We start from the raw sequence: 68,169 nt of genomic DNA, 5'->3' as shown, positions 1-68,169 counted from the left end.
CGCAATTTAGAGCTTAAATTTTAGAAATTATACTCTCATATTCGTTAATCCCTTAGAAGCTCTAAAGAGCAATTCTACATTAATAAATCGATTCTATTGTTAAAAGATTAGTGCTATTCACACATTTTTGTTAGTTTCTATTATTTTGATCTTCTTTAATTTGTTCGATTATTTAATTTGTTCGATTTGATAGTTAAAAATTAAAAATGATGTAAAAATAAATAAGTATGTGAATAGCACCGCCCTCTCTGAAATCGATAAAAACGCAATAGAGGCACCACTTCAACTCTTTCTTTCAAAACGAGCCCAAAATAAACTTCACATTCGGAAAATAAAGAAAAAGCTAAAAGACAATAAAGCCCCCAGCCAGGATCAACGGTAATCACTGCTCCACTGCAACAGAGCCACCGTTCGTCGGAACGGCAACCACGTTCTCCGCTTCAAACACCTTGGCAATCCTCTCCGTCGGAATCAACGGCAGATACGCCGCCACGGAGTAGCCTCTGTTGGCAGTGTACCCGACGGCCCGATTGTACTTGCCGGACCAGTACGACACGGTTGGGACTATTATCTGAGCCACCAATGGAAACAGCGGTAGCCGGTTTAGCGCTCGCCAAGCCGACACGGCGTACTGCTCCGCCACCGGCTCGTACTTGTAGTACACGCTCACAGTAATATTCTTAGCCGTGCTCACCAAGCCGCCTTGCTCCACCTCTCTCGCCACCGATAGCGCCTGGCTCGACGCCTGCTTCACCAGAACTGGCACGTGACGGTCCACCTCGCTCAATGACTCATCCACCTGCAAATCACGTGACCGTGATCGAGAAACTATCAACTGTTTACAGTGTAAAATCAAGGGGCGGCGGAACGTAGGGTTTTAGACTGACCTTGCGATCGACGAATTTGAGGAATTGGAAGGGAAGGCCGTGTAACTTCTCGTAGACCGGTCCGATTACGGTTCGGACGGTGCCTTCCACCGTCTGAACCCCTGGTTTAAGCGGACCGGAGTTCTCCTTTGCGTACTCGTACAGGCTCGAGAAGCACACCACCACGTAAATCGCCGCCACCTGAACGAATTCCAAATACTTGAGCTTCTTCGCGTCCACTCGCACCTACAAATCAAGATCCGAAAGGAAAAAAATTAGAAACTTTCCGTCACTTTCTCGGCAACCAAACAGAAAGTTTCCAAATCAAAATCAACAGAGCATAAATTCAAAAAAAGAAAAAGAAAAAAGGCTTTTCTGTCACTTTCTCGGCAACCAAACATAACAGTATCAAAACCAACAGTTTCATAATTCCGAAAAGAAAAATAATCGAACTTTTCTATCACTTTCTCGGGAACCAAACAGAACGAAGAGAGAGTTTACCGTTTCTGTAGACTGCGATGCTTCAGAATCTGCCATTTTTGCTCTGCTTTCAAAACCTTCGATGCCTTTCGACTCTTTCGAAATAAAACGGACTCCTTCAAATTTATAGGGATTCCAAAGTGGGCGACAGTCTCCAAAAATCAACAGCTGGAATCAGATGTTCCGCACCACGTGGCGCTTCGGAAACGGTGGATGTGGTCAAATGCGTCAACGGGAGGCTTTCCAGGCTTGGTTTGTAATTTGTAGTGGTGGTAGGAATAATTCGACGGGTGCGACGAAGTGCGGGGGAAGCATGGGGACGTCTTACGCGATGACGACACGTGGACCTCTAAGGATGACACTGCGACGTTACGTGTCGGCTTTCGGCGAGAGGAAGAGGATATATTCTCTGCATGGGCTCGAAAGGCCAAGCGAATGCCCATCCCTTGGCGCGGCACGGCGGCCGAGGCGTCTATTTGGTTGCACTCAATCATAATCGTCTACGACGACGCTGCTCATACGGCGGTGCACTGCGCTGACCAATGGGAATTTTTTTAGAAAAATTTATGAAAATGATTTGAAAATTTTGAATTTTAACGAAAAAGCAAAAGGGTTGCAAGTGAATAGTATAAGAATTGATTTTTTAAAGTAAAAATGTGATTTTTCGTTAAAATGAATAGTACCGATAACTTTTCGTTAAAGCTCCCGAATATTTTTTTGGATAATGTTTTTGTTGGAAAATAAAGTACCCATTTTACAGCTGTCAAAAAAGTGATTAAAAGAAAAAGAGAGTATATTTGCGCACCATCATCTAGTGTGATGTATGCTCATCACTTTATTTATCATCGTTAGATAAGTTTGAATTTTCAGATTCATGTAATAAATAAGAACAAATCTCAAAATTTAAACTTATCTAACAGTAATAAATAAAGTGGTAAACATAGATCATACTAAATGGTGGTGAGCAAAAATGTACTCAAAAAGAAAATTTGACATTTTCATCCAATTAACGCAAAGTAAAAAGATCGGAGCTTATAACAATGGATGCTGATAACCAAAGAAATTCTCCGGCCGGCAAGTGTTCGGCGATTCGTCGGACAGCAAGGACTTGGAACGGGGCGATGGATCCGATTCCGAACCCACCCATTCAGCTCCTTCTCTCCTTATTGCCAGGTGATCTTTCTGTACCTCAACGTATCTTCAACTCTACTCCTATCCTCCTTATCAGATGATCTTTCTGTAGGTTGAGGACTGCAAGATGAGAAAATTCAACAACTATTTTCTATAATTCAATCAATATATCATAAGAAGAAGAAAAATAAAAGTAAAAATCACGTTCACAAATTCACAAAAGCACGTAAAATGTGAAGAAAGTTGAGATTACTTCTACCATAAAACTAACTGATAATATAAGAGTAGCCTTACTTAATTACCTATGGGCTTATGCAAGGTCCTTGCTTCTATTAATGTAAGATTCATTCTCAACACGCTTCCTCACGTGTGGTCAATTTTCAAGTCAAACACGAGGATAACACAAACAGAGTGACGTAGAACACATGTGGCCCTTGGACTTTACATGTAGGATAATCTACTCGGATATTATGAAGAAAGTTAAGGTTCTAACATAAAATTAATTTACAATATGAGGAATAGCCCTACTTATAAATCATGCAAAGTTCAATTTTGTGATATTCATTCGCAACAAATATAAGATAATCTAAAAAATACTTACACGTAGAGTTTCACAAGAGTCTTTTTCAAGGAGATCTCGTAAGCTTCGCTCTCCCAGCTTTTACGGGTTATCTCAGCAACCTTTTTCCCATTTTGATAGAAATGAAACGTTGGCTACAAAAGGTATATGAATTGTATATTAAAAACAAATTAAGGATAAAGGATAAAGATATGAGCAACTAAATCGTGGAGCTAAATTAAGAACATTCTTAGCCCCTCAAATAATTTACCGTACGGGGAATATTAAGATTTTCCAGTATGCTTTTGTAGTTGTCTTCCTACATATAGAGACTAAACAATGTTAGATTAATTAACTAAATGATCAGGCATAATAAGATATCATATTTGTTCTTTAAGCAGGCTCACATATGCAGATGGCAATTACAGCATGGTACATGACCTAGCTAACAAACACATTTTAACTTATACAACCGATCGGCAATATGAGGAATGTTTCAATTACTTATAAGCTTATGCAAGGTCCATCTTTACATCAGTGTGAGTTTCATTCTCAACCGTTGCTACTGGGAACATTCAAAAATCAATCAGATACAACACTAATATTAGCCTTATATAGTTCCAGGAATCAAATTCTAATTTGAGGGGTCTGGAGCAGATTTATCAAAGGGTGGTGGTATCCGCACATTATTTTTTACCTCTTACACATCCTCTTAATTTTCAGCCGTTAGATTGAATGAATTAAAGAAAATCAAATGACAAAAATTAACAAGATATGGTAAAAATGGGGGTATATATGGATAACACCACCCTTATCAAACATGTGGTAAACTATTTTTTCCATTCTCAGACCTATATGAAACAAACAAGAGCCTCTTTAAATTGTTACATTCGTCATTTTAAACTGTAAATTACTTTCAGTTTAAATACTAAACAACCCCCTATGTTGTTTTGACCTTATTATTAATTCTTTAGTTTGGATTAAAAAACTTAGCAGAAACTCAATAGCTTCCCGAAGGTAAAAAAATGGGATAATAGAAAACTGGATTACAGTGGCACACCTCAGGATCAAGGAGGAACTCATATGCTATTACATGTGGGAAAGGCTCACACATTTCCATAAACATATCAGAAGTGACATGAGACACTGCACAAGAAGAGTACATCAAACACTGAGTTGGAAAAGGAGCGCAGTTTAGTTTAGGGCAACGATAATCACACACATTAGTTTTCTTCCCACACTTCTCTTTATTTACATGCGTCAGATTGAACAAATCAAATCGAAGCAACACAAATGATTAAGAGGGTTGTGTAGGGGAAGAAACAAGGTGTGTGATTATCGTCTCCCGATTATATCACAAAGAGAAGCAGCTAGCTTGATTAAACAAAGTAAATTCATTTGAACTTACTGGCCTCGTAATAGGTCGTGAATAATATAATTGCCGGCAAAGATTGGTCTGTTCCAATGAATTAAAAAAACTAATAAAACAAACTGCATGAAACTTATATTTTCTTATATTAAACGTACACAGTTTCATCTAAAAAAATCTTCAAGCAAACATTTAATTCAAAAATAAAATAAAAAACTATAAAACACTACCTTGAATTGTTTTAACTGCGCTGACATACTGATCGTAATGATTGTGGAGCAAAATGAGAGGAATGTCTGAGTAACCTGAAAATAAGAAAATTGTGAAAAGAGTTAAGTCAGCGGCGGCAAGGCAACAACAAAGGCAGAAGATTTGGGGAAAGAGTTTTGAAGAGAGTCAAGTCACCGACCCTTGTAGTTGATAGACCAGCGGCTATAGGACCCAATAATAATTTCCTTTTTTGAGCTGGAATCAAGGGTACAGAAGGGTTTTGAAGAGGAAGGAATTGCCGGTGGGGGTGGTCGTGGTGGCAAAGATGGTGTGATTGAAACTGAAACTGGTAGGGTTTTGATGAAACTAAGAGGATGCTTATGGTTATGGTGATGAAGAAGAGCTGCGCAGGAGTTTAGGGGATTGCCAAGTAACTGTCGTACTAAAACCCTAGAATTCCTAGCCATTCTCTTCTCTCTAGCAATTCGCTTCCAAATCCCTTGAATTCCTCGCTTTATTCACCAAAATTCGGGTTTTATAGGGAAATATAGGTATAGTTTACGCTTTATTGACCAAAATACCAAAAATAAAAATATCTAAAATTCGGCTTTACTGACCAAAATACCCAAATTCTAAACCCTAGCTAAACACTAGATAAACCAATAACGAAACCTATATATGTGTGTGTGCCTTCGCACTAAACTTGTCAAAATTAACGTACTCGATCTCATAAAATCATTGTAGAAGAAATCCCGAGGAGGATCCTCGTCACCCAAGAATGAGGAATTCAAGGGTTTTGGGGCGACAATTGCTTCGAATGGGCAATTGTAAATCTACCCAAACCCTAAGTCTAACTTCAATAGCAGCTGAACTGTCTTCACCACCACCAAACCTTGATTTTCTGCAACACAGAAGTCGCATCAAGGGCTTTTCCTCCTCCGCTTCAGGCACGTAACCCGGCCTCTTTCTCTTCAAGGGCTTTTCTTCTTGCCTTGCCAACGCCTTAGAATTTTTTATCAAATTTTTGTTTTCAAGCCCCTCAATCTCAGACGTTGAATGTATTGTAGAATATCCTGACTGGAAGTGGAACAAATTTTGGTCCATGCACGTTCCATGGGAAGACCGGCGCCTCTTCGTAGGTACTCCCTCTCTCCTTTACTTTCTGTTTCCGATGTTCCTACTAACTTTGATGTAACTACAAAGATTCAATATTTCAGTTCCGCCAGAAATTTACTTGTATAAAAAGGATGAGTATGATTTGGAGCTTAAAAGAGTTCAAGGTAATATCTCTTACTTCTTCGGGATTATACACACACACGGGGTAAAGTATTGTGCCCTGGCCGGCATTCTATCAGTGTACCTGATGTGGCATGGTCTGCGTATTGTCTATTTTGATATGTATTTATGGTGAAACTTACTTTAACCCTAAATTCATTTGAAATTTGTTTGAATTCATTTGTATTGTTTTGAGAAAAAATTGAGTATAATGCAGTTTTACTTATGTGTTTCTTTAATTCATTGGTATATAGATAAATCTTTATCAGCAATCTTCTGCTTCTATGAATATGACGCTCAGACACATGGTAAGTTCTTATGAATTTACTCTTAACTGACTTGGCTACCAAGTTTTCTTTTTCAACTCATGCTTGATTTACACTTCTCCTGCAGACTACTTTTTCACACATTCAGTCATCAGTAGGTTGGCTAAGGAATTCCCACATGTAGCATTGTATCAAATTATCATTGATCATAGGGTATGGCTTTAGAAGATGATCTTTGGTTCACTTTAATCAAATTATTTGTCAATCATTTTAATTCTTAATAATTATGATATGATTTCTTATTTTGCCTCAAGATAAGTTGACTTAAGGTTTGTTTATTCTCTCTGCAGTACGTAGAAGACCTTAATAATGTAATGCAAGAGTATAATATCAACTGTACGGTAAATGATCCATTCTTACTTCGTGTAATTTGTACCATGTGTTTAACCTTTGTTTTGAAAATAAAATTCACTAATTAGGTTTGTAATTTGTTCAATATCCTAATTAACAATCGTGTAAAGATGATCATGTTATACATTACATAGTTTGGGAATTGGACTAAGCAATTTGGTCCCTTCGTATATTATGGCTTTCTTTTGTCTTAAGTAGAAAGTAAAGTTAATGGGTCATTTAAATAAAACCTCACAAATATAAAGTCGATTTTAAATTGGCATATGATGTTTGAAGATCCTACAAACTCATACTCAAAACTCACTGAAATTTTATCCTTATATATTTGATTGCATCCTTTAATCATACCGTTTATAAATTTTTAGGGTCTTCAAAGATCTGCTCCCAACTTAAAATCAACCATATAGTTGGGAGATTTTATGCAGCAGACACAAAATAATTTACTTTGTTAATGTGTGTGCATTTCTTTTCCAGCCAACGTTTCGTTTCTTTCAAAATGGGAAAAAGGTACATGATGTAGCAGGTGGATCTACCGTACTCCTGGAAAAGACTCTTGAAAAAATCTATGGGTAATCATTTTCTTGGTTTACTTAATTTACATTTGTGTGCTTTGACGTAGTTCTGGCCAAGTTTACACAACTCATTTATATAACAAAAACACAACGTAAATTCTTGATTTTTTTTCGTACCGTGCTGGTATTGTGTGGACATGATAAGGATTAAGTACCCATTATGTTAATTGGTGTTTATGTGTCCGTGCTCTAACTTGTTAGTCACCCGTTCATACCCGTTAAGAAAAATAATAGTCACTGAGGGTTAAATTACAGGTTGTTTAACCTTTCGTAACTTGTAGTTTAACCTTTAGTAACTATTTTCTATCTTCATTAGAGGTTAAATTACATAAAATAGTTACTAAAGGCTATTGTTAAATCTTTCATCTAGGGGGGAGGAAAAGAGTAGAACTCAAGGGTTTGACACACAAGTAAAGAAAGATAAGAATGGGGAAGAAGTTTATTCAGTATTTGAAGTGGAAGCAGCGGCAGGTGACAAATCTGATACAAGTTACGAATTGAAATACTATTCCAAATGCCCTTGCGATTTGTGCCATGGTATGAGGCGCCTGCGACAATGGTTGTCACAACAGAGTGAAACTCAGATTGCAAAGGATGAGAAATAAAGTGTGGATGGTCATTTTCGTTCATTTCTACACTTTCATTCATTTTGGATGTGGAAAGCATTTGAGCACATGATTGTTAAATTGCACAAGATATTGCTGCAAACGGTAAATTAAGCCACTCCACATATATAATTAGAAGAGAGAACGAGGCCGGTTTGGCTTGAGGTGCAGGCCAGTTGATCCACTCCTCGACTCGAATAATATTTTGAAGGCTTATAGTTGATGCATGCTTCTGAAAATCTTGATCAGTCGTCCTCTAAATGGTTTTATCATCAAAGGATGCTATTATTTATGGAACAATTTCATTATTATTTTAGTTGGTATTTTTTGTATTTGGTCTCAGCTGTTAAAACAGGGCAAATGCAACATTGCACAAATAAAAAAGGAAAAAAAACTGCACTGTGAATACAGATCTTCAGACCGCAAGGCTTGAAGATACCAAAGCAACACTTAAATCTAACTGAATTTTTATTTAATACATATAGAAAATTTGACAACACAGATGAAAAATAAAACATATTCGAAATCACAGAGAGAAATAGAAAAATAATGAGCTAGAAGATCAATAAGGTGACACAGCTTTTATCCCTTCCCTGAAGTACGTAGAAAGCTTTCCACCCGCTTCCACAGCTTCCAGAAACCCCCCATGCTTCTAAGTGTAGTTTTGTCCCAAAATCTCGTCTTCCCATCCAAGCATACCTACAAAATCTTGTAGTAAGGATATATTTAATAAAAAATGTAACTCTAAATTTTTTTGTTTTGTTTTCAGCAATAACTTCACTGCAGGCACAAGATTGCTCGAAAACTGAGGACGAAGCTAGGAAATCAAGTAAAAATAGCGTTCACAAGATACACAAAAGCATGCAAATGTAAAGTAATATAGAAAAGTACTTACCCGTAGAGTTTTCTATTTGACCAATAATATGTTCGAAAGGCACCCAAGGGATTTCCTTCGGATACCAACTTGGAGGTGTGCCCTTCTGAGCTGAAACAATCAATAATTCAAACATCTTGTCTAAAAACTCAGGCCAAATCGTAGTGAGCATGACATCAATCTCAATGGCTAATATTTGTTCAGACATTGTCATTTTCTTTGGGTTGATTGCCGATTGATATTGCACCTAGATCGAAAGAAGAAAGACATAAATTAGAATTCAATTTATACATGGGAAAATATGGTAATAACACATGAATATTAAATTTCACATTACCTGATGAAGTGTATGTTTTATGATGTTGGCCGAGCATCCGAGGAAATCCATTGGAACATTATCGTAATCACTCATATTCTTTGGGTAAAACCGCACGTCAATTTTTGACATCCATTTTTGTTGAGGATAACCAGGATAGCAAAAGCCTTTATTGTAAAAATACGTATCCAATTCCCTTGTATACATTTTGTTCGATTTGTCGTTTGAGTCTTTGGCTTCACCTAACTTGGAATAAAGCCACATACGTACTATGTTCCTAAGCACTGATGGCAAAGTCGCATGATGCAATAGTGCAACACCTATGTCTTTGGTTCGAACCAACACATATGTCACACTTTCCAGCTCCTTAGGGACACCACTAGTGAATATTTGACTGTTAAAGAGGTACATTTGTGTGAAGTCGAACATTTTGCCGCAATGCACCTTCCCCTTCTTCAGTTCTATGTCGAATGTTCCGTTGTGGCAAATAATGTCAAAGGAATCAATGTCTAGGTCAAAACTGAATCCACGTGATTCAGCATCCTTCATTTTCTCAAAAAGTTTCCTATAAAATAGTTTATAGGCAGGTGGAAGTATGTCCATAAGGTTATGAAGTGGAGGGTTTTGGTGAGTTTCACTTAAAAATATTTTATAGACGTGCGGAAATATGTCCTTCAGGTGCCGATCTGGAGTATTTTGGTTTACAAATTCACGAAGAGAAATTTTCGTTGGACCTGCATTGTATTGATATGTAAATTTATATTGATATATGAAATATGGAAAAATAAAACAGTAAAAATATGCTAGGACATACAAAGACAAAACATAAATATTATGGAAGAGAGGTAGAGAGATCTACTTGAAAAAGATGAGGGCAACCACTTGTGTATTTGGCCGATGATGTGTTCAAAAGGTACCCAAGTGACTTCCTTTGGGAACCAAGTTGGAGGTGTACCCTTCTGAGCCGATAGGATCAATTCAAACAGCTCGTCTAAAAACTCTGGCCAAATTGTAGTGAGCATGACATCAATTTCAATGGCTAATTTTTGTTCAGATGTGGTCCTTTGTTTTGGGTCAATCACTGACTTATATTGTGCCTAAATCAATATGAGAAAAACACAAATTAGATTTCAACGTATACATGACCAAAATATAAATAACAACACATGTATATTTAATTTTGCATTACCTGATGAAGCGCATGTTTTATGATGTTGGCCGAGCATCGGAGGAATTCCATTGGAATATTAAGATATTTACTCATATTCTCTGGGTAAAACCGCATATCAATTTTTGACATCCAATTATCTTGAGGATAATAGTAAAAGCCTTTATTTCTGAAGTAATCATCCAACCCCATTGTGTACATCCTGTCCCATTGGTTGTTTGAGTCTTTGGCTTCACCTACCTTGGAATAAACCCACATGCGTACTTGGTTCCTAAGCACTGATGGCAAGGTCGCATGATGCAATAGTGCAACACCTATGTCTTTTGTCTGAATCAACGCTTTTGTCATACTTTCCAACTCCTTAGGGACACCATTAGTGAATATTTGACTGTTTAAGGCGTGCATTTGATTGAATTCAAACTTTTTGTCATAGTGCTCCTTCCTGTTTTCAGTTCTATGTACATTGTTCCGTTTAGCAAGATAATGTCAAAAGAATCAATGTCAAGGTCGAAACTGAATCCATGTGATTCAACATCCTCCATTTTCTCCAAAAACTTCCTATAAAATATTTTATAGACATGTGGAAGTATGTCCATAAGGTTCCGAACTGGAGGGTTTTGGTGAGTTTTACTACAAAATATTTCATGGAGATGTGGAAGTAAGTTTATATAGTACTGATCTGGAGGGTTTTGCTTTACAAACTCACGAAGGGAAATTTTCGTTGGACCTCCTGAAGACGACGAGGACAGCCACCTCTCTTGTAATTGCAGAAAATTCAGATTAGAAGAGTGAGAGAAGGGTTTGAAAGAGAAGGGATTGGAAGAAGAGGGCCTGGGAGCAGAAGAAGTAATAGTCGGTGAAGGGGGTGATAGTGGTGATGGTGGTGAAGGGGATGAACATTGCTCATGAAGATGATAAAGAAAACCATAACGCCGCATCGCGAGAAACAAGAATCCTTCACACGAATTTTGTCCCAAAAGCTCCAAGAAGATTAGCAGAATGTTCTTCGTATGTTCAAGGGATGGTTTGCTACATCCTTTATATAAAGATCGTTCCATCAAAATCCTTTTGAACTAGGGAAAATAAAAGAGAAAGTTAGTTTCCGTTCACCCAAAAGAGGAAGGAAGGGAAAAAAAAGGATAGCTCTTTCGTTCACTCAAAGAAAAAAAAAAAGGAAAGCTCATTCCGGCGCTGCTATAGTGCTTTGGCTTCTGAAATCAGGTAAATTTTCTCCTTTCCTGCTTCTGAATTCGCATGTTCAGTTTTACGGTAAAAGTGTAATCTACATACAACTTATGGAGAGAACGCCTTTTGTCAACAAAAAATTATGGAAATACTGTCATGTCGTTCTATGTATAATTGAAAAAACAAAATTATCAAGAAAAAAAATGAGCATGAAAGTAATTTTGTACAAAAAAAATGTTTGCTGTTTTTTTCTTTTTTTCCAAAACCCACATGTCATCTATCGAGGAAATGAAAAGACTTTTTCATTCCACTCTCACGTTCACCTCCCTCTGGTACAAGAAAAAAAAAAACAAATATAAAATTATTCCACTCTCACGTTCACCTCCCTCTGGTACAAGAAAAATGGGCTAAGAACACAATTGATTTGTGCCCTTTTCATTGTCATTCAGCACAAATATGTGTTTGTGCTTTTTAAATTGCATTGAACACATAACTATCTCAAACGTGCCCTTTGAACAAAAGAGTGCATTAGTTTGTGTTCAAAAAGAAAAACAGAAAAGTGTATTTGTGCCTACTAGAATTTGAGCACAAATGCCACTTGGTACTATGGTGTAGTACTATTCCTCTTCAATTGTAAGTGAGAGGTCTTAGGTTCGATTATTGGCAAAGGCAAATTGTGAGGCTTAGCCACTCCATCACCCCTTTAGTGTAGATACTATCGTTTGTTAAAAATAAAAATAAAAATTGAACACAAATATTGGTGTCACTAGTTATAGATATCATTAATTATAATTTTTTATTAATTTACAAACACATACAAAACATTTTCGTGGGACTTGGATCCTCTCCGGACTTTTCAGTACGGATCCAACGACCAATAGCTTATTATGGCTGTTAGATTCAAGGGAACTTTAACGAAAAGCTCCCGGTACTGTCCACTTTAACGAAAAACCACATTTTTTACATTAAAAAGTCAATCATGGTACTATTCACTTTACCATTTATTTTGTAGTTAATTAGAATTAGATGCCTCATTTTAGATTTTTCTAAATTAAACATCTGTTACTTTTCAACTTTTGATTAAAGTGCTTTTACTTTTAATTAAACTTTACATTTCAGGTATATTCTTAATTTAAGTATTTTATAAATTCTTTTAAATCCATTTCTATGTAAAAAAAAAAATGCACTCAATAATATTCATTAATTTATTGCTATTTTTATGGAATCTCATCCCTTCCTCAATTTAAGGATTCAATTATATCTACTGGGTTCAAGATTAATTGGATGAAATATAGTTTTTCCAATTTCCAACTCAACATTTTATATAGATTATAAAAAAAAAAGAGTTCGTTTATAATTAAAATTGAGATGTAGATTAGACTGCCTAATTTCATGCAACTGAAAATAAATGTGAATTTTTAACAACTACTTATAGTAGAAACGTGAACTAAGAGTTTTCACATTTTTATTTTTATTTAAAATGAGTCCTTATTCCAATAATTAATTATTAAGAGTTGACAAAATATTTGTTAGTGCAATGTTTTAATGTGAAAAGTTATCCCTTTTTTGGGTTACACAACTTACACATAACGTACCATAAGTTTTGTACGTATCAAAATAAGGATAATACAACGTACTAATAACTTGGTAGGTACTAAATAAAGAATTGCATAACGTACCCAAAGCAATATTTTATAAGTACCAAAATACTAATACGTACCCAGATTAAATTTATATAACATACCAATAACGTACCAAATGATTGGTACGTTATATTTAATATATATGTTTGGTATGTTATATTTAATATAAGTGCATGTTATATTTCATAATTGTATGTTAATAGGATGTTTATGTGTTTTTAGAATTTAAAACAACAAATTATTTGAATAAGAAAAATTCATTTTGAATGAATTATGATAAGATAAGATAGGAAGTTGGTGGTGATTTTAAAATATTTGTGATATTATTTTCTGAACTAGTTGGTTAATTAAATACAATAAAAATCATAATTTTTAATTAAAAATTAGTAGTGTTTGATCAAAAGTTTAAAAGTTATAGATGTTTGATTAAAAAAATTCAAATTTGAGGCATCTATATCAAAATGCCTCTTTATTTTGTCCTTATCGTTAAAACTCAAAGTTTTCAAGTCATTTTCATTAGTTTTCCTTAGATTCAATCCTACGGTTAATAATTAAAATGGGAAAAAAGGTAGATTACGTAGCAGGTGGATGTGGATCTACCGTTCCCTTTGAAAAAACTCTTAACAAAATATACGGATAATAATTTTCTTGGTTTGCTTTAGATTTGTGTGCTTTGATGTAGTTTTGGCGAAGTTTACATAACTCATTTACATAACATAAACACAACGTAAATTCTTGGTTTTCTTATCGTGTTAGTATTGTGTGATCACAAGGGCGTGTTTATACTATAACTTGATAGTCATCCGTTCATACTCGTTACGAAAAATAATAGTTACTAAAGGCTAAATTACAAGTTGGTTAACCTTTAGTAACTATTTTCTATCTTCTTTTAAAGGTTATATTACATAAATAGTTGCTAAAGGCTGTTGTTGAATCTTTATCTAGGAGGGAGGAAAAGAGTAGAGCTCAAGGGTTTGACACACAAGCAAAGAAAGATAGGAAGGGTGAACAAGTTTATTCATTATTTGAAGTGGAAGCAGCGGCAGGTAACAATTCGGAGGGAGATCAAGAATCCTCTCCGGATCTTCTTCTTTCTTTTCTGCAGTTTTGCTTCTTTTTCTTCTTCTTCATCAATTCTTCTTCTTCAACAATCAACCTTCTTCAATTCTGCATCTTCTTCTTCACTTTTTTTTGTCTGTTTATAGAGAAACTTCTACATGCTCAGTTTTATAGAACCACGATCGTCGACAACTATTACATCGACGTTGCCGGTAACCAGCGCCGGGGAGGCACAATGCCAACTCTGGGGAAGCATGACGCCGACATCCAGAGGATCCGCAGAGTTTGAGTTCGGAGAGGATCGTCTCCCACCTGCGACAATGGTTGTTACAACAGAGTGAAACTCAGATTGAAAATGATTAGAAATAAAGTTAGATATGCATTATACTATGAAAACTAGCGAAGTCTTTAAGGGAAAAAAATGGGGATTCGATATGGATCCACACTACATCGAACTTCAACGATCTGAATCGTTTATTTTTCAAGTTGTTCCTCATTGCAAAATATTAGTCAAATCAGAAATATTTGAAGCATCTAATTGAGTTTAAAGAAATTGACGAACACTGTATTCTAAGAAACATTAAAATTTTATAGTGACAATTAAACAGGCAAATGGTTTCGAATTGAATTGAATTTTTGCATACATGATCCATTAATCGAGACTTTCATTTGTGCATACCTTTGTTTGAACATACGTTCCCGATTCATCTCTGGAGTTTGGTTATTGCTCCCATATATATATATATCAAACTGTGATTAACATTTCACGAGAAATAATTCATTACATATAAAGAATCAAGCAATATTTTTTAAGGAAAACTAATGAAAATAGCTTCAAAACTTTGAATTTTAACAAAAAAATCATCTATAAACTTTATTTAATGGTAAGGACAACAAAAAGAAAAAAGGGAAGAAAAAAAAACCACTAAAGGAAGCGTGTGCATATATGTGAATTTGATCAATTCCTAACCAAATCCTCCTATGATTTTAATCACTCACTCACTCCCTAAGTATTAATATAATCTTATTGATTTGTGTAAATATATTATTGACTACATTCATTTTAAATTTCAATTGCCTACAGAATTGCTTCATGCATGTGAAAAGGATGAGGGTCGAGTTGTAATGGAGTATTTTTTTATTAAAAAAACCCGAAAAATGCTTAAAATTTTCGTGCTCTTTGTACTCAAGACAAGGGGATTGGATTATCAGGGAAGCCGATGCACTTTAAGGGTTCCACATTTCATCGCATTATTCCTATCTAATTTCATGTATCAGGGTGAAGATTTCTCAAGAGGCAATGGGACTAGAGGAGAGTCGATTTATGGGGCGAAATTCGCAGATGAGAGCTTCAACTTGGAAGCATATCGGCCCTGGAATATTGTCCATGGCAAATTCTAGACCTAATACTAATGGTTCACAGTTCTTCATGGGGTGTGATATCCACACACCCTATTTTACTTCTCACACACCTTTTTAAATTTCGGCTGTCAGATCGGATGAATTGAAGAAGATCAACAGACAGAAATTAGCAAAAGGTGTGTGTGAGAAGTAAAATAGGGTGTGTGGATAGCACACCCCTTCTTCATTTGCACTGCAATGACCCCGTGGCTTGAAGGAAAGCATGTTGTGTTTCGAAACAATTGTTGATGGATACAATGTTGTTGAGCAAATGAAGGTGGGTTCGAAAAGTGGGACTAAGTTTTCATAAACAATGTACTGTGAGTCCACGCGTCAGATTTTTTGTTATTTTTATTAAAATTATGTATTTTTCATTAAAATTTAAGTTCTTTTGTCATTTTTATTAAAATTTGAGAGTTTTTCATTAAAATTTAAGTATTTTTAATTAAATAAAATTATAGCATGATTTTTTATTAAAATAAATTTAACCCAAACTCTTTTTATGAAAGATCCATATTTTTTAATCACTCAATTATACGAAAAAAGAGAAGAAACTTTGAGTGTAAAGTAGGCCTCTATTCTTCCTCTCAAGTGGGTCCAAATTCCAAAGGCCCAAACCAAAAAACATTCTTTTGTTGTTTTTTGTTTGGTCTTTTTCTTTCAACTTCCGTACTGTTTTATAAAAAGAAACGCTTATTAAGTTTTTTTTTTTTTTTTGAAAGGAAGAAACGCTTATTAAGTTAAAAAACATTTCTAACATCGACCAAACCTCCGACATTGGCTTACAAAATCTTTGTCCCAAATCCATTTCTGTCAAAATTGTGGGTTCTAGGGTTTCCACTCCCCACCCACCAAAATTTGCCAAATTCCCCAATTTATTTATGTTCAATTGAGGTTCAAATTTCAGCTATGATATTAGAGAAATGCTTGGGAGCTCAACGATCGCGACGGATCCAGCGAGCTCTCCGGCACAGCAAGGTCACGATCCTCTGCCTCGTCCTCACGGTGGTCGTCCTCCGCGGCACGATCGGAGCCGGCAAGTTCGGAACCCCTGAGCAGGACTTCCTCGAGATTCGGGACCACTTCTACTCCCGCAAGCGGGCGGAGCCCCACCGCGTCCTGGAGGAGGTCCACTCGACGCCGTCCGACCCCAACAACTACAACGCCTTCGATTTTAACAAGATCGTGGTCGACGAAGGGGAGGACCGGCCCGACCCGAATAAACCCTACACTCTTGGACCCAAGATTTCGAATTGGGACGAGCAGAGGTCGAAATGGCTCCGGGAAAATCCTAATTTCCCAAATTTCGTCGGGCCTGGTAAGCCCCGGGTGCTTCTGGTGACTGGGTCGTCGCCAAAACCCTGCGAAAACCCGGTAGGTGATCATTACTTGTTGAAGTCGATTAAGAACAAAATTGATTATTGTAGATTACATGGGATTGAGGTGTTTTACAATATGGCCCTGTTGGATGCCGAAATGGCGGGTTTTTGGGCCAAGCTTCCGTTGATTCGGAAGCTCCTGTTGTCTCACCCGGAGGTTGAGTTTCTATGGTGGATGGATAGTGATGCAATGTTTACAGATATGGCTTTTGAATTGCCGTGGGAGAGGTACAAAGATTCCAACTTTGTGATGCACGGGTGGAACGAGATGGTGTATGATGAGAAAAGTTGGATTGGGTTGAATACCGGGAGCTTTTTGTTGAGGAATACGCAGTGGTCGTTGGATATGCTCGATGCTTGGGCTCCGATGGGACCGAAAGGGAAGATTAGGGAGGAGGCAGGGAAGGTGCTCACTAGGGAATTGAAAGGTAGGCCGGTTTTCGAAGCTGATGATCAGTCAGCCATGGTTTATATATTGGCCACTCAAAGAGAGAAGTGGGGTGATAAGGTTTATCTTGAGAGTGGATATTATTTGCATGGATATTGGGGTATTTTGGTTGATAAATACGAGGAAATGATTGAGAATTATCGACCTGGTTTGGGCGACCACCGGTGGCCGCTGGTGACGCATTTTGTGGGTTGCAAGCCGTGTGGGAAGTTCGGAGATTACTCGGTTAAGAGATGCTTCGAGCAGATGGATAGAGCTTTTAACTTTGGAGACAATCAGATTCTTCAAATCTACGGATTCACGCACCGGTCACTGGGTAGTCGAAGAGTTAAGAGAGTTAGGAACGAAACAAACAATCCGCTCGAGGTTAAAGATGAACTTGGATTGCTTCATCCGGCGTTCAAGGCCGCCAAGGTATCGTCTTCTTAGTTCACTCGTGTTACTTGATGTAGGATTTGTTAGAATCCGTATGCTATTTATCTGTCTCGTGTTAGATTTGGAGATAGTATTCTTTTGTACATTATAAATATGTGTGCCACTTCCCGAACGAAAATCAGAGAGATTATTCATTGTTTCCAAAAATTCCGATCAGTTTTGTAGACGTTATTGTGTTCATATTCATACTGTGGTGAGACTCGTTCAGTCTCGTGTTTGTGGATTATGCATGTATTACCCCCGAGTTTATACTGTAGCGGAGATAATTTCTTATCCCGGGAAACATAGTCCCGGGGTGTATACCCCGTCAAGAGGTATACACCCTGGACCCGGATAGGAACGTCCCTCGCATATTATTGTAAGTCCAGGCTCGTTGAATCTGCAATGGTTAATGGTTGGTTTTATGCATTAGGTTCAGAGATACTTGGTCTGTTATGTTCCATTCTCTCCTACCAAGCTAGTTCAATTTCTTAGTAGTTTGCCATCTCGATCTAGAGACTGGAGTTCTTTCACACTCTGGCTGTTTATGCTTCATTGGTGTCCCTGTATCTTCAACTAAATACAATTGCTCTACCACGTAGTACAAATCTTACAACTTTTCGGGTCTAAGCCCACACTGACCAACTAGGCTTAACTCACATCTGAAAAATAAGGACGACTTCAAACCAATAAGACTTCCCTCATTGCAAGGTAAGAGAGAATGTCAACCGTACACAAGGCTACCTTGCTTAGCGAGAGTCGGAAAAAAACGCCTATTGGATGCCATTTTACCCTTATTTTGTAAAAAGACTACATGAACCTGTGACCTTTCTTTACAAAGTTTAAGCGAACTCCGAAATATATGTGGATCATCTTAATAATGCTTTAAAATAAAAAAATTCAACAAAAAAATTTCGTTACTATTCATTTTAACAAAAAATCACATTTTTACATCCAAAAAAAACCCTTGTACTATTTATTTTAACTTTTATTTTATCTTTATCGTTAAAATTCAAAATTTTCAAGTCATTATAATTAGTTTTTCTTTAAAATAAAGTGTGTTTCGAATGCGATATAAGGGTTTCATAAGAAACATTTCTAAGGAGACTTTGCAAGACACAAAAGCTTATAGCAATTACATTGAGAAATGCATGCATACATAACATAAGCTGCTGTACAGTGAAACTTCAGTGGAATACAAGCTTAAGATTTACGACGGCCAAAAACGCAACCCACGCCAAACTCGGCTTCATAAGATCGGCAGCGACCGGATTCACACCCTTAAACACCCGAGAACATCCGATCATCGTCCCGAACATCCCCATGCACACGATCAACCCGACCCACGGAGCCCCCGCCCCGAACACAATCGGATCCCAAATCAAACTCAACCCTAGCTGGGCCAAGTAAATGGGCAGAGCCATCGGATTCTTGTGGAACCCACCTTCCGCCCACACGAGCCAAGCAGCCAGGCCCATGAGAAGGCTGGAGGCTATGCAGGTTAACCGCAGGGCCCACAGGGGAGGGATCCAGAAGGGCTTGGATCCGATGCGATATGGGTCGGATGAGCCCGCGTAGATAGCCAGGAGATGGAGAGAGACGGGGATTGCGACTGCCACGGATAGGGACCTAAGGCCGCGTTTGGCCATGTCCATTTTCATGTCCTTTTTGCTTCTGTGACCGCTCTTGTTCGTGGCGGTGGCCACGGCGGCGGTCGTAGGATCATCTGCCCTGCGTTGCTTGAGGTGGTCGGAAAAATTATCCATTTTTTAGAGAGAGACAAAAGGAGTGTTTTTTATTTTGTTTCTTTCTTTGTTTTGGTTTTGTTGGAGGAATTTCAGGTGGGAGATATATAGACGAGAGCGAGTTTGCAGGGAGGACACGTGGGCGGTGGTGGAGGCAAGGAGTGGAGGGGGTGGAAGACGTACACGTGGCTAATGGAGATTGTACTTGTACGTACGTAGTAGCAGATCCAGATGATTAACGGTGGAAGCTGAGTGTAGCCACACGTGGCCTGAGGGTTGGCTTTTAGAACCAAAAACTCGTTATGTTGAAGAAATTTTTAGTTATGATGAGAATACAGATTGTACATTATGTGTTTTTATGCAAGTGGTAGAAAATTTTAATTTTTAAGTTATTAACCTTTTAACACACATAACCCACCATTTATATAAGAATACATAATGTACCACATCGTGTAACGATCACATTGAAAAATCTCTTATTCGGTCGGTATTATAATGCATGGACGCATGCACGCACGTCAGGGATAAGATTTGCAAAAGTGCGATAAGATAGTCTTTGTCAAACTTGTATTCATCCAAATACACAACTCAGCTCAATAGTGCAACTTATACAAGTATGCTGACATACCGAACATGTTTTTGTCAAAAGATTAAATGATCCGAGTCACTGATTCTCGAAAAATCTAGGTGAAGATTTCCATGTAGGATCACTCCTAGCCTCCTACTACTACCCTTCACACAATCATCTATATACATTCAACACAAAATGTACAAAGTTGATAGTGTGAAAAAGTTGATGAAGTGAAACATTTGCATTTGTGGGTTTGAGCAGTATTTTTTGTTAAACGATAAATTTTGTTAGATTAGTCACCGACATGATTCGAACTCACGCCGTCATGCAATCAACTCATTTTCACCACTGTGGTAAAATGTCACTTGCGTGGGTCAAAGCAATTGACTAAAGTAGTGTGCCCGCCTCATCCATCTTGCGCCCAAGTTCAAATCCTCGTCCACGTCAATCAGGGACAACTAGTGATTGTTATTAGTATAGTCTGTATGGTGAACTCCAGCTTATTGAGAACCGTAGTTTGTTTACTAACTACTCATACGAGATTTGAAGCTTATCCAAGTTTTGGTTTGTCCGGTGCACCATTTTCAAGTGGCAGGAACGACATTGAAGGTTACAGGTATCACCGGGTACAACCATACAAGGAACTTCAAGATAGAATCCATTTAGATTGTATTTTACTGGAGTTCTAAATGTAGCTTGATTTTCATATATGTTATATTATTAAATCTGAAAAATATCACAAATAATTTGAGAGAGAGAGAGAGAGAGAGAGAGAGAGAGAGAGAGAGAGAGAGTTGGGAACTTGGGAGAGAGGGTAGGAGGAGGCTTCGGTTGAAGACGATCAGGCGGTGAGTTGAACATTTGACGCAGAGGAGCTTTCCGAGCTAGATGCTGGCACCAGTAGAATATTTCGTCGACGATGAGAGTACAACGGAGCAGTGGCGGAGCCAATGTGGAGCATTGGCCGTTGCTGACTCCAATAACATATATAATACCCTCTTTGAAATTTCGTTTGACCCTTATACTAGCTAGATAGATGAAATGAAGAGACCTTTAATCAATATTCTTTAAATTGACACAAATCAAAGCTACGTCATTTGTGTTATGTTTCATTTAAAAAAAGTTTAGCGTGTTAATTCTCAAACAAGATGAAGACTGATCAAATATGCAAACGCCTTCTTCTCCAAACTTTGTATCTCCTAATTCAAAGCTTCTCTAGTGTTCAAATTCGGTCAAACACACTCATCGCACTTGGTTGTGCCACATAATCCCAATAAGTATGATCAATTTTCGCAACCTTATATTTTATGCCCATATCGTTGTAAATTTTCAACTCTTCGTCACTGTGCCTGTGGAAGAGAAACAAATGGAATAGCACACAGAGAGAGTGGTATGTGAGTTTCTCTTGCAGATTTTTTTTAATCAAAGAACAACGTGCCTAGTCACCACCACAAAACACGGGGGCCATATTTTGGGCTGGCTCGTACATAAATATACGAGTAAATTGTAACAATGATCTCATAACTAAAAACTAAAATTTATTATCATGAGTCCCTTAACTCATTAAAATGTGCAGTTATCGTTCATTAACTAAAAATTCATTACTATTGGTCCCTCAATTTTAATCTAACTAGAGAAATGATCCTTCAACTTTAACTCCATTAGAGTAATGACCCTCAACTTTAACCCCATTGTAGCAAGGTCATTCAAACATAACTCATTTTGACACAATTTTAACGAAGTTGATGAAAATGACCAAAGCTTCATGTCTTGATGATTTGAGGGACCCCAATTGTGGTCATTCCAACATAACTTATTTTGATAAAATTCTGATGAAGTTGACAAAAATGACCATAGCTACACATTTTGATGAGTTGGAAGACCAATAATAATGGATTTTTAGTTGAGGGACCATTGCTCAAATTTGATTAAAATTGAAGGATCATTGCTACAATTTACTCTAAATATAAAGATTATATTGGGCCTATGTTTCTGCTTACCATCAACCCGGCCCGATTTCAAGCAGAGGTCAGATCATGGACTCTAGTATTCAAATCCAACGGTCAGGTCCTTTTTTAAATTTTTGGTACGTTTGAGCCTTGAGGTCCAAAGACGACGACTCAACCATGGCGGGCAGATCGACGGCGGCGACGCGGCCGAAACCCCCGCAGCGGCGGCGGATTTCCAACTCCTCGAACCCCAAATTTCTCAAAGACCCTAAATTACTCTTCTCTTCTGCCTTGCTCCTTTGCGATGCGATCCTAGTCGCCCTTATCATCGCCTATGTCCCCTGTAATCTATCCCTCTCTCCCTCTCTCCCTCTCTCCCTCTCTCCCTCTCGTATGTATGAATTCGGATTGGTGATATTGTGAGTGTTGGGTTGCAGATACGAAGATAGATTGGGACGCGTACATGTCACAAGTGAGTGATCTTCCCCAAGTTTATATCTTTTTTCTTTTGACTGTTTGGTCACTACGAAAATGTGCCGAGAAAATGACAGTATTTGATTGACAGGTTAGTGGGTTTCTTGGTGGAGAGAGAGACTATGCTAACTTAAAAGGCGACACAAGGCCGCTGGTTTATCCTGCTGGTTTCCTCTACTTTTATTCTGCTATTCAGTATGTTACAGGGGGCCAAGTTCATCCAGCTCAGGTGATCATTTTTTTTCGAATACGGAAGTTTTTCGGTTGATGTTTTTAGTTTTAACTCGTAGTTTTTGTCCGATGGTTTCAGTTTCTATTTCATGTTTGCAGATTTTGTTCGGGATTTTGTACATTATAAACTTGGGGATCATATTGTTCATCTATGGGAAGACAGATGTGGTATGACAAATTTCAGTCTTTTTGTGAATATGAAGTGTTGATTCTGCTTTAGCGCCTTTTGCCCACCGGTTTTGATGTTGCAAAGTTGTGATGGTTTAATGAACTATCTATTGTACATGCTAATTTATGACAAAATAAATGGAAGGTTTTTCCATGGAATTCGTAGTCAAACTAACTGTATTACATATTTGGATGTTTAACATAAGTGTTACCGGACATTGAAGATAACAGCGTATTGTTTCTCAGCTGACAACTTTGTTTTAAACTTGATTCTCCTCCCTTGTGTGTCAGCTCTGATTTTGGCTTCCAATTCCCTTTTGTTATTTTGCAGGTTCCATGGTGGGCTTTCATCTTGCTTTGTCTATCGAAAAGGGTTCATTCTATTTTTGCGCTTCGTCTTTTTAATGACTGTTTTGCCATGATGCTCCTGTATGCTTCGTTGGCCTCACTTCTTTACCAAAAGTGGCATCTGGGACTGATCATTTTCAGGTAGCATTCTTACATCCTTGATGAACTTTTGTGAAGATAAACGATGATTGTTTAACCTTGCCTTTTGTGATCTGTCAAGTGGAGCTGTTTCCATAAAGATGAATGTGCTTCTCTATGCTCCACCTCTACTACTCCTCATGTTAAAGGTAATATTAATTACATTTCTATAAGATTCGTGCATGAGTTAGTTGCTAAAATTTCTCAACCAGCAGCACATCTTTTACAGGCTATGAGTATCGGTGGAGTGATATCAGCTTTATCTGGTGCAGCGCTTGTACAGGTGCTTACCTCTTCCTTTTGTTTTCAACGGACCAATGTTTGCATAGGCTTGTAAGCTTTCATTTGATTTAGCCTTGCAGCCTTGATGTATATTCTATTATTTTTCTTTAACCATTTTTAGAATTCAGAGTAAGCAACTCTGGTAGTGCAGAAGTTGACTGTATGTGTTTTATTCCAACATCGTTAGGTGAGCTAAACTTCAAGATCCTTATTTCAAGAGCATTATCCTGTCAGGTGTTCATTTGTTGACAGCTATTTGCTGAATGGTATGGTTCTGCAGGTACTGTTGGGGATGCCTTTCATCATTTCTCATCCGTTTGCATACATCTCAAGAGCCTTTAATCTCGGTCGAGTTTTTATTCTCTTCTGGTACAATCTTTGAACAATAATTTATGATCTTTAAGAGAAATTTTTCCATTCGAATTTCTGTGCTCATTCAGCAATACATGGTCTATTTTTCATTTGAAATTCCTGTCATTAGTTCACTTTGTTGTTGAAAAATAACATGCAATTCTTTTCAGGTCTGTTAATTTCAAGTTTGTTCCTGAGCCAATATTTGTATCTAAGGCATTTGCAGTATCTTTGCTGATTGCTCACCTTGGTTTACTCACTGCTTTTGCTCATTATAGATGGTGCATGTAAGTATAACTGTACAATTCTTTTTAATAAGCGTTGTTGGGGAAGTGGCGTGGAGAATGTGTTAGGTGTATGGATCGTTCTATTTTTATGGCAGGGTAAAATTTTGTTAGGAAGTTATAAAGTTGAAGTTATGAATGTTCCTGCCAAAAGAAAACATTTGTCCTGATCTCGACATATTTCCACATTTGACAATCACAACCTCCTGATACCACTCTACTGGCACTAAGATACTCTTGCCTACAATAACATGCAATCCTCTAGTATCTTGACAAGTGATTGGTATTTATAGATGGCCAAATAAATATGTATTTTTGCTGAATATGTTTTTGTAATCGTCTTGTGCAGGCATGAAGGTGGACTCGTCAAATTTTTGTATTCTAGACTTGATCCTATAAAACTCAAATTTGCTCTTACAAGTTCATTCCCTTTGAAGAAGTCCTTCAATATCCATTCATCCAACAGGGTCCTTAGGAAAGAATGTAAGTAGCAGGCCTCTGTAATAAGGTTTTTTTCCTTACTACTTTTCCTTTTAACTGATACTAAAGTGGGCATGGTGATTTCAGATATTGTGACGACTATGTTTGTTGGGAATTTCATCGGTATTGTATGTGCTCGATCATTGCATTATCAGTTCTACTCGTGGTAAGTTTTGCTGGATGATATTCTGTATAAATCATAACTTGTAGCCGGACAGCTCTACTTAGAAATGCATGGTAGCTAATTTACAATATAGGATTTGTAAAAGTTGTATTCTCAAATGAGATGGTAGGAAAGCTGATCGCCTGAATGCACCTATTTTCTTTGATCCCGATGTCAATGCATAACCTGTGCTAATATGGCCCCTACTTTAGAATTACAGGGATTTCTTTTTATGGTGCTCCCCTACTCATGAAGTGGTATGGCGCGGTTCAATATTTATATTCATTAATTTTGTTCATAGCACTCAAAAGATCTTTATGTCTCTGACTGCAGGTATTTCCATAGCTTACCTTATCTATTGTGGAAAACGCCTTTCCCCACAGTACTCCGGTAGGCTGCTTTATCATTGAAATCCTTAGGCTACATAGTCTTCACTAATTCATGTATGATTACTACTTTGATCTGTTTTGTTGATTGAACTTCTTTTATTCTGGACAGTATACTGTTGTTTATCGGGGTGGAGTTTTGCTGGAATGTATTTCCTTCGAGCCTGTACTCATCGGCAATGCTTCTTTTTCTCCACCTAGTAATACTGGTCGGTCTATGGTCTGCCCCGTCTGAATATCCTTATGTGGACAACAAAGCATCGACAGAAAACAAAGATAAATGATGCTGCATTTACTGGATCTTCATAAACAACGCTTACAGACGATATAGATCTGCTAATGTAGAGGTTTTGCTTCTTCTCTTGGAAAAAGCATCAGGGTTTTGTTTCTTCTCTTGAAATTGTTGTTCCAGTGTGTATCAGTTATGATTTATACAATTGGAATAGTCCTCTTACTTCTTTTGAGAACACAGTCCGGTGTCGGAATCATTTTGAGTTGATGGATGATATCAGAAAGAAGGCAGCGAGTTTCCGTTGTTTAGCTTATAGTTTTTCGAGAATTTAAAAGTATTACACGATTGGCGAACTAGCTCTTGATCTAGTATTACTTCTCCTTTAAAATTTGAATGAGGTTTGGATTTGATCAAGGAAGATGGTGCATGTTAATTCAATTTGGTGTGCAAGAAATCAGTGAATATCTCCCAACGGATAGATTGTTGATTTTATTTTGTTTTGTTTTGTTTCCGCGGTTTCATTTCTTTTTTTCTTTCTTTGTAATATATAAATTTCAGTTAATAGAATATTCCAAAACTATATCCTTCTTACACGAGTACAAAAATAGTGCAATTGATTAATGTAGTCTCTAAAAATTCTCTCCTTGGTGAGAGTTCTTTCCCTTTTCCTTGAGAGTATTTCTCACTATCTGTGAGCCTTTCATTCTTGGATTTTTCCGGTGGCACCGGGCCTAGCTTCGGTTTGGGTCAATCGTCGTGTCTTTTCTTTTTTCTTTTCCTTCTTCTCTCCCTGCCTCTACAGTTATCTCTTCCCAATTCTCTCTTTGGTCTCCCCTGTTCCTCTACTCTTGAAGGTATACCTCTTTCCTGCCTATCTTCGATTCAATCGTCAGCCACGTTTCTTCTTGAGCTTGTGTGTCTAGTTCTGACGGTTGATCCAACTTGGATGGTACAACCACCACCACTTTCTCATTGTAATCTGTCGGTTTAGACAGAGTTGTTCGTGGGTATTCACAAACTTCATTCTGACAGTCGGCTTTGCTCACTTGGCTGCCACTCATCCCTTGTTTATGGCTGTGCTCTTGTAGCAACTTGTGGTTGGAGGTGACATCTGTGGAGGTGTTACTGGACGGAGGAGGGGAATCAACTGTTGGACCTGTTTCAGAGGGTGGAGATGGTTGTGGAAGCTTTTTTCTGTTTTACTTTAGTTTTAGGTCTTTTTTTGTTGTATTTCAAGTGTGTGTTGGGCCTTTGTTGTAAAGTGTATTTTTTGTAATAAAATTCCCTTTGACCGAAAATAGTGCAATTGATTGGATAATGGAATACCCTTTTTGTTCATTGACATTGGAGAAATTAATTATACTCGGGCCGAAAATGACATATATTCAAAATCAAACACTAACTATCGAATGACGAATGCAGGATTAAACGCTCTTAGTCATTTAAGTTGGAATCACTCGAATGCAAACCTATCACACTTCTTTGCCAACGACGTATCAATGTGCTAGGTTTAGCCTCATCAGAATGAATTGTAGTACATGAAACATACGTTCGCAATCAAAATGAATTATAGTACAAGAAAAATACGTACGCTCGGCGTGTACAAGATTAAAACATCAATTGTAGCTTTGGCCCAATTGGCCAAAGAGAAGACTCGTAAAGAGAGTATTAATTCTCAGGTGAAAACGTGCATGCTATTCTAACATGACGTGGGAGGATTAAAATTGTTAGATTATATGAATAGTCAAGATTTGTCTAAATGCATGTAAATGCACGAATGATAAATGTAGAGAATCGAGATCCTTTATCTTTATCTCTATTAGCAGAGAGCACACACTTTGTGTGTGTGAACAACCGCCCACCTCCTCTCACGTTCTCCTCAAGCGCAACCGTTTCAGTTCATTCAAACAATCTAAAAAACATCATGATTTTACTTGTATGAAAAAATGATGCTGGGATAATTTCTTTTAATAAGTGCATATTTTTATCTTATGTAAATATTTTGATACAAAATTACTATTTTATCCTCCTTTTGTAAATATTGTGTATCAAAAGTGAGGGTAAAATAGAAAAAATGGGGATATGATTGTTATTTTGTCAAAAGATACAAAATTACTATTTTGCCCTCCTCATGTCAACGCTGTGTATTCAAAAGTGAGGGCGAAATTGAAAAAAATGGAGCAAAAGTTGACAAGCCCTCTTCTTTTAATAGAATAGAAGAATATATTTATTCGATGCCAAAAAACACTTAGGAAATCTACAATTTTTTGGATTTCATATTTACTAGTAAAATCAGGTGAAGAAAGACTTTTAACTTGTGCCTATTTATTACCGTTAAATTAAATGTGCTAATTTTTTGGTCAATTGAAGTTATTTTCGTTCATTTTGTAATAGAAATTTGAAATTCCAGTGGCGCTCAGCTTCTCAACTTCCAAGTCATTGACTTTCCAAAAATGCCCATCATCACCTTGGTCCAGAAAAAGAAAATTTGAATTCAAAAAGAAGGGCATAGAAGTAATTTCGTGTCCAAACGAATCACCGGAACTATAAACCAGAGGCCACACCGCACCCAAAGGCCCCAACGCATCGCCATTGCAGCTACTGTACGGACGGAAGAAGGAGCAAGAAGAACACTTCCAAAAGTTGCAGAGAATGGTAATTTCAATTCTTCGTGCTTTATTTCGTTATTTTTCTGGAAATAAATCGTTCAATTTCGTCTAGTTTTGCCGTTAGGGTTCCTGAATTTTTCAACTCCGATTCGGTTCAATTCAAAATTTTGATTTTTCTAGCTACAATTTGAATGCCCAAATTCGTTTACTTTTGATATTACCGCAAAAGCTTCTGTCTTTCTCTCTGATTGTTGCAATTCGCCCAAATGTGCGTCGGTTTGGGCGATTGTTGCTCGTACGACGTGTCGTTAGGGCCACTCTGTGGAGCACTTTGGCTGTGTTTTGCTCTGAATTTGTTTTTCTCTGCAGGACGGGCATGATTCGGAGGATCCGAAGCAGAGCACTGCCGACATGTCTGCTTTTGTGAGTGCCTAATTGTTCTCATAGCTTTCTGAGTTTCGATTTTTGTTCGAAAAATGTAGAATTTTGAGATTATTGGATCATTTTTACAAGAATGTTTGTGTTGGTAATGATTTTTCGGTGTTTGTTTTTCGCAGGTGCAAAATCTTCTTCAACAAATGGTGAGTTTTTCTCGAGTTGAGGTGATGTTGGTTGAATCAAATAATTGACTGTTATTGATAAAATTTCTGTTTGCAGCAATCTAGGTTCCAAACAATGTCCGACTCCATTGTTACGAAGAATATCCTTTTCCCGTTTTCTTTAACTTTGAAAGCGTTTATCTGTCCGCGTTAGGGTTATGTCATATTCGGTTCTCAATTAGTTATAGATTCCTCCTATAGCCACAACTACCAGTATGTCTGATTAGTTTGAAGGAATTAGTCTGTGTATACTTTTTGATTTTCGGTTTTCATTTGGTTTCTGGTTTTTCCTGCAAGTTTTGATAGTTGGATCTTGACGGGTTTGAAACCTTACTATCCGTGTGCTATCAGTGAAATATCTGTTATGTTTCCTTAACTATGATCACTTGACGAGATGGGCTCTCGCATAAATGAGTTGGAGAGCAGCATCAACGACCTAAAAACAGAGATGGGAATGGAGGGCTCTCCGTCTCCAATGCAGCAGTCCAAGCCAGCATCAGATGAAGTGAAGCAAGATGAAGGTTCCGCATAAATTTAGTTACAATTCATGTTCTTGATGATAAACATAGTGCTCATCCTACATTCGATAAGGTTTTCGGTTTTTGTGCTATCTTTTCTTTGTCTGCGATTGTGTATTTGTGCTTGACCGATTGAAGCTGATGTTTCTATGAGATTATAAACACTCGTTGTGCTCTTGTAGCTAATGTTGTTCGCGGTCTATCATTTGAAAGTCATTAATATGAGATGATATCTTATCATGCGTTGTTTCTTATCAGAATTTAACAGTTCACTGCTGTTTGTTTATTTTTGAGTGTTTGGCTGCTGGGAAAACTTTGACATTCCGTAGCATCTTTATATTTCATAAAATTATACTAGTCGGGAACATCCTAGAACGATGATTTTCGAACTCGTTTACCTACTTAGACTGTGGTTGGCCCAGGTCAGACTTCTTCGTGCAGGGACTCACCTTTCAGAATAGCCCCAACCGAGTCGGCTCTGGTTAATCCAGGCATACACAAGTAGGACGACTCGAACACTGCTCTAGCCAGGTACTTCCCGGTTTGGGATAGATTGTTAAGTTAAATAACAAGGTTGATCAAGAAAATTTCGACTACAGTATTGTCGGGATAAAAACAGAAAGATAAGGCAATAGTATGAGCATTACAATTCACAGCATGATCTGTTACTTAAATCCATAACATAAAACAGCTACACCGGTGATCAACTCCGGCAACGGGCAATAGCAGTGCATCCGCGTTTGTAGGGGTTGCTCTGAGCACCTGACTTGCAGTTGTAGTAGGAAGCACCTCTGTGAGAGCAAGGCACGGTGTTTCTCTGCAGAGCTCCATAGCTTATGTACTGTGAGGTGGCCAAGATGCGCCTGCTGATCTCTGAGTCCATGCCAAACTCAACATCATGATCATCCATGCACTCTGCTACCGAACCCTCGCAGCCGGGTCTCAGCGGAACCCAGCTCACCCTGTGATCGCCCCCTGCATCAGCGGAGATGATCAGAGCGGCGACGAGGGCCAAGGAAAAGATAATGGTGGAGGAATTGGCCATAGTTTTTTGTATGGTGTGTTTTTGGCTGCCAACTTGTATTTATAGCTGCTGAGTTGTTATAAATACTATGAACAAGAGAAGAAGATAACCTAGGAAGGGACGAAAGGTTCAGTAAATGGAAAATTGGATGCTGATTTCTTCAAGGAGGTGATTACTTTGTTGACTTGCATTAATTCAACCTCGTTCCAATTGCTACAAAGAAAACTGAAATTGGAACAATCCATGACTTTGTTCAAAACCTACCAAGAAAATGAAATCAACCACTACCGGAAAATATGCTGGTAGAGATTTCATAAGGGCCGTTTTCGGACTGTTTCCGCTCGTAAGTGCTTTTGTTAGAAGTGCTTTTTATCATAATCACGTTGTGACTTTAATTGAAAAAAACTAGGTGTTTCTTGAAAAAGCAATTGGAATTTGGAAATGCTCACCCTCTCCAGAAATCGCTTATTTGACTTGGAAGTGCCTTTTGAGTTTTTTCTATCAAACGTTATTACAGAATTATTAGTTAGCAGAGAGCTATTTTAGCCGTTCTTGAAGCAATCTCAAACGAGCCACATCAAAACCAAAGCACGCTCTTTTAGCGATTCTTAAAGCAATTTCAAACAAGCCGCATCAAAACCAAAGTCGGTGTGTAACTACTCATTGAAATTGATATAGTTTTTTTAATTTGCGCCAGCAGGCACTACAACAACTTCGAGCCACTTAAGCGGACTTTGATTAAACTTCTTCCTACGTCAAGAGATTCAGACTATTCTTTTTGAAAACAACAGCTAAACCAGCCGTTCTATATTATACTCGGTCAGTTTGGTATAACGGTGGTTAGGGACGAGAACGAGAGTGTGTGAGAGTAAAACGCTTGACTACTTAAGCTACAAGCCCCCACAGAGTTATGTAACGGCATTCTAGAAAGGACGATCCAACCAAGAAACTGCGTTGTATATAATAAAAAATCGAAATATATTTCCACCCGTCTAAAATTCACTGTTCGTGGTAAAATTTACAATACATCAGTGGAATGTACATGAATTGTGCGTCTGCAGACGTATTAGTAATACAAAATGACCCGAAAGGGATGGAGTTGAAGGAAATCTTATGGGGGTTGGGAAGTGTAAGAACCAGATGATTGCCTAACAGAGGCATCCATAAAAACTCTCCTATCTTTCGAGTTTACTAAGTAATGCTTCTATTGGTGGCAGCTCCTGCACAATTTGTTGCCAGTCCGGCATGCCCTGCAAAGACATCGGAGTATATTACAGATGTATTCAACAACAAAACAATAAAAAGGGAAACGAAAAGGAGAGGATGACACTCGGAGTTAAGTTTTCCTTGGGTCGAACCAGTTTAAACGTTTGTAGGGTGTATGGAAATAAATGGAGCAAAAGAAACGCGTATATTTGAAATGAAATGCAGGAGATTAAATCTGCTATTTCAGAAACTCAAATCCAGAACTTAAGTAGCCATAAATGCAGTATGCACTTACTTTCCCTGATCTTCGAACTCGACCATCTAGGCGCAGTATAATGTAGACATCCTCTCCAGGAGCAACTCCTTCGGACTTTTGCTGATCCTTTATCCACCTAAACAAGCATATCAACACAATAATGCATATAAACCATACAAACCGAATAATGCATACAAACACAAAACATTTTGTTATTTAGAGTAATAAATTGATGGTCAAACAAGTGTGTAGACAATAAAGAGTAGCACGTAACCTTTCCCATTCTCCAGGGGATTCAACCTCAGCCCTGAATCGGATTTCAGCTTTTAACTTTGACTTTGCAGTTATAGACTGAGTTCGTTTCTCGAAATCTTCCTACCATTGGAGCCAACAGATATGGTGGGAAGAATGAAATAACTTATCGAAGTCTATCTCAGAACATGCATTGAGAACTATAGATGAAAGTCTTTGCATCTTACCCCAATAGAAGGAAGAGCAGCAGCTGCCTTTGAAGGTGTACCGAAGCCTTTCTTCTCTATTTGAGGTACCTTAACTTCATCCCAGATGACAGGAACTAAAAGAACACCTCTTCTCAGGAGCTCGGTTCGAAATCTTGCTGCCTGCTGGATACTTAAGGCAACAGTCTCCTTCTTCCCTGCCAAAATAACCTAAATTCTAGACTTTATCAGACCAATGGCATTTATCCAGATCAGGAAAACAGAAAATAGATGTAGAGAATTACAAGAACTGCACCAACGTATAACCTACATAGAGATAATGAAGAAAGAGCGGTACTCACAGGCCTAACAGTGTCTCGCAACTGCACAAGCTCAACAACCCGGTTGGTGGAGAGGCGCAATGGCAATCTTGATAGATTTTCATCGCGAGATATTTGTGAAAGTTGTTCCTCCTCCTTCTTGTTTTCCCATAAAAACAATGCCACAAGAACAATAAGACCTGTAGATTACTGATTCAAAAGCTTAGTCATATTAAATAGCAAGTTCCAAAGTTCACTCAGTATCTTATTCCATCCCTTGATCTCCCAAGCAATTGAAAGACATGACTGTCGATGAACACACAACCCAAAAGCTTACACTCGTGAAAGTTGGATCTTTTGGTTATTTTTTTTTTCTGCTACTCCCAATTTCTATGAGATACTCATTGAATGAATTTTAACTCCTACGTCTCCAGATATTCTATAAGATTATTACGTTCTGTTTTTTATGAAACAAAGTATCTTACAAAGAACCATATCTGACAAACGTAGTATTGTTATTTATAACAACGTTATCTCCTCAAAGTCACTCTATATGGATTAACTCAATACTTTTATACATAGAAAAGAGGGAGAACGGTACTTTTTATATGCAAGTAAAAGCACTTGATTTTACCTCCAACATTAACGGCAACATTGCCAGCAGTTTCCCAGAGATCAGGGGCATCATCACCACCTTGAAATGCACGGAACAGCCGGGGTACAGTAAAGAACGTTGAGATTCCTGCAGCTGCAGAGAATGCTACATAAAAGAATCTCCTAATCCCACGGAATGGTGCTTGGACTTCACTAATGAGTTTGAGATCTCTCCTAAAACTGTAGCCTATATCTTCCCCACCTAGTCTAGCCTGCATAAATAAGAAATAATTGTCATAAAAGATGTCCAAAGACAGAAGAAAACGTGGCAAGGTTTCAACAATAAATAACAGCTATTCATATGATTCCACCGCTTACAAACCCCAACCGGTTGAAACAACCAGAGGATGAGATGCACTCTCAAAATTACAGGACAAAACAAATTACAGTTAACAGTTTGAGTTTAGTAACAAACCTCTTCCTGCAATTCCTTAAATTCAGGCAAAGCTCTGAAAGAGGCCAAGTCGGGATCATTCAAAATTGTGCCAAATTTGAGGTCATATTCTCTCAAGGCGGTACGTAGACAATCAGCAGCTTTCCTTCCTTCCCCTCTTCCTCAGAATGTGAAACAAAAACAACACCTATCAGCCTAGCTAAGAATTAGTTGGAGGTAAATTCAGATAGAAAACATAAACTTCGGGCATATTTTCGATAGTCTGAGATGCATAAGGAAAACTAACAAAATAATCTGAAATCCCTACTTGTAGGCGTGACAGCAGGCTTTGTTATACAGTGCAGCCTGGGCCTCGATTGGGTTGGGATCCAAACTCAGTGCTGTTTCAAACTGAACTAAAGCATCTTTAACCTGAAAACTCCAGGATCATAGAGACACGATATCAAATACTTTCATACAGCACAAATGAGAGCTTCTTATTCACCAAAATCCAAGTTTCTAAACGTATGCAAATTGAAACAATGCTCAAAGATACAATATTTCTGCTTTCCCAACCTCAAAGTTCAACACATTAAACTAAAGATACGATATTTCCTACTTAGGAAACCGAAAACATTAATATCGACACATTATCAATAACATATAGACAGTACGTTCTTGATAGAAAACTAAAACTCAACACACCCATCTCACAAAAAAGTAAAATTCGCTCAAAGAAATCGAAAGTTGCGACGATTAGTAGGGAAATATGGGAAATTACCCGTCCTTTGGAGAAGAGCTGGAGACCCAAATTCACACAAGACTCGGGGGTGTCTGTATTGGCTTCAGTGGACTTAGAAGTTGAAGAGCAGGAGATGAGAGAGATGCGGGCTGAGTTCTGGTGAATTTGCAAATGGGTGAGGAACGCGGTTGCTCCGCCGGGAAGAGACGGCCTTGTTCGTGTTATTGGGTTCGAGAAGCGGAGCCGTAGGTGGTGATGCAGAGCCGGAGCAGCCACAGCCATTAGAGCGAGTTTTATCAACTCGCACCGTAAACCTTTAACACTCTGTTATCGACAGAGAGAAGCGGATCCAGTGTCATTAGTGCACCAACAACAGAAGATCCACACCGCCCATAACTTACCCTTCACTATATTTGGGTGGAGATAAACCTTTACATTTACCATCACCAAGGTTTAAAATATCGATGATATCAGAAATATCGATAGTCCAAAAACACAGAAATTTCAATGGAAATATCGGATATTATCGATATCGATAAAAATTGAATAAAAACCACGTAAATTATAAGAAAAACTTGGAAATTTTTATTGAAACTTTGCAGGATGTTTATTTAATCAATTATCTATTAGTTTATCACAAAAAAATTGGAAGGAAATGCATTGCATGATGGATTTAATTGATTTAAGTTGATTATATAGCAAGCTGGCAAACATTGTGAGTGTATAAAATATGTAATAATTAATGAAAGAAATTTAAACACATCATAATCATTTATATATAATGAATTAGTACAATATTTTACACTTTATACTTTGCATGGTAAGATACATGAGTGACTTAGTACCACATAGAGTTCCTATCAAGATCTAAAATATCGCTGATATCGGAAATATCGGTAGTCCAAAAACACAGAAATTTCGAAGAAAATATCGGGATAATATCGATATTTTAGACCTTGACCGTCACTAATGTAATATCCTATTATATTCGAGAAACGTCTTTCTAAATTTATTTCGATCTCACTTTACTTCTAAAATTTGCATAAATGTATTCTCTGAAACTCAATTTTACTTCACTTTGTCATATCCGTTAATTTCATTAAAAATTATGATAAGTTTGCTTATGTGGCATAATCAAGCGCACTTATTTGCCATATGTGTAAAATAATGTTAATTTTTTTCTAGATATTTTGAAATGTAAAAGAAAAATAAATTGGAACTTGGGGTCACTTTTTAATCAATAGGCATTGTGAAAAATGAAATAATATGACCTGATGAGCGAAGGGTCTCGAAGAGACGGGAATATATAATATGGAGTTCATTCAATAAGGGGCAACGAAACTCGTTCGATGTTGTTACTCGCGGATTGACTCGTATAGCCAAGTTAAACGCTTGATTTAGAGAGGAGACTCATTCAATTACACAAAACAAATGTATATGGAGTCCTACACACATATAGTACAATACATTAATAGGATAGATACTTAATACTAAGATTATAGTTGCTAAACACCTAATAATACATAGCTTTGAAAGATGAGAAGTCACAAACAATGAAATTTAATATAGAAACTATATTTATTGTCATGCACTACATCATACTCCTGTTCTCGAAAAAAAAAACTCGTCCTTGAGTTTCCTTGTTTTTTTCTCGATCTTTTGGATGACCTTTCAAATCTTTCCACAGCAGCCACATCAAAAGAAATTCAGAATTGTTAAAGTTTTCAAACCCACAAAACAAGTACATTCCACTTCCACGCTATTCCTAAGCTAGTACACCTTTGTTCCTTGTTAATAGAAATTGACTTCAAATCAAGCATATAAGATTTCCAAATTTGTTTCTTGTAAGGAGTAGGGTCGGAGGGATATTGAGGAACCACAATCAAATTCACCGATTCTTTTCTTCAAAAATTTCTACTCTAGATTGTGAGTAACGAAATCTTCCCAAACACAATCATTGTGCAAATGCAATGTTTTGACCTCTTTATGAAGCTATATATAAAATGTTTCCACCATTGTATTCATATTATGTGGATAACCCCAATCCACAAAGCATTTATCTCCTAGCAGCAGCAGTATACTCGTCGTCATCATCATACTTGTCGTAAATTGGTGGAGAATTCCAATTGATGAAACTAATCTCTTCAACGACTTGATCTTGAAACGGTTTTATAATCATAGCCATGACCTTTAGCCGCAACGGAAAACCTGCTCTAATACCATGCCCGATCTAGTTATGAAAGTGAGCCAAAGTTAGATAACCACTTGCACATGACTAGACACAAAAGGAATGGATTCCATTGACACCAAAACTTAGCCCCCAACAAGCTAAAGTTGAAAGTTGAAACAGAAACAACTGGATCTGTCTGTCATATTATATAACCACAATGCTTTCTCTGATATAGGAAAAGAGAGTTCAATTTAGTGAGTCACACCACCTATAAGGCTACAACATATATGAATAAATAGACCATATATTATATGCCTGATGCGGAAACAGTACCGCATTATCGCCGCGTCCGCACTCTCAAAAGTAAAAATCATCACAAAATTAATGCTGGTTTTTTAGTCTCGTTACATTAATTTGGCACACCTTCTCTTTTTCTTTTGTCCATCACTACGCAAAAGGCTGCACCAATTGTGCTGCCAAAGCTACAAATTAATGCTCAACCACAAACTCACAAACCCTTTGAGCAAAGATGTTTTTGTCGGTCCTTTTTGTCCTACTGTAAATTGTAATAGCACTTTCACATGTAAATGTTTTGATCTTGAGTGTAGGGCTGGCTTGCTAGTTGCTCATGAGAAAGTGGATGCTTTGGTGGAGTATATATGTTTAGAACCTGAAGATGGGACCATGCAATGCCCTTTCGATCGGCATATATTCGGCTGCTTTACAAAGATTATATACCAGTTCAACATTTCTGTTCTCTTTCTGAATTATAAATGATTTAATGAAGAACCCATCCCCATGTTACCTCAATCTTATCAGTTGTGTGAGTAAGGAAGTTCCCATGTTATGCAGTTATACGATAGAAATAAAATTCTTATATCAAATTCATCAATTTTATTTCAGCTAATTACTTTTAAAAGAGATTGCATGACAGTAAATTCAATCTTTTAAATCGGAAAACCCTAAAACCTATAGACAAAAGAAAACCCCTGAGAATAAAAGAAATCTGATCGATATGTTAACTCAGTCTTATCATTTGCTTAGTTCAGAAAGTTCTGTGCTATTGAGTGAGGATAGAAATAAGAATGATTCTCATGTCAAATTCATCAATGTATTTGAGCTAATTACTTTTAAACGAAAGACTGTGGGACGTAAACCCTAATACAATCATTAAAAAGGGAAAACCCTATAAAACCCTAAAGACAAAAAACCCTAATAAAGAAATCTCGTCAGATTGTGTTCGAAAACTAAGGATAGATAATCACATGCTAACCGTAAATAGATAGTCACATGCTCTTGATCTGTTTGGCCTAGCTAGCTGACGAATTTGTTACCTGATCAGTTATCACAAAAACGATACTGCACACTGGCATGATTGTGTTCGAAAACTAAGGATATCCGAAGTGGATTTGGATGGATATATATCACGAAACCAATGCACCCAAGAGTACATATGGGACTAATAATTTTTGAGTTGGGTGAGTGTGCTGAATATTATACTTAGAATTCTTCCAACCCAAAAACAGATATATTGGAGGCCACCATGATTTCAGTGGAGGTCCAGTACTCCCCCCTGGTCATGGAATTTTGATCAAAATCTAGGTCCAGTATAGTTTACTTTCTTCTACACCATCAACAACCTAGCCAGCTATGGAAAAAAGATTTCAATGTCAATATACAGCCATGTCTTGCTAGAATTATCATGCAAAGGAAAAAAAAGGTAATTATTGTGTGTGTAAAGATGCTTGCTTTGATGTAAGGAGCTTGTAGCTTGGTTCATTAAGAGCATTCACCATTCACCTGAAGTCTCGAGTTTGAATTCCACAACCCCCGGAATATCGCTCTGTAAAAAAAAAAATTCTGGCTGTGATACCTGCTAATTGGACGTCCATTTTGGATAAAGATGTGTCATTATTTTTTCTGCTGGGCGGTCGGCAGTCAGCTTAAGCATCTTGATCAACTCAATGAATGGTTGAGATTGTTTGTTTGCCACAAGAAAAGAAATGGCCTATCGATCAAATCCCATCATAAAAGAGAAGCTGCAAGAAATTCCTTGTAATCCAATCCAATTTCCTAAATGTGATACTTAGGAATAACTTTAATTTAATGTCGGGTTTTGAATGACCTGACCTCTTGATGCCTGCTGCAACTTCCAACTTGGCCAACTTGGCTTTGTTGTTTTCGAGTGGCCTTTCTAGTGCAGGTGCAGCTTGTTAACTACCAAAGATGGTAGAAATTTTTTAGTGTGATGCCGAGTTATGTTTTAACATGGGTGAACGACAAGGATGATAAAAGAGCTCATAACTACATGATTGCATTGGTAAAACAGTGAAGGTGTGATCATCACACCTGAAAAATTACTCGAGCGATTATTGATGAGAATTCAATGCAAATACTTCTTTTTTTATTTGTGTTTTACACGTCGCATTTTGTTCTGAGAGATAGAGGGGAACAGAAACTGAGAGAAAGTTGGTGATTTTAAGCTTTCTTCACACTTTAATTGACGCAGGAAAGGAGCAAAAAGCTCTATATATCTAGCATGTGGACAATACATGATGTAGAACCAGATAAATAAAATCAATGAGCATTTGAAAACCCACGTCACGTTGTCCTGTTATCAAAGTTACAAGTATAGACATGATTATATATACTTCTAATCACCATCAATTAGTATGGAGGAGTTTAAAGGAAATTTGACTGAAATGATCGATATACAAATCTCGATTGGTGAAATAATCGAATCCACAAATCTCAGTTGTTGAAATTATCACTTTTTAATATCTGATCGAAATGTCGTTAATATTTCATATATTACTCGATCAAATAAGGAAGGGGTCATTTCAACGATTGGAATTTGTAAATCGATCATTTCAACCAATTTTTGAGTTTAATTTACATGCCTACATATCTGCCCTCCTGTTGCGTTTTCCAAAAATGGAGATGATCTCCAATCAAGCATGTTATGGTGCAATTAGCAAGAAAAATATCCCAACTTTCTGATTCTCGTAATGTTAGGGACAATATATCAGTGGTAGAACACCATCCTAGTCTTGATGTAACATAATTGTGGTTACAATGACCCCTTAATTTATCTAGCATACGTGTGCTTTAAAACTTTCTCGACCAATAGTGTATCACAACATATATAACATAAGAAAATTGGTTTAGATGAGGATTTTACAAATTTCAATTGTCGAAATAATCAAAATCTAACAACGATAACATATTAATCAAATATTGACGACATTATCAATTAAATATTGACGACATATCAATAAAATTCCAAAAAGTGGTCATTTACGCAACTGGAATTTATATTTTCCTCATTTCAACTAGCTTCCCTATTATAATTAAAGATGGACACTAATCAATGAATGTGGATTACGTTAGTTGACCATAGTTGTGTGTTCGTTCCGAGCCGCACTATTTATGTTCTCCAATTAAGAATCTTTAGATGTGAAAATCATGCATGTAGTGAAAAACAAAACTATGAAATTGTTTAATATAAATATCATGCATTCCATGTAGAATTGCTAGTTGTTAGTGGTAATTGGTGTAGGGGACAGAATAAATCTGAAATGTTTAAATAAACTTTTAGTGAACAATTTTGATGCGTATAGCTCATTGTTATAGTTCGCAGTTTGCACTCATGATCGTAGGGGCCAAATTGTTATAGTTTCTACAAATCATATGTAGGGGCCACATTATGGATGGCGTCAGCACCAACTGTTCCCAATCAGGTTGCAGTGATGTGGAAATGCAAAACAGAATTAAAAGGCAAACTCATTATATATAGACCTATTGGGTTCTAAAACTATATATTGAGCAAGAAGAAGAGCTGTAAACTAAAAACATGGACGGGAAGAAACTGGAGTACAAAGGCGAGGAGGCATTGAAGGAGATTGAGAGGCTCACAGCCAAGGCTGGTAGAGTTCAGTTGGACATTTTGAAAGAGATCTTAACACGAAATTCGAAAACCGAGTATTTGAGTAAGTATATGAAGGGATCAAAAGATGTATCAGATTTTAAGCTATGTGTTCCTGTCATTAATTACAAGGCCATTCAGCCTTACATCAAAAGGATTACTAATGGTGAAGACTCGTCTCTCATTACTGGCCACCCCATAACTGAAATATTGTGCAGGTAGCTCTGCCTTTTCCTTTGTTTACTTGTTTTTCTATTTCTTTTTTATCAATTTTTTTTACTCACTTGGCTTATTGCATTTGCAGTTCAGGAACTTCAGGAAGAGAGCCCAAGATGATGCCGTCGATCGCAGAAGATCTGGATCGTAGAACCTTTCTATATAATCTCATTATGCCAATTATGAACCAGTTAAATATCATAACTACTCTGTCCATTAATTTATTGACCTAAGATTGTAACTATAGTATAAGGAACTGTTATCGGCACTTAAAAAATATGTAGTCCCTATGAACTTGTCTAAGGGAAATATCTCTCTTGTGTTTTTATTAACAAAAAAAGGCTAGAAGGACCTTTTTGGGGTGCCAATAAGTTTACGGAACCCAGTAGGATGTATATGTATCTATCTTGATATGCAAAAGTATATATATACAGTTATACCCACGTGTTTGATATTCTAACTGCAGGTATGTCCCTGGACTGGATGAGGGCAAGGCTATGTTCCTCTACTTTGTGAAGGCAGAAATGTCAACACCTTGCGGCTTACCAGCTCGAACGGTACTTACCAGCTACTACAAGAGCAGCCACTTCAAGTGTCGTAGCCCTGACCCTTTCAACAATTGCACAAGTCCCGACCAGACAATTTTTTGCAATGACAGCAACCAAAGCATGTATTGCCAACTCCTATCCGGTATAGTCCACCGCCACCAAGTCCTGAGGCTTGGCGCCGTCTTTGCATCCGCCTTTCTCCGAGCCATTTCGTTCCTAGAACGAAATTGGATCAACTTTTGCAATGACATCCGTACCGGCCAATTAGACCCTTTGATCACAGACCCAGAATGCCGGTCATCAATGGCTCCCTTAATTTCTGTCCCTAACCCTAGTCTAGCCGATGAGATCAATGAAATTTGTAGCCTTCCATCATGGAAGGGAATTTTATGCCAGCTTTGGCCTAAAGCGAAGTACATTGAGGCTGTTGTCACGGGGTCTATGGCACAATATATCCCAGCTCTAGAGTACTATAGTGATGGAAAACTTCCCTTGGTTTGCACCATGTATGCTTCCTCAGAGTGCTACTTTGGCGTTAACTTGAAGCCCTTGTCTGACCCCGCTGACGTGTCGTTTACCCTTTTGCCGAATATGGGGTATTTTGAATTCATACCTTTGAGAGAGAATGGGACTCGGCTCATGAACATAGATGATGATGAGGAGGTGCGTAATGACAAACTTGTTGATTTGGTGCAAGTGAGCCTTGGCTGCTATTATGAACTGGTGGTTACCACCTTTGCTGGTAAACTTATATTAATTTTGTTTCAGCACTACTTCATTAATTTCTTTTTCTCCTAATTAAAGTGCTCGTTTAGGAGTGCTTTTAGAGTGGCGAAAGACGCTTTTGGGAAACCAAGAATGCTTATAGTAGAACAATTTTATGTGTTTTTGAGTTACAAAACCAATATTTCTGATTCTTACAAAAGCACTCACAAACATACCCTAAGATTGTTTAGTACCTACTTAGTTAATTGTTTTGAGTCTGATGAACCATTAATCAGGACTGTATCGTCATCGAGTCGGTGATGTGCTCCAAGTGACTGGATTTCACAATAAAGCACCACAATTTCGGTTCATCTGTCGGAGGAATGTTGTTCTCAGCATTGATACTGACAAAACTAATGAGGAGGACTTGCACAAGAGCGTTTCTGTAGCAAAAAAGTTGTTAAAACCCTTCAATGCTCTTCTTGTGGAATACACTAGCTACGCGGATACGTCACGTCTACCCGGCCACTACGTAATGTATTGGGAAATTATATACCATGGATCAATGGTGGACTCAACAGCCCCACTTGATGATAAGGTGATGCAAGAATGCTGCATTGCTGTCGAAGAGGAACTTGACTACATCTATCGCCGGTGCCGCGCGTATGACAAGTCCGTAGGGCCGCTTGAGATTCGGGTGGTGGAGCCTGGGTCATTCGACGCGTTGATGGACTATTTCATCAGCCAAGGGGGTTCGATCAATCAATATAAAACGCCGAGGTGCATCAAGTCGAATAAGGCGCTTAAGCTGCTTGATTCTAATGTGAAGGCATGTTTCTTTAGTCCAAGAGATCCTAAGTGGATCCCTTAGACTCAGAGTGTGTTAATGATCATAGTCAAGATTAGGACTCTTTTTGTTAGTCTTCATTTTCCTGCTACTGAACCAATAAAGATTCTGCACCTATAAGCTGTTGGTGCAATAAGTTTAAATATGCATTTGCAGCCCATATGATACGCACCTTAATTTGATTATGTATTCATCATTTTTTCACATTAAATCATGTAATGGGTACAGAAAAAACGTGTATAAAGTTAAATAGGTAAAAAGAAAAGATTGATTAATTGAAATAATAAACATATAAACATAGGCTGACTCATCATCATCTGATGTGAAAAAATGGTCAATGGTTATAAATTGAAAATTCCCCAAAAAAAAGGTTTAATAATAAAATATGCTTATGGTTTTGGTTTTGGTTTTGGGTTGAAACCAATTTTTCTAAAAAAATAAAATATTGGATAATGTTTGTGTCTATCCTCTCACTTATGATTAATATATTTTCACCGTATAAAATAATCCGAACTATTTATTCTTTTTTATCATCATCTAAAGATCATATCTGCTAAAACTTATTCAACTTGAAGATCATTTAGAGGATATTTTCATATTATTTTGCACATAAGTTTTGATACAATATCGTATTTTTTTTTTATCTTCTTGTAGATCCTTTGAATAATTTTTTGGTTGTGCAAACCAAAGAGAATGATGACCTTGATGTCCATCTGTGTCAAACCAATTGATGGATAACAAGTAGCATTCTCATAGTGAACCATTCATTCATTTGGTCCATATGAAGGGTTGAACGATCTCCGAATCAAAGGAAGAAGTAAGCGCTATAAGACCGACATAGGCCTAGGCCTACCCTCACTCTTTCAGCCTTTTTTTCTTACTATTTTATATATATATTATATATATTTTATATATATATATATATATATATATATTGTAAACTTAGTATTATACCTTTTTTTTGGTAAACTTAGTACTATACTTCTTTTTACAAAACTCTTAAATTCTATTCACCAATAGTTAAAACAAAAGGACTCTTTTTCTTTTCAATTCCAACAACAGTCATCCTAAAACTAAATTTAACATCTTAACATCTTATTTAATAAAAGAATCAATCTCTTAAAATTAAAACTTAAAGTCTAGTTTAGTTTTATAAAAAAAATATCTCACATTGTCCAATTGAAGAATAATAAACTTTGAGCTCTTCCTCACCCCCTTCTTGAAATTTCATATATTTTGTCCTCCCACTCCCAATCCCAACCCAGAACAATATATATTAAAGTTTGTAAATCTCTATGTTCTCTTTTAATTTTTTACAAAATTTTTAAAAGTTCATACATTTGTTCTCCAAATTCCAAATCCATTCTTTTTATTTTTTTGTTCGAAAATTCTCAATTCCTTCTATATTGAGTCAGGGTGATACCAGAGAGACTACTTGAACCATAATTTCATATGACATGATGGTCTCCAAAATTTGGTTGAAAAACAGTCTCCTAATATTTTTTTTTTTAAATGGGACAATTGATGGCAAACCACGATTATCCACCCCTTCAGGAGGCCAAGAAGACTCACAAAAGCATTTTAGCCTCCCCCAATCTCTTAACATTTTTCATTGACTTGATATTGGAAGTTAATTTCAATGTGGAAAAAGCATTTAGCGCCTCAGAAAATTAATTATCTTACAACTCCAAGCATGTATTATACTCTTGTAAGTACGATCCATTTATTATGTGAGGTCCCTTCTCACGTAAAATCTTGTCTCCACCACTGCTCCAAATTGAATAATTTTTCCTATATACGATTTTAGATGTTAATAAAGAAAATAAACGGCGAATATAACGGAATCCTGTTAAGAAGCTACTCTTATATAATTCCCCAACTTTGGCCACAACAATATTGGATACCCAGAGGCAGCAACTGATGGATCACGTAGACACAAAAACGGTCTCCGACAACTGTACTAACTAGTACGCATTTGCATGTGCTTGTCATGATCGATCATTTTGGTCTCAGGATAATATGGCACTCGATCGGTTAAGACACGACTCAGTCCACAATAATGCCACAATTGTGCACGTTGCATGTTCAAATTATATATGTGGTTGAACTAGTTCCACAAGATTTTCAGGTGCTGTGTCCCACACTGTTTGCAATTTGAGCGTAGTCATGGAGATAATCAATCGTTATAAAGTGTGTGTAGAATCTGTACATATACCGATCTGACACCATGTTCAGGTCTGCACAAGCATGCGCATGCAAAAGGAAAACTCTTTTGGACTTGGGCGAATTAGGGTTGGAGGAACATGAAGGATCTCAATTTTTCTGTTTACTACTTTTACCCTAAAGTTTGGGCTTTACAAGAGACGGACGTGCGCCACTATAGAGAGACAGAAAGCGAGTCACCATGCACTAGCTGTACCTTGAAAACGTTGAAATCATTTAGGAGGAAATCAAAAGACAAATAAAATTCAGAAATCATTCCTACAAAAAAATCATTCAAGTCTCAAATTGTTTACTCATCTGAATGTATTAAAAAAATGGACAGTTCATCATGAATATGTTATTTGGTACTCACACCATCGATTGATTCTATATATTTGAATGCATAAACAATCTCTAATTCAAATAATTTTTTGTAGAGATAGTCTTCAAATGATGATTGAAAAAATGAGCTATTCTAATTATAAAACTTATAAGGTAAAAATATATTATTTGCGAGAGGTGAAATATGTGCATTCCCACCTTGGGAACGCAATTATTAATCATATATGTTTACATGGATCATGTAACAAACAAATAGGAAGGGAAAGATCTCCTTAGGCAAAGACCATATATCTTTCTCTTTGACAAACATGGTTTTAGTCCTTTCTTCCCTTCGCCACATCGAGTGGTGTCAAATACCCACTTCTCAAGCATCTTTACAGGCCAAAGACGATAAAGAAAAGGCAAAAGCAACTAATTAAATGCTCGAGCAGATAATGCAAATACGCACTATTATATGCTTATGATCACCAACAAATCATCAATGGATATTGGGGTGGACTTGGATGTGATTTGGCATCTAATTATGAGAAACATCAAAGTGTGATTGCGTTATCCACCTGCATAATTTAACCAGTATTGCTATTTTTTAAGTCGCCTATTAGAGTTAATTTGGAAGTGTTTTCAAAATGACTGAAAGTGTTTTTGAAACCAATCATTCGTAAAAATTTAAGTGGATCCTGAAAAACACTAGTGTTTTTAAAATCCAAAATTAATTTCACCAAAAGTGCTTTCAGTTATTTTAAAAGCATTTCAAAACGAGCTCTATATTATTGTGTTAGGCTGAAAGATAATCAAAATCGGCCTTATTTCCTTTTTTTTATTAATAGTTTAATTATAAGATTCTTGGTGGCATACATATGATTATTAAATTCTAATCAAGCATAAGGTGTAAGTTAGCAGAATACTTCTAACCTGCAATTGCACGCAGCTACACAAATCAGCGTTTGTATTATTGAGCACAAATAAATCCATAGCTTAAATTAGAGGCTTAATGTGCTTTTGCTTATCGGAATCTCCAGCAATGACAAGGCAGATCTTTGCAACTTGGCCATTTGCTCCTTAGGGAAAAATCCGCCATACAATCCTTCATATCCAGTCCCATACAAAATCCTCAAGATCTCACATGGCGTCCTTGCATGCACCAGCGAATTTACATCTGCTGACAGGACGTTAGTGACTGTCCGATTCTCATCCCCAAGTGTGATGGGTATAGAAAGAACAGCATAACAATTCTCTAATTGATTAGTTCACAGGTACGTGCCCTGCGAGAAGCAAGGGTGGTGAGGGTTGGAGTGGGGGCAACATAACCCACTAGGTCATCATAAGTGAGTACATGCGATGCTAACAGATAATTGGCTGTATATTAGCATAACGGTCAAATGGAGGGATAAGTGGCTGTGTTAGCACAAGGGTCGATTAGTGAAAAATTGTAAGAAATAAATCTGACCTTTAACAAACGATGAAGATGAAGTCATAACTTCAACAGTAAGCTTTTTCTCTCTTGAGAAACAATATAATTGGCTTACAATAGGTCTAATTCCATAATAAGCGGTTGTTTTATGAGAACATTACCACTATTTATGTTGAAACAATCATAGTGATTTTCCTACTAAAATCAGCGTAGAAAATTGACACACAATTCCAATCCAACTATGAGTGTCAAGTATCAGAATTTAATTAAAGGTTCATATCCCAAATAAATTAGGACAACTTTACACTCTTCAACAAAACATTTCCATACCAATTTGAAACACTATGACTGGTTTTAAGAGTAAATTGTAGCAATGGTCTCTCAACTTTAATCAAATTGGAGCAATGATCCCTCAACTAAAAATTCATTACCATTGGTCCCTCAACTCATCAAAACGTGTAACTATGGTCATTTTCGTCAACTTCATTAGAATTTTTCAAAATAAGTTATGTTGGAAGGATCACTGCTACAATTGGGTTAAAGCTAAGAGATCATTTCTCCAATTGGGTTAAAGTTGATGGACTGTTTCTCCAGTTGGATTAAAGTTGATGGACCATTGATAATAGATTTTTAGTTGACGGATCATAACTGCACTTTTTGATGAGTTAAGGGACGAATGTTAATGAATTTTTAGTTGAAGGACCATTCCTATAATTTACTCCTGGTTCTAACTCCCACTATCATACTCATTATCTAACAAAAATCACACGGGTGAGGTTTATAAGAGGCCTTGGGAATCCTTATGTCGCCTTAGTGATGCTCTGGCAATTAATCAATACATACAATAATATAGGGTTGTTAGTCAAAAATAAATAAACAGTAACTTATGTACACGAAGTTATACATTTTCGTTACATAAAACTTTAAAAAAAATTATGATCACATACGTGGTAACTGGTAAGTCATATATACATATCACGTTAATTAACAAATCTATCTTATTTGATAATGGCTGTATACATCACTTGTCACATGAGATAGTACATCAATGTGGTTTAAAAATGTGGTTTCCCAGCTTTACTCAATTGCATAATGACTATTTTAAGATGCTAATAACAATTGTTAAATGATAATGGATGGACCTGATATGACTAACGTGTTCATGAGCGAATCCCCGATGTTCGAGCAACAAGCGGATCGAGATTGGCCTTCCGACCACCAATGGGATGCAGACGTCCCTGGGACAAAGTTTGGGGCGATCGCAGCGAGGCCTTTGCCAAAACCGTATGAGAAAACTCACCGTCCAAGTATTCCAAGTTCAAGTTATAGTTTTGGCAAAAGTACTCACTCTTTGCCTAGCTAAATTAAAATACTCAGGTTTTTGAAATTCAATCAAACATAATCATTTTGGCATAGGGTTGTATGAAACTTGACTCCTTTTTAGATAGGTTTTATTCACCCCTTGTTCCGCCTCTCTCACACACTCTGCAACCCATCTTCACGCATCTCTCACTCTCTCCAATTGGATATTGAAAGCCAAGGTTAAAGGGAGTTGTCACCGGGAAATACTTAACAATACTTGCAAATGTGTTGTCACTTTGCAACCATCCTCCTGCCTATGCAATCCTGTCTAATTTGGTGTGGTTCCAAATTAAACACATCGTCATTATCAGTCCATTAACCCTCATCCGCGGATCCAAAATTTGAAACTAGCAATTCAGGTTCATCAATTAGGGTTCTTATTTTACAGCCACTGCTCCAATCAAGAGGAACCTTTTGTCCTGTTGGAATTTTTGGATTGCCGAGCCCACCCCACTCTAACGACACCGATACTGTCCCCACCTTTACCACCTGCCCAATCTGTCAGGTGTGAGGTTTTACCACAAAAGGCATTGGTATTAATTAGAGTGGGGTAAACATATTTAAACCCCTTGGTTTCCTTTACCACCACCGATGTGGGACTTTAACACTCCCCCTCACGTGTAACCTCATTTGGTGGTTCATATGTGAAGATCCATATCAGTAATTGAAACTCAGAGGTTGGCTCACGTTGGGCCTGCTTGTTTTCAATTGAAACTCAGCAGTCGTCTCTATGTTAAGAGCTCAAACTTGTTTCCTTCCCGGTGGTGACAAACTCATTGGCTTGCACACAAGCTCGTTGGCTTGCACGAGCCCACAATCGTGGACTTTGATACTATGTTTGAATTGTTGGATCGCCGGGCCCGCCCCACTTTAACGACATCGATATTGTCCCCAACTTTGCCACCTACCCAATCCGTCGGGTGTGGGGTTTTATCACAAAATGTCTCAGTATTAGTTAGAGTAGGATAATACTATTTAAACCCATTGGGTTTCTTTGAACCCACCGATGTGGGATTCTTAACACTCCCCCTCAAGTGTAACCTCATGTTGGAATTTTTTGATCGTCGGGCCCGCCCCACTTTAACGACACTGATATTGTCCCCACTTTTATCACCTACCCAATCCGCAAGTGTGGAGTTTTACCACAAAAGGCCTTGGTATTAGTTAGAGTATGGTAATCATATTTAAACCCATTTGGTTTTCTTCACCCCACTGATGTGGGACTTTAACACTCCCCCTCACGTGTAACCTCATTTAGTGGTTCCGTCAGGTGTAGGGTTTTACCACAAAAGACCTCAGTATTAGTTATAGTAGGGTAATCATATTTAAACCCATTTGGTTTTCTTCACTCCCCCTCACGTGTAACCTCATTTAGTGGTTCACACGTGGAGATCCACATCGGTAATTGAAACTCAGAGGTCAGCTCACGTTGGGCCCACTTGTTTTCAATGGAACTCAGCGATCGTCTCTATATTAAGAGTTCAGACTTGTTTTCTTTTGGGTGATAAGCTCGTTGGCTTGCACGGGCCCAAAATCGTGGGCTCTACTACCATGTTGGAATTTTTGGATAACCGGGTCCGCCCCCACTTTAACGACACCGATACTGTCCTCACCTTTACCACCTGCCCAATCTGTCAGGTGTGAGGTTTTACCAAAAAAGGCTTCGATATTCTTTAGAGTAGGGTAAACATATTTAAACCCCTCGGCTTCATTTCCCACCACCGATGTGGGACTTTAACACCCCCCTTATGTGTAACCTCATTTAGTAGTTCATACGTGGAGATCTACTTCGGTAATTGAAACTCAGAGGTCGGCTCACGTTGGGCCCACTTGTTTTCAATTGAAACTCAACGATCGTCTCTATGTTAAGAGCTCAGACTTGTTTCCTTCCCGGTGGTGACAAGCTCATTGGCTTGCACACAAGCTCGTTAGCTTGCACGGGCTCGCAACCGTGGGCTCTGATACCATGTTAGAAGTTTTGGATCACTGGGCCCACCCCACTCTAATGACACCAATACTGTCCCCACCTTTACCACCTACCCAATCTGTCAGGTGTGAGGTTTTAAGACAAAAGGTCTCGATATTAGTTAGAGTGGGGTAAACATATTTAAACTCCTTGGTTTCCTTTCTCACCATCGATGTGGGACTTTAACAGTTCCTAATCTATAACCACTGCTTGATAATGTTGATATGGTGGCGTCAATATTGTTAATTTGGTGTTAATAATGTCAATATAACATCGATAATATATATTGGTATGGCGTCATTGATACTAATAGAGTCAATATTAATTTGGTCGTTATATCGTCTTTCAAGTAGTGGAAGTTTTTACTTGTAAAAAGGGTGAATTATCTCTATAAAGGGCAAATATAGTAGTACAAGGAATATGATTATGTTTGATTGAATTTCAAAACCTGAGTGCTCTTTTATTGAGGTAGACAAATAGCGAGCACTTTTGCCAAAAACCCTTTGTTGATGCACAAAACCAGATGGTCTTGGAACAACGTAAATCCGACCGTGAATCTGCAAGTAATGTAATTAACACAAGATGTATCGTGGTTCACCCAAGGTTTGGGTTACGTCCACACTGATTGTATTGTATTTCTCTGCTGAAGAGGGAGGGAGAGAGAGAGCTTAGAGCTTAGGGGATGTGAAGAGGCCCTTTTCTTTGTGAGGGTGAGGATGCCCTTTTATAGAATAAGGGTTCCTCCCCTAATTACATATTTGCCCTAAATATGGTATAAACAGTAGTCCCCCAAGTCTTCAGTCAAGAGAGTCTTTTGGCTGGAGACTTGAAATTCAGTTCATGTGTGGGCCGAAGTAACTAGATGTTGTCTTGAACTGATGCTCGATATGAGGCAGTACTCAATCTGAAATGACGCTCAACTAGAAGTAGCACACGCTGCTCGGCTGCTCGGCTCGTGGCTTATGTTGCCTTGGTTGGCTCGGCTTGTAGCGTTTGAAGCTGATGGAGTCCCTTTTATAGAACTAGGGCTCGCTCCTCAATACATGAATGATGGGCTAGAGTTGATGCTTTCTAATGATGGTTAGGGAGTCCCTTTTATAAAATAAGGGTTCGCTCCTCAGTACATGAATAATGGGTGCTCTCTAATGAAAGTGAGTGAGTCCCTTTTATAGAATAAGGGCTCGTTCCTTAATACATAAATAATGGGCTAAGTCCCCCAAGTATTTTTCATGAGGCCCAGTTGAGGCCCAATATTTGGTACATAATGTAGTCCCCCAAGTCTTCGGTCAATATAGTCTGTTGGCTGGAGACTTCAAATTGAATCCGTGTATGGGCCGAAATGGCGGTTGTTCGGAGGCGGTATTTGTATACCCTGCACTGAAGCTTTGTAGGTGAAGCTTTTGTAAGTGAAGCTTTGAAGCTGGAGCTCTGTAAATGAAGCTTTTGAAGCTAATTGTCATGAGTGATGCTCATGAATGTTTGATTGACATGAGTGATGCTTATGGATGTTGACATGAGTGATGCTTATGAATGTTAACATGAGTGATGCTCATGAATGTTGACATGAATGATGGTCATGAATGTTGACATGAATGATGGTCATGAATGTTTATGTATGATTGTCATGAGTGATGCTCATGAATGTTTATGTATGAATGACATGAGTAATGCTCATGTATAATTTGAAGTACTGGGCGTACTTTTGATCACCTGGTTGGTGGCATGAGAGAGTACGGGTTGTACATTTCATCACCTGGTTGGTGGCATGAATGGCTAGTTGCCAAATGATATTAGAGTACGAGTTGTACATTTCATCACCTGGTTGGTAGTAATAGCGGCGGGTTGCCTAATAATTTTGGAGTATTGGGCGTACTTTTGATCGCCTGATTAGAGCTGTTTTGGGCTTATGGGCATTCGCCCTCTACACAACATTCCAGCCTATTTATTTTGGGCTTTGCGGTTTTTTATTTATTTATTTATTTTATTTTTTATTATTACCCTCTGATGGGGTTTATACATATTTCCCTCTGATGAGGTTTATACAGATGTCTCCAAAAGATGAGAAAAATAAATTACATCATTTTGGTGGGATGTTTACTCCTTGTTTTTGCAGTGTTCCCATGTACATCCCTTTTGCTTTCCTCTTTTCTACTTTCTGAAATATTCTCCCAACGACATGATCTTTTTTCTTTTCTGTTTTTTTCTTTGATCTCTCCATCTCTAAACACTTACTTGCTTTTGCTTTTTCTTTCCCTTTTCTTTCTCTTTTCCTTTTGTTTTGTCCGCCACTGCCTTTCTCTTTCGGCTTGGTTTCTGGTTTTCTTTTTCTGCAGCATGGTCCACGAGTCCACCTCCAAGGCTCCATAATATTCTCCCACATTAGGCCTATGTGCTTTCTGTAATAGCCTTTATTGCTTCTGCCGCTCACCATACTTTTGGTCAGGAACGACATCTCTCCAATACCGTCATCTCTCCACCACCGGGGCCCTAGTTGAGGGCGTCCTCAGTGCACACAGCAGTGCCAAATGAGAACTGTAAGGCATCGTTGGCACCGACATCATACCATCCGTTCTGGTTCGTGCTTTCGGCCCACCAGCTGTCACCCTGCAACGGCAGAGCCTGCTTCCCATAAAAAATAGAGTTTCGTATGAGTTCCCAGTTGCCTCCTCAAGGTATGAATTAGCTCTATTGTTGAGCCTCTAGGTAGATGTCTAACCCTGCTGCTGCTGCCACTCGAAAAAGCACGGCGCATTTTTCTGAGGGCTTTCTGACATTTTTCCCGGAAAATAATAGGGAAGAAGAAAGGTCCGAGAGAAAACCCAGCAGCTCCACTTCGTGCTCTCCGTCGCTGGTCTCCGCTGACAACGACCTTCGTGGTTCGAAGGGTTTTGGATCTGCAGAAAAATGTAGAAGACGGAGAATCCAATAACTCTAGTACTAGTGGCAATCCCGATTAGACGCTGGGCTCTGGAGGTAGGGATCTCGCTCGAAGGGTAGCGAAGGGACGACGATTGGACTGCGGCTGCATCGGCGGACTGGCGATTTCCAGGTTTTGATAATGGGCTTTTTTCTGGGAGAAGTCATGGGGAGTTGATCGGAATTTTTGGGAAGAAATACGGCACAAGGATTCAGTGCGATGTTCATAGCTTCCTCGCCCACTGGGTTCGAGGGATCTCTTTGTTGGCATCCCCTTGAAGATTTTGTTGAGAGAATGGCGACATGTCCCCCAGCAGGCCGAAGAAGAGCCACTCGAGAAGGGCGTAGGGCTCCATGCCAGCGAAAATGAGAGACCGAGCAACTGCAGTGGCCCTAGGATGATTTAGCAGCGCCAGCTTCCTCTGTATCTCTTCCATTTGTCTTGCTGCCATTTTCAAATCCCAATACTAAATCAAACACTTGGACTGGGATCTGAAATCGTCATAAAAACTGAAAAAATGTTTTGGTGAATTTTCATGTTTTAGTTGGGGCGTTTGAATCAATCAACAATTTGAGATGTTGGCTTTTGATGTTGGCAGAGAGAGTTTTGGTTGTCTCTTGGATTTTACAGATCTACGGTGGAGGTGAAAAATTAAGAAAGAACCGACATAACTTTTTGTGTCGTTTCCCACAGACGGCGCCAAATGTTGATGCACAAAACCAGATGGTCTTGGAATAACGTAAATCCGACCGTGAATCTGCAAGTAATGTAAATAATACAAGATGTATCGTGGTTCACCCAAGGTTTGGGTTACGTCCACACTGATTGTATTGTATTTCTCTACTGAAGAAGGAGGGAGAGAGAGAGCTTAGAGCTTAGGGGATGTGAAGAGGCCCATTTTCTTTGTGAGGGTGAGGAGGCCCTTTTATAGAATAAGGGCTCCTCCCCTAATTACATATTTGCCCCTTCCTTTATTACATAATTACATTTAAGTCCTCCGTGTATTTATACGAGGTCTAAATACGAGGCCCTAAATATGGTATAAACACCCTTCAAGTTAAACTGAAGCAGTCAGGACCTGAAAGCTGAGGAGATCCAATGCAACAAGGAAAACAAAGGTAACACTGAAATAAGATGTAGTTGTAGTGGTAGCCATTGATGCTAATTTCATGTAATCAATTGTATGAGTTTACTAAAACAGTTCGTGTATGAGTGAATGAACCATGCAGTTCTGCTAAACTTATAGGAATGCGAGCGATAATAATTCAAAAGGAGGCTTTCTTGCATATTAAAAGTGCACTTGTAAGTGACACATTTGAATAGAAGTTGTTAAATTAATCTCGTTAGGTTAAATGATTTAACAACTCTTATCATATTGCCTCCAATGGAAGAGTCCTTAAATCATTTAACGACTCACTGGATACATAATGTTTGTCCTCACATATATGAATTGTATAGGGACAATCTTAAGTGGAAAATAGGGTCCACAATCTTGATTAAAACTTTTAATGCATTTAATGTTTTTAATTAATTAAAAAACAGGTAACATAAACAAAAAAAATGTCCACCTTTAAGATTTTAATGCTTTTAATTAATTAAAAAAAGGTTAACATAAACAAAAAATGTGCACCTAATCAAATTACCACATAAAATCATAAAAACTTCAAATTTAGGGATTCTACTATAAAGGCTCTCCCAATTGAGGCAATATTCCTTTAGGGACTCAAAGATTCCCTTTAAGTCCTTAAATGAGTATTCAAAAGCATTGTTATAAAAATCTCTGACTGGCGCTGCCTAGGCACTAGACGGCTGCCCACCTCCCTGATTAGTCCCTAGGCGTTTGACAATTAAGCAAGTGCACCTAGACCCGCTTAGGCGTTCACCTAGTCCACCTAACCCCGCCTAGGCACCCACTTAGGTCGTGACTCTGACTTAGACAGAAAATTGATAACTTTCATTTTGCATTTTAACTTTTCAATAAAATGTAGGAGACTTTGTTGAATACTTTGATTAACACTCATTATATGTCATTTTATTTTACAATTTATGTATCCAATATAAATATGTGTGTGTTTTTTTAAGTATAAATAGACACTTATTTATACGATATAATAAATTTACTTAAATCTGCTTAGTCTGCCTAGGTCTCTGCCTAGCCGTCTAGGCACTAGGCCTTAGCCCACCGCCAAACTAGCGCCTAGCGTCTTTTAGACCCATGACTCAAAAATGGTGGTGGAAGTCCCTAAATAGGGACTTCCATTAGAGATGCTCTAAGCATTGCTCGATAGGTAACTTCATATATAGGCTAGGTTTGGCCATGTTTATATTTACACATAACAGATGAGAGAAATAAATTGATATCGAACATGCCAACTACAAGGTTCGTACCACTAGCAGAGAACACCAAAGGCTACGGTGGGCTATATCCCAGGTACGATTTGTGGCAATGTTATTTTGTTCAAGATTATTCTGCTTTGATTCAGTGGGCTTTATTTATATTATTTTCAACCAATTTTTTTTTGTTACTTCTACTTTCACTGTTTTGTTTTGTGTTAGTTGTGTGGTTGTAATTGAGATAGTCCATGTATCAAGTTTCTATCATCTTGTGTTTGCATCTAAATATATGTGAAATTGGATGATTTATTGTAATTTTTGTAGTTTGCAATTGCGAAGCATATTGAGTTTATGCCAAGCAAATTTTAGTGTACAAATACAAAAATTAGACTTAAATTTTTGCATACAATACGTATGTAGCATAAAAATATCACTTGATTTTAGGATAATTTTTTTTAGCTAACCCACCCATAAAAAAATTTCTGGCTCCTCGGTTCGAATCTAAGACCTCTCATTTATAAGTGGTGAGTAATATTACTAAACTGTAATACTAAGTGGCAGATTATAATTTTTTTTTTCATTTATTTTAAATAAATGATATAAGGTAAAGTACAAATGTCAAAAAGTTCAAAAAAGTTGTAGATGAAGAAACAAAATGGGGACATCAGATATGTCGCTTTTTGGGGGAGTGGGGAAGGGGTGGGGTTCTATTTTTTTTCGTGTTTTTCTACCAAGTTTATTCTCTATTCGAACGGAAATTGAACTTCATTGCATAGACGAGCCTCCAAGTCCAATGAAATCAAAATGAAAGCATTGCATCTAGGGTGGTTGTTCACAGGTTCAAACTCTCCTAACTCCTCTTAGAGTAATTTATAATTAATAGAAATATGGCTTGTATTAAAAAAATGAAAACATGCCTAGCTTTTTGACAAAAGAACCTTATACCCTGAATTTTATGGCCTACACTAGTAAGAGCATTTTCAAGAACTTTGGCTTCGCAGTAGATGTAGTTACATGAAATCGATGTAAAGTTGTTGGTTAGCCAGTGAATGTCCTCAACAATAGCACAAATCCTCCAAGGAGTCCTACACTTATTTTGAATAGATTCAATAAAGAGCTCTTTTATGTTAGTGTATTAGCTGATGTAGGAAGTAACATGTAAATGTTGTGTCAATTAATGAAGTTATCTCACTAAATATTGATTATGTCCATCATTTGTCACATAAGATGATACTCTAATATGATATAATATGTGATCTCCTTTAGCATATTACCCCTTTATTTATGAACAATGTGGTTCCGCAAGTGAAACTAGGATGGGATGAAATGAGACTAAAGCATATGGTGTCTTATGGCTCGTTTACAAATCCGTAATCAAAATAAGAGGAATTGAATTGAGGGGGAATTGGAATGGGAATGAGTCCGAATCGAATTCCTGTCAAAGTTGTTTACTATAATGTCCTAGAATTGGAGTTGAAATGATATAAGTTGTTTACCAGTTCACCTGAATCGGAACAAAAATTAATATGATTACTAAAATACCCTTTAATCTTAATAATAGAAAAAATCTTAACTTTTTAATACAATTTCACACACACGCATATATAGTTTTACTAAAATCTTAACAATTCTCATATAATTATTTTTAATAAAACTTGAACTTTTTTTTTTATTTCTTAAAGAGTAAAAACCTAATTCAACAAGGAAAAGAAGTAAAAATACTCAACAAAAAAAAGAGAACGGTTTGGGAACCTCTACGGTTCCACCACAACTCTTTCTACTCTCCCTGTTTGCATCCGCATATTGTTTTTGCGATCATCCCTAAGCGCCAACTCTTGCCCATCCTGACCTTGTTGGGTTCTATCGGCCTGAAGATCTCATTTTGGCGGTAAATCATGAACTCCTTGCCTCTGGCCATTCTCGGATTTCTCAACGATTTGCCAGCCGCTCAATGCTTTATGTTATGCTCTCTGTAAAAATGTATGCAATAGAAATTCGATCCGCAGTGGGTAGTCATAAGGTTTTTCTTTTATCTATACTCATCTGCATCTCTCTTTCTCCATCTGAATTTGGATCTGGGGTGTCCGGAGTTTGTTTGTAAAATTGTTCGGATAGGTTGGTGATAGGTCTTGGCAGTGGGAGGTGGTGTGGTGGTCTGCGTTAGTTAAGGGTGGGGATGGGTGTGCTTTTGGTGGTTGAATCGTGGGAGGCAGATGGGAGGGGTAAGGCAATTTCTGTAGAGAAGTTTGATTCCTGATGTTGGCTTTCTTTTGGAATTCAATTACCACATTCAAGTCAGTGTTTGGATTCCGGGGATATCAGGAATACAATTACTGATTTTGGGTGGAGCTCACTAATTTTTTTCATTCCCAAAATTTGGTAAATGGCAGAATCACTTGGAGAGGAATTCAATTCCTTTTCTTCTACCTCCATTCTGGTGGTAAACACGCCCTTAATGCTTTTGTTTTGTGAGCCTGGTTGGCCATACGGCTACAACGTAATAGATTAGCTTTACTGAAACAGGAATCCAGCCAAAAAGAGCAGGGAACAATATTGGCTGCTAAAGCTCTATTGCGATGAATTCTAATCTCCACTAATTAATAAAACCCTCTTTGTCAACCAAAAGATGGTAAAAAGACAAATTAGTCTTCTATCACAAAAAAAAAAAATGATGGGAAATAATGTAATTTCATAAGTCTAAATTTACTGTTTTTTATTAAAGTCTCACCTACAATGATGTTAAAATACCTCCAATATTAATAAAAAAACAAATAAAAACAAAAACCAAAAACAAAAATCTCCCACTCGGGGACGTTCTCTCTCTCTTCCTCTCTCCTTCTCATTTTCTAAAAAAATGTGTACATACACACAAAGTGTGTAGGTAAATGCTAGTTTTTAATAAGAAAAAGGGTACTTATAATAGCTTATATTCGGTGTAGTAAGAGAGCTGAATAAACATAATCAATCAAGACCTTGTTAATTTAATATCATTATATATATTTTTTTTTTATTAAGATTCATGGTCGAATACATCTCTTAAATTCTAAATACACACATATATACGTGTGTGCATTTAGTTGGATACATTTGGACGCAGTTACATGAACCAGCGTTTATTTATTATTGGGTATAAACCCACAGCTTTGATTATTGTGCTTTTGCTTATATAGTAATGCAGGTCCTTGCAATTTGGCCATTTGCTCTTGCAGGGAAAAAGCCGCCAGGCACACATTCATTTCCTGTTCCATACAGAATCCTCAAGATCTCTCCTGGCGTCCTTGCATAGGACAGCGAATTCGTGTCCGCTGATAGGACATTCGTGACCGTTCGATTCTCAGCCCCAAGCGTGATGGGTACTATGATGCCTTCTTCGAGGCCACCCCTGGCCACCTTGTTCCCAAATTCAGCAATTCGGCTGACGATATTAGCCACCGTGAGATTGTACGGAGCCACCGTCTGATTCGCTCTCTCATACAGTAATGCACGCACCACTGCATTTTGTCCAGCCTTCGTACCCAAAAGCGATGCACCCAACTGCATGCATGTTGAATTACATACGTTACCCAAAAGTTATAGTTAATTAATTAATTGTGAAAAAAATTATTAATAGATAGAAATGTTGTTAACTAACTATTAACAAGAACTGTTTTAACAAACATTTCTTATTATACGTACTCTGTTAGCAGCATCGGTGTTGAGGTTTGCATTGATGTAAACATAACCCACTACACCATCATAATTCAGTGCTTGCGCTGCTATAAGATAATTGACTGTGTTTGCGTAAGGGTCAAATGGAGGGAGCAATGGGTAACCCACTGCTAGGTCAACAAGTAGTGAGAAAAGGGCTCTGCTGATGTTTATAAGAGGCCTTGGGAACCCGCCTGTTGCCTGAGTGATTGCTCTGAAAATTAATCAGATACATATTATATCTACCATCTAGGGTTAATCAGAATTAATAAAATTTACAACAGTTGATCATGCACTCTATACCTGATATGACCAACTTGTTCATAAGCAAATTCCTTGATTATTTCAGTCACAAGGGGGTCGAGATTGGCCTTCTGACCACCAATAGGACGCGGGCCCCCTTGGGACAAGTTTGGGGAGATACTATCGAGGTCATTGCCAAAAACACCGTATGAGTAAAACTCACCGTCCAAATATTCCAAGTTCAACATAAACCCTAGGTAGTCACTGTCGTTGGGTGCATGACCAGAAGCAGTAATGACCTGAAAGCTGAGGAAATTCAAAGCAACAAGGAAAACAAAGGCAGCACTGAAATAAGATGCAGAAGTAGTAGCCATTACTGCTAATTTCATGCAACCAATAGTATGAGTTTGATAAAATTGGTTCGCATAGGAGTGAATAAACCATGCACTTCTACCGACTTTATATAGGCATGCACGCGATTAATAATACTCTACAAGAAGTCGTTCACTGACCTAATGGTAGCATGGCCGAACCCTTCTAAATAGAAGCCAAATATAGGATGGTGTCATCAATACATTAATTATTTTGTATTGTAGCTTATTAAACAAAAAGTTTGGTCTGCCCTTGTTAGGAATACCGGGTCGTATATCATATGTAATTCTACAAGTAGAGATAATTAGTTTTTCATTATTTTATTGCCCATCAATCATCCTATATTTCATTATTTTATTACCCATCATCATCACACCTCCCCTCCCTTTTCCCCATTTTCTGCCGAACCGCACACACACTCTCTACCTATCCATTCAACCAATATAATATTCTTCCTTACTCTCCCCTCCCACTGACTTCCACTCAACTCTCCCGCGGCGTGACATGTATGATCGTTTCACGGTTAGAGATGAAGTCAGCTCTTTTACTTGGGGTGGGCTGGGACCTTGTGGTAGAGGAAGAGGTTAGGGATCGGATGGTCCTTCGTTTCTCGATTACTTGGAGTCAGACCAAAATTGTTTGCCAGATTCGATTAGTCCCATAAATTAAGCAACATTGTATAGAGGTTCGGGGGAAGTCATGATTGAGATTAGTGATGGATTTCCATCCGGATCTAGATCGAAGAGAAAACGAGGTTGTTCAGAGACAGGTAGAGAGGAATTGGGGTTTGAGCGACGATGAAAGGATAAAGAGTTAGGGGTGGGTTCAAAAAAACAAAAACCGAAAAAAACCGAAAACCGAACCGAATTGAGACTGAAAAAACCGAACCGAATTGAAAAAATCGAACTAAACCGAATTCTTTTGGTTCGGTTCGGTTTTAGTGATTTAGAAACCGAACTGAACCGAATTAATTAAATTAATTTTTTTTATTTAATTATTTGTTTTGGGTATTATTTTCTAAACCCAATTTGTAAGTTAAAATGTGTTAAACCCAATGTGTTGCCAAACTTTAAGCTCAAAATATTAAAAAAGACCTATAAAAACTCTTAACCCTAACCTATTATTTCTCCCCCATATAAGGTTCCGGAACCAAATATCCTCCTGAAGTACCTACATCCGTCTCCATAGCACTGTCTACTTCTGCCCCAGCTTTCTTTTCTAAATCTACTCTCATATAACATGTAACATAATCCATAAACATTTATTTCGGGTAGATTACTTGGGTAATTTGTGATGGAAAAGAATCCAACACACACTAAATAAATCCACCCACGCATTACTTTTACTAATCAAGTTGTCAACATGCAGTTACAAGCAAACATCCCTGATCTTTGAACAACATCATACAATTTAACTTTTCTAAGTCATTTGTACGATTTTTGTGTTGTGAGGTTGTTAGTTTGGACTTTGAAAGACTTGATTGATGATTTTAGTTCAACTTTAAATGTTTATTTTCATTGTCTTTGATTCTGGTTATAATGTTTATGTTATGAATGTGTTGGATATGTTAAAATTTAAAATTTCAATGTTTTTCATTTAAAAAAAAAAAACCGAAACCGAACCGGAAAAAACCGAACCGAAAAAAAATGAACCGAACCGAAATTTCGGTTTGGTTTCGGTTTTGGCAAAAAACCAAACCGATTTGAACCGAACCCACCCCTATAAAGAGTAGCTGGAGTGGTTGTGATGGGTGGATGTCGGGGTTTGGATTAGGTGGCAGTGGCAAAGCCCGAGGCAAAGCCCGAATTTCGGGTAAAGAGGGGCCTCTCACAATTATTTAAAAAAAAATTAAATCGATAGTAGTTACAAAACTGTTACCCAAAACATCATAGCATATATATGAAAAGTAACCAAAATTCAAAATAACATAGCATTGATAATATTACATATTCCCAATAATTAAAATAATTATCCTTGACAAGATATATCTGATCCATCTTTTTACACGTATCATTTCACTTTTCAACTTGCTTGATTTAATTGTGCCATTTGCACCAAAAGGCCTAAAGAATGACACCAAATTTTCAAGTAAAAAAAATGGTATGTGTCATATTTTTCTTTTTCTATTCCTTCACTTTTATACATACTTTCATTTGAATGCCATCATTTTCACAAGCCCTTATACACATTTGATTAAAACTTCATCATTCTTTACATATCTGTATATATTATACTCACACATTTTGTAATCCCGCAGAACGCGCAGACACTATTCCTAGTATATACTATGCAACCATGGCTAACCGGTTGTTTGTCCAATGAGAGGTTTAAGTTGGACATATATAAGTATAAATGCAGGTACTCTGATTGAAGATATACTTTAGACATATGTCCAACTTAACTTATCAATGGTCAAGCAAGGAATAAGGCATGTATTCAGATTAGGTAAAAATAAGACAGTTTGTATATATATCGGTAGTAGCCAATTTCCCTGAAGAGAAATGAGTATACAATACAAAAATGAGAAGATGACTTCCAAGGTTCAACGAATTGTTAAACAACTCCGATTGGACGCACATCCATCTCAATGGTTGAACTATGATTTTTCAGGTACGTAATTAATAACTTGATCAACATAACATAATCTCATTGAGAAAACGCGTAAGACTAAGAAAAAGCTTTCTAATCGGATGGTAAACGGGTTATTCTAAATGCTTATGTTCAAAAGGAGCAAAAGCGTTCTTTGAAGATCGTCGGTAGCTAGGCTGGAAATGTATTTAATCAAATATTTGCAAGTTAGTGATAAATTGAGATGACAGAACTTGACAATAACAGATATAATTTAAAATAAAATTCAGAAGGATTCTGGTTAATTAACTGTCAATCAAATTATTTCTGGCAGTTAATCATTGTCTTGATGCTCATCAAACTTTAAGATTTGTTGGACTTTTTTTTAACCCTTTTTTTAGTTTAGCAAAGAGAACTATCTTTATCAACTCATCAATTCTCGTTCGGTTATTGGACTTTCAATGTAACACAAAGACAACAAGTTATTATCACTTAGTACGATGATCTAATGATATTCATATTCACTTGTAAGTAAAATGTTTTAGGTTCGATTCTCACAAAAATTAAATTTGAACCACATTATTGCCCATTATAAGGCTAAGCATACCCCCTATCTTTTAGCGTAGATTATATCATTTGTTGTGTCTCTCTCCCTTAATATAGATAACATACAAAGTGTTCTTGAGCAGCAGCTTATTATGAAGGGATCAAAGGACAAGGGGGGGCTTTATTGCGCAATAGCATGCTTAGCACCATCCAAAGTGTTCTTGAGCAACATTGCCACCGTCATTGGTCCGACGCCACCAGGAACAGGAGTTACCCATCCGGCTACCTTACATGCTTCCTGGAAATCTACATCTCCAACCAATCTATAGCCCGACTTTCTACTCGGATCGTCTATAGCATTTGTGCCGACATCAATGACAGCAGCACCGGGTTTTATCCAACTACCCTTGATCTGAAATTCAGTCAAGAAATAGATTAACAAAATTGATGGTAAATAGATTTCATCGAGTTAAAACATAAACAATAATCGCCACGGGAGCTAACGAAGACAAGGAAAGTGCAGAACCGACACAATGCTAGCTGCAGCAGCAGAAGTCGGTTATTCTAATGAAAGCTTATAAATTTCTAATGCATTGTCTTACAACTCCAAATTGAACGATGGAATATCCTTTTTCCTTCACTTGGGATGAATGGAACCAAACAACTAGTCCTATTCTTCTCACCAGAACAAAACTAAGTACTAATTTTTCATCGAAAGCCAAGCAATATAAAATAAGATAACACCGGCATGTCATAAGACAATGTTACGGCATACCAAGGAACTATAATCTATGAATTGCCTACCATCATTGCCTGTCCTGCTGCAGCAATAACAATGTCCGCTTCACAGATGAAACTCTCTGGATCAGGTGTGCGGGAATGGACTACGGTAACAGTAGCATCTGCTTTCAAAAGAAGCAATGAAACTGGTAGTCCAACAATGTTACTTCTGCCAACAACCACTGCTTTCTTCCCCCTTATGCTTATCCCACTCCGCGACAGAAGTTCAAGACATCCCTGCAGAAAAAAACCATTACAAAACAAAACTACAACCTGTACATGCATGGCTTTCACGATTTTATGTGAATATTGCTTGGACAATAAAGGTTCCGCGTTTGACAGTATACTTGAACATACCAAACGTACATGTGTGTGCGTCAGCATCTATCTATGTTTGAATACAAACTCGAGTCTTGCCTTGGGAGTGCAAGGAAGGAACAGAGGTTCTCTGCCTTTCATTGCAAGTTTGCCGATGTTGAGAGGATGAAAGCCATCAACATCCTTCTCGATGCTGATTTCACTCAACACTTTCTCCTCATTAATATGGTTTGGCAATGGGAGCTGAACTAGTATACCTATCAACAAAATCAAACCTACTTTCAAAACCCATTAAACCTAAATCAAAGATTTTCCAAATAATTTGTCAACTATAACAACAACAACAACCAAGCCTTATCCCGCTAAGTAGGGTCGGCTGTATGAATCCTACAACGCCATTTCGCTCGGTTTTGTGTCAGGTCTTCCATCAGAATCATTTGTCAACTCAAAAGTAAAAACTGGGCAATTATCATTCATTCAACTAACCATGTACATCAGAAGTAGCATTCAATTCGTGAACTTTGGCAATGAGGTCGTCTTGGGACACATTCTCCGGGAGGTCAATGTCCACAGATTTGATCCCAACTTCAGCGCACGCCTTTCGCTTCATGCTCACATAGCTTTGGGAGTCCTTCCGGGTCCCAACTATCACCACTGCCAGTCCCGGAACCTAAACAATCACACAATCGCATCGTCAAGATTCATGCACCAAACAATGTCAAAAATCCAGCCAGAGCAAAAGCAAACCTTGCCGTATTTCTGGGACAGATGACGAACTTCCTCCGCAATCTCATTTCGGATGGTCTGAGCTATAGCTTTCCCATCGATTATCGCAGCCTTGTGATCAGATTGTGATGCCATTGATCAATCACTCGCTCGGTCTTGAGGAGATTAAGGATGGGTCGGGCTGACTCGGACCTCGAACCGCAAAGGGTTACTGTGATCCAGTAAAACAAACCTGGAAACCCCTAATCGGGGAGACAGAGGGCGTCGGGTGGAGAATCGAGAGAGCTAGGAAAAATCCCAGATGCAATCCCTGGAAATCGCGAAGAGGAAATAGTGGCAGGACGATAGAGTGATAAGGAAAGGATTCTAGCCAGATATTTTTCCAAAGGAACTAATCAAACTTTGAGTTTGAACGATAGAGACAAAATAAATGGTAAAGTGAATAGTATAAGAATTGATTTTTTAGTGTAAAAATGTGGTTTTTCGTTAAAGTGAACAGTACCGGATGTTTTTCGTTAAAGTTCATTTTTCCAAGGTATCCCATCATCTCGCCGTTTATTGTATATCATGCGGTCAATTTTCGTTCAGTATTACTCATATTTAATTTTAAATTTTGAAATGATTTTTAACTATACGATGTACGATGAACGGAAGAGATCACGGATATCCAGGAAAAAATCCGAGGAGGATCCTTTTCCAAAGAGATAAGAGTGTACAGTTGTATTTTGAGGGATTTTAAATGTATTTATAAATCTTTGCTTAAAGTCCATCAAAATCTATAAAATTATAAACTTACTAAAATTTAGGAAAATTAATAAAAAAAACTTGAAAATTTTGAATTTTAACGATAAGGACAAAATAAAAGGTAAAGTGAATAGTACAATGATTGAATTTTTAATGTAAAAATGTGGTTTTTTGTTAAAATGAACAGTACCGGAAGCTTTTCATTAAAGTTCCCTTAAAAAATTTTAAAATTTCTATTGACCTTACTTAAAACTTTGAGTGAATTTGTCAAATTTTCAGAAGAAAAGTGAAATTCAACACTGCTTAAAAAGTACAGAACAAAATCTCTCAATTTTTTTTTCAAAATATCATAAACTCTATTAAAATTCTGATTGAAGATAAGTAGATTTTTAGAGAATCAAGCATATTTTTTTTGTTTTACACCTCGTAATTCTTCCTCAACCAGACTAGGGTAGAATAGCAGAGCAAGTTTTGGAACATAAAACCCGAACATTTTATAGGCTTTATGTGCTAAGGCTTATGGCTTTATGTATATTTCAATTATCATCTAAATCTTTTGAAATTTTTCAGAATAGGAAATGTTTAGATTCGAAACGAAAATTTTCGTTTGATTTGGAATTTTCAGTCCAACTTACAACTCTGCTATGTGTACGAGAATAAATGAGAATAAGAAGGATTAGAGATTAGAAATATTGACTATGGAATAATCACATCCTTCTATGTTAAGGAGATACCTCTAGTTTTTAGGTATTTCGAACCAAAATCCATGTAGGATCCACTTTTTTGTTGATTCACTAGTTACCTTAGTTTTAGTAAAAGGCTATAACTATACTCATTACAAATTCATTCCTTATAACTAAACATTCCCTTACATGTGATATTTTCAAGCTTTACGCATATTAGTAATAACCCCCAATGTGAATCGTCCTAATACTAGTTCTTGTTAGTTGGTAAGGTTACGCACTCACTTTGAGCTGACTAATTGATCATCACATGAGAAATCATATTCATAGGAAGAGATACGACTATAATTAACTAAACGTGCTGATTTCAAGTCTAGAACACACATATAAGAGCACAATACAATGAAGTTGTAAGCTGTGTTGTGGGGGGGGGGGGAGGGAGGGGGAGTTATTGTCTATTGTTGGCCTCTATGATAAATCAGTTAGGGTCTGAGAGGCGGTAGTTTACTATGTGATGGATGTCGACAGTTCGAGTCCACACCAACCAGCTAATAAGACTCAAGCCTTTCCTCAGGCGGATTCCTCCTTTTGCTCCTCAGCTTACAGAGTATTAGCAACTATTTTCAATTGTTGTTCCCCTCTTAAAGACAAATTCTTACTCGTTACTCACATGGACGGAGGCAATGAAGGCTCACTGAGGGCAGATGCCCCCACTTAAGTAATTGGTTTGTTTAGTTGCAAACTACAATTATATAATATACATGGGTTATCTTTGAAAAAAATATATGTATCCAATATCTAACATACATTCATTCTACTTATACTCCATATCAAATATTATATGAGCAATAATGCTCTTGTTATGTTATTCAAACCGAAAAAACCCTCTCTCGCCTATCATGTACTTAAATTTTTTTCATCACTTTGTTACTTTCTAATACTATATTGAAATTTTTGTAAAACTAGAATTGTTATACATTATCGTTTGAAACTATTCTTAATATTATATTACGTATAACCATATTATAATAAGATTTTCTTAATTATTTTTAATTGTCCTACTAGAAGAAATTTCTACATGCGTCTCACTTTGTTACTTTCAAATTGAACACGATTCAATTACTAACCGAATCCTGAGAGTAATTAAGCGCAGAACCCACGAACCGGCCCCGAAAAATACACGCGCCAATTGTGACAAGTAACAAGCGCTCGTGCGACGTGGACATTTTGGGTTTTACATTCCTACGCTTCTACCCTTTCCCTCTCTCTCTCTCTCTCTCTCTCTCCCCTCTCTTCGAAGCCTTAACCCTAACTCTATCCCAAACTCCCAGCGATTCATAGCTGTATTCGAATTCTTCATGTGCTGCATTTAGCTTCAGAAGTTCGAGCTTGGAGGTCGGCAATGGAGAATCTCTCGGTGGAGATGGAGATTGGGACATCCGCGGAGTCCTTCGGGAAGTTCTTGGACTCTCAGAGGGAGCTTTTCCACAGCCAGATCGATCAGCTCCAGAGAATTGTCGGCACCCAATGCAAACTCACCGGCGTCAATCCTCTCTCCCAAGAAATGGTGCGTTGTCTTCGAATTTGAATTTGAATTTGAATTTGCGTTCTGCGTGTTTGGTTTCCCGAGAAATTGGAGGAAAATTTGAAAGAAAATTGCAATCCGTAATTCTAATATTTTGTTCTTTCGTTTTGTGACACGCAGGCAGCTGGTGCTCTTTCAATTAAGATTGGTAAGTCTTGGAAGTTGGATTATTATTGTTAATTATGGCTAATTTGATGTTTAATCTTGTTTAATTTGCTTTATTTAGTTTGATTATGTGAGATGCTATATACCCATCTGGATGCTATAGTTTTCTATTCACAATTTTTTATACATTTTTCGTGTTTGTTTCATGTGGCCATCATCTGTTATCTAATAACTAGATGGTCCAATTGCAGGAAAAAGACCTAGAGATTTGTTAAATCCAAAGGCTATAAAGTATATGCAATCTATTTTTTCGATTAAAGATACGATTAGTAAGAAGGAATCTCGGGAGCTCAGTGCTCTATTCGGCGTTACAGTCACACAGGTTCTTTCTTTCATTCAGCTTTCCTTCTCAAATTACTTGTTCCTTTAGATGTTTTCGTAATGCATTTAGTTTAAGCCATCATACGACCCTTCCCATGAGCGCCAATGTTGTTCAAACTGATAATGATATATGGCCCTTACACTTTACTATTGGCTATTTTAGGGTTGATTATACATACCCAACATGACGTTTTCTTCTGTGTTGCTCTTTGGTGGTGATTAGTTTAATTGCTTCTTACATGAGTTCCATTGATTGACAGGTTCGTGATTTCTTTAACAGTCAACGGTCGAGAGTCAAAAAACTAGTCCAGTTGT

At 37.5% G+C, this 68,169-nt stretch overlaps 11 protein-coding genes and 1 long non-coding RNA gene across 16 annotated transcripts in view; 6 read left to right on the top strand and 6 right to left on the bottom strand.

Moving 5' to 3' along the window:
* Positions 1-269: 269 nt before the first annotated feature.
* Positions 270-1,602, bottom strand: LOC103432574 (stress-related protein-like). The gene is made up of 3 exons (XM_008370768.3): positions 1,368-1,602; positions 888-1,112; positions 270-799 (listed from the first exon to the last, which is right to left on the bottom strand). The coding sequence occupies exons 1-3, from the start codon at positions 1,401-1,403 to the stop codon at positions 383-385; spliced, it is 678 nt and encodes a 225-aa protein (XP_008368990.1). The 5' UTR covers positions 1,404-1,602; the 3' UTR covers positions 270-382.
* Positions 1,603-16,097: 14,495 nt separating this feature from the next.
* On the top strand, positions 16,098-17,818 carry LOC103432573 (xyloglucan 6-xylosyltransferase 2). The gene has a single exon (XM_008370767.4). The coding sequence runs from the start codon at positions 16,300-16,302 to the stop codon at positions 17,644-17,646; it is 1,347 nt and encodes a 448-aa protein (XP_008368989.1). The 5' UTR covers positions 16,098-16,299; the 3' UTR covers positions 17,647-17,818.
* A 927-nt stretch (positions 17,819-18,745) lies between these two features.
* Positions 18,746-19,439, bottom strand: LOC103432571 (translocator protein homolog). Its single transcript, XM_008370766.4, has one exon. It carries the CDS (start codon positions 19,395-19,397, stop codon positions 18,819-18,821), a length of 579 nt encoding a protein of 192 aa, XP_008368988.1. The 5' UTR covers positions 19,398-19,439; the 3' UTR covers positions 18,746-18,818.
* Positions 19,440-22,022: 2,583 nt separating this feature from the next.
* Positions 22,023-25,789, top strand: LOC103432570 (dol-P-Man:Man(5)GlcNAc(2)-PP-Dol alpha-1,3-mannosyltransferase). 2 transcript variants are annotated; one of them, XM_070818514.1, is made up of 13 exons: positions 22,023-22,239; positions 22,334-22,368; positions 22,462-22,599; positions 22,701-22,769; positions 23,101-23,198; positions 23,338-23,404; positions 23,485-23,538; positions 23,818-23,906; positions 24,059-24,175; positions 24,522-24,655; positions 24,740-24,818; positions 25,149-25,205; positions 25,314-25,789. In XM_070818514.1, the coding sequence occupies exons 1-13, from the start codon at positions 22,074-22,076 to the stop codon at positions 25,483-25,485; spliced, it is 1,275 nt and encodes a 424-aa protein (XP_070674615.1). In that variant the 5' UTR covers positions 22,023-22,073; the 3' UTR covers positions 25,486-25,789. The 2 variants fall into 2 exon arrangements, with proteins under 2 accessions (XP_070674615.1, XP_008368987.1); XM_008370765.3 differs by having other exon boundaries at positions 23,101-23,258.
* A 1,860-nt stretch (positions 25,790-27,649) lies between these two features.
* LOC103432569 (heat shock factor-binding protein-like) lies at positions 27,650-29,399 on the top strand. Its single transcript, XM_008370764.4, has 6 exons — positions 27,650-27,729; positions 27,844-28,088; positions 28,412-28,465; positions 28,600-28,623; positions 28,700-28,742; positions 29,028-29,399. The coding sequence occupies exons 2-6, from the start codon at positions 28,086-28,088 to the stop codon at positions 29,171-29,173; spliced, it is 270 nt and encodes an 89-aa protein (XP_008368986.1). The 5' UTR covers positions 27,650-27,729; positions 27,844-28,085; the 3' UTR covers positions 29,174-29,399.
* Positions 29,400-29,862: 463 nt separating this feature from the next.
* On the bottom strand, positions 29,863-30,204 carry LOC103432568 (rapid alkalinization factor-like). Its single transcript, XM_008370763.4, has one exon. The coding sequence runs from the start codon at positions 30,202-30,204 to the stop codon at positions 29,863-29,865; it is 342 nt and encodes a 113-aa protein (XP_008368985.1).
* A 933-nt stretch (positions 30,205-31,137) lies between these two features.
* On the bottom strand, positions 31,138-34,550 carry LOC103432567 (protein LOW PSII ACCUMULATION 1, chloroplastic-like). Of its 3 annotated transcripts, none has more exons than XR_529021.4 (9): positions 34,211-34,550; positions 33,758-33,861; positions 33,472-33,607; positions 33,037-33,268; positions 32,445-32,602; positions 32,125-32,313; positions 31,920-32,016; positions 31,685-31,781; positions 31,138-31,433 (listed from the first exon to the last, which is right to left on the bottom strand). XR_529021.4 is itself a non-coding variant. In XM_008370762.4 (9 exons), the coding sequence occupies exons 1-9, from the start codon at positions 34,451-34,453 to the stop codon at positions 31,359-31,361; spliced, it is 1,335 nt and encodes a 444-aa protein (XP_008368984.1). In that variant the 5' UTR covers positions 34,454-34,549; the 3' UTR covers positions 31,138-31,358. The 3 variants fall into 3 exon arrangements, 2 of the variants coding, with proteins under 2 accessions (XP_008368984.1, XP_070674614.1); XM_008370762.4 differs by having other exon boundaries at positions 31,920-32,020; positions 34,211-34,549; XM_070818513.1 differs by lacking the exons at positions 31,138-31,433; positions 31,685-31,781 and having other exon boundaries at positions 31,831-32,016.
* A 5,606-nt stretch (positions 34,551-40,156) lies between these two features.
* LOC103432566 (putative indole-3-acetic acid-amido synthetase GH3.9) lies at positions 40,157-42,725 on the top strand. The gene is made up of 4 exons (XM_008370761.4): positions 40,157-40,484; positions 40,571-40,672; positions 40,949-41,772; positions 42,032-42,725. Exons 1-4 carry the CDS (start codon positions 40,195-40,197, stop codon positions 42,604-42,606), a joined length of 1,791 nt encoding a protein of 596 aa, XP_008368983.3. The 5' UTR covers positions 40,157-40,194; the 3' UTR covers positions 42,607-42,725.
* A 9,108-nt stretch (positions 42,726-51,833) lies between these two features.
* LOC139194300 (uncharacterized) lies at positions 51,834-53,849 on the top strand. The gene is made up of 2 exons (XR_011579061.1): positions 51,834-52,537; positions 52,659-53,849. It is a non-coding gene; the product is annotated as an uncharacterized lncRNA (long non-coding RNA).
* A 4,243-nt stretch (positions 53,850-58,092) lies between these two features.
* LOC103432561 (ferritin-like catalase Nec2) lies at positions 58,093-59,489 on the bottom strand. The gene is made up of 3 exons (XM_008370755.4): positions 59,107-59,489; positions 58,792-59,017; positions 58,093-58,650 (listed from the first exon to the last, which is right to left on the bottom strand). The coding sequence occupies exons 1-3, from the start codon at positions 59,433-59,435 to the stop codon at positions 58,279-58,281; spliced, it is 927 nt and encodes a 308-aa protein (XP_008368977.3). The 5' UTR covers positions 59,436-59,489; the 3' UTR covers positions 58,093-58,278.
* Positions 59,490-62,487: 2,998 nt separating this feature from the next.
* Positions 62,488-64,779, bottom strand: LOC103432562 (bifunctional protein FolD 2). Its single transcript, XM_008370756.4, has 5 exons — positions 64,378-64,779; positions 64,117-64,300; positions 63,730-63,887; positions 63,337-63,549; positions 62,488-62,944 (listed from the first exon to the last, which is right to left on the bottom strand). Exons 1-5 carry the CDS (start codon positions 64,489-64,491, stop codon positions 62,714-62,716), a joined length of 900 nt encoding a protein of 299 aa, XP_008368978.1. The 5' UTR covers positions 64,492-64,779; the 3' UTR covers positions 62,488-62,713.
* Positions 64,780-66,998: 2,219 nt separating this feature from the next.
* Positions 66,999-68,169, top strand: part of LOC103432564 (homeobox protein LUMINIDEPENDENS-like) — a 6,599-nt gene continuing 5,428 nt past the window's right edge. The window contains exons 1-4 of one of the 2 annotated variants that reach the window (XM_008370758.4): positions 66,999-67,350; positions 67,489-67,516; positions 67,725-67,855; positions 68,115-68,169. The exon at positions 68,115-68,169 is cut by the window's right edge and continues 295 nt beyond it. In XM_008370758.4, coding sequence (XP_008368980.3) covers positions 67,186-67,350; positions 67,489-67,516; positions 67,725-67,855; positions 68,115-68,169 — 379 coding nt within the window. In that variant the 5' untranslated portion in view covers positions 66,999-67,185. Of the gene's footprint in view, positions 67,351-67,488; positions 67,517-67,709; positions 67,856-68,114 lie in introns of both variants that reach the window. The other variant, XM_070819468.1, reaches the window with a different exon arrangement.

This window comes from Malus domestica, chromosome 03, assembly GCF_042453785.1.
Source record: "Malus domestica chromosome 03, GDT2T_hap1".
Taxonomy (NCBI): Eukaryota; Viridiplantae; Streptophyta; class Magnoliopsida; order Rosales; family Rosaceae; genus Malus; species Malus domestica.
Note: the sequence above shows the minus strand (reverse complement) of the source record. Positions and strands in the feature narration are given on the sequence as shown.

Excerpts from the sequence above, each read along its gene's own strand:
- LOC103432574 (XM_008370768.3), bottom strand. The coding sequence starts at position 1,403 with ATGGCAGATTCTGAAGCATCGCAGTCTACAGAAACG. Across the intron at positions 1,113-1,367 it reads CATCGCAGTCTACAGAAACG|GTGCGAGTGGACGCGAAGAA; the intron begins GTAAACTCTCTC and ends CTTGATTTGTAG. Across the intron at positions 800-887 it reads TCAAATTCGTCGATCGCAAG|GTGGATGAGTCATTGAGCGA; the intron begins GTCAGTCTAAAA and ends CGTGATTTGCAG.
- LOC103432573 (XM_008370767.4), top strand. The coding sequence starts at position 16,300 with ATGATATTAGAGAAATGCTTGGGAGCTCAACGATCGCGACGGATCCAG.
- LOC103432571 (XM_008370766.4), bottom strand. The coding sequence starts at position 19,397 with ATGGATAATTTTTCCGACCACCTCAAGCAACGCAGGGCAGATGATCCT.
- LOC103432570 (XM_008370765.3), top strand. The coding sequence starts at position 22,074 with ATGGCGGGCAGATCGACGGCGGCGACGCGGCCGAAACCCCCGCAGCGG. Across the intron at positions 22,369-22,461 it reads GGGACGCGTACATGTCACAA|GTTAGTGGGTTTCTTGGTGG; the intron begins GTGAGTGATCTT and ends TTTGATTGACAG. Across the intron at positions 23,405-23,484 it reads TACTACTCCTCATGTTAAAG|GCTATGAGTATCGGTGGAGT; the intron begins GTAATATTAATT and ends CATCTTTTACAG.
- LOC103432569 (XM_008370764.4), top strand. Across the intron at positions 28,466-28,599 it reads CTGCCGACATGTCTGCTTTT|GTGCAAAATCTTCTTCAACA; the intron begins GTGAGTGCCTAA and ends TGTTTTTCGCAG. Across the intron at positions 28,624-28,699 it reads AAAATCTTCTTCAACAAATG|CAATCTAGGTTCCAAACAAT; the intron begins GTGAGTTTTTCT and ends TTCTGTTTGCAG.
- LOC103432568 (XM_008370763.4), bottom strand. The coding sequence starts at position 30,204 with ATGGCCAATTCCTCCACCATTATCTTTTCCTTGGCCCTCGTCGCCGCT.
- LOC103432567 (XM_008370762.4), bottom strand. The coding sequence starts at position 34,453 with ATGGCTGTGGCTGCTCCGGCTCTGCATCACCACCTACGGCTCCGCTTC. Across the intron at positions 32,314-32,444 it reads TGCGAGACACTGTTAGGCCT|GTTATTTTGGCAGGGAAGAA; the intron begins GTGAGTACCGCT and ends TCTAGAATTTAG. Across the intron at positions 31,782-31,919 it reads TCCCCTGGAGAATGGGAAAG|GTGGATAAAGGATCAGCAAA; the intron begins GTTACGTGCTAC and ends ATGCTTGTTTAG.
- LOC103432566 (XM_008370761.4), top strand. The coding sequence starts at position 40,195 with ATGGACGGGAAGAAACTGGAGTACAAAGGCGAGGAGGCATTGAAGGAG. Across the intron at positions 40,673-40,948 it reads ATTATGCCAATTATGAACCA|GTATGTCCCTGGACTGGATG; the intron begins GTTAAATATCAT and ends TTCTAACTGCAG. Across the intron at positions 41,773-42,031 it reads GGTGGTTACCACCTTTGCTG|GACTGTATCGTCATCGAGTC; the intron begins GTAAACTTATAT and ends ACCATTAATCAG.
- LOC103432561 (XM_008370755.4), bottom strand. The coding sequence starts at position 59,435 with ATGAAATTAGCAGTAATGGCTACTACTTCTGCATCTTATTTCAGTGCT. Across the intron at positions 59,018-59,106 it reads GAACAAGTTGGTCATATCAG|AGCAATCACTCAGGCAACAG; the intron begins GTATAGAGTGCA and ends ATTAATTTTCAG. Across the intron at positions 58,651-58,791 it reads ACACCGATGCTGCTAACAGA|TTGGGTGCATCGCTTTTGGG; the intron begins GTACGTATAATA and ends ACATGCATGCAG.
- LOC103432562 (XM_008370756.4), bottom strand. The coding sequence starts at position 64,491 with ATGGCATCACAATCTGATCACAAGGCTGCGATAATCGATGGGAAAGCT. Across the intron at positions 63,888-64,116 it reads TGCTACTTCTGATGTACATG|GTATACTAGTTCAGCTCCCA; the intron begins GTTAGTTGAATG and ends TTTTGTTGATAG. Across the intron at positions 63,550-63,729 it reads TCCTTCCTTGCACTCCCAAG|GGATGTCTTGAACTTCTGTC; the intron begins GCAAGACTCGAG and ends TTTTTTCTGCAG.